Here is a 55,000-nt window from a genome sequence, read left to right on the forward strand (position 1 = left end):
AGTAACATTCATTTGCACATGCCAATTTGTGTTTGGCAGCCGCATCTCTCTCTCACACACACACACACACACACACACACACACACACACACACACACACACACACACACACACACACACACACACACACACACACACACAATAAACATTACCTTTATTGTTTGGCAGCTGCGCCCTTCTGCAGAGCACAACACAATGACTGGGTGACACCGTGGAATAGCTACAGCACTGTGACATGGCTATCAGGATAACAAAGCTGAGTATGAACTGTTGTATGGCAGTGCTTCTCAAAGTGGGGTCCAGGGACCCCCAGGGCTCCTTGAGAGCGGGTGCAGGGGGTCCAGAGGGGTCCCCAGAAAAAAGAGGGGTAATTTATTTTCCCAATAATTCCATCCATAAGTTACACCATGAAGAATATATAACTATTTTTTATCATGAGTTTCATATACTTTCTGTAATAAAACATCTAAAAGCACAAATCTTATCAGATAGGGGGGCCCTGGGACAGAATCTTATCAAATGGGGGTCTGTGGTCTAATTTGTGTCAGTTTAGGGGTCCTTGACATGAAGAAGTTTGAGAACCACTGTCAAATTAAGTTAAGAACGGACTGTGTAGTGACGCTGAGGTGCCATCTACTGGACAAATTATGAGGCAACACAACATATGACTAAACTATAGAGGAGAGGACCAATACTTACATCTCGTGATGGAATGATGAGATATAACAATGGACTAAATAGTGTGTCTAATCTTTTAAGGATATTCATCTATTAGGCAAAAGAAAAGCATAAAAACAAACACAATTGTGTTACAGTTGAAAACCAGGTGATACAGCCTAAGCTTCAAACTACTACTGTGTTTAATCAAATGGCAAACATTATTCTATTACCACCATACCACAGGTAGGCCTACAGATTCTTAATTGTTCATGAAATACTTTATTTCATAAGACCTAAGAGGTTGTTGCCTATACCTGTTACATTTCTAAATTGTCAATGTACAGTCGCATTTGTTGGCTTTTGGCCCACCACCACCCCTGCTGTTCCATGACAAAAGGTTTCCTTTTTTCACTGGATAAGAGTTTGGTTGAGGTGGGCTATATTTTGTATAGTACTGTGAAATACCATTTTGTTATTTCTTGAGATAGATTTTTACACAAGATGACATGACAATTGACATAACCATGCTGTTGTTGATTTTTTTTTAATAGTTTTATGATGAGAATAATGTGATACTTTACTGATTCTGAAGGGAAATTATCTTTTCTCTTCCCCTTTTTCCAGAGAGAATTCATAGCAGCAGCCAAAGATACTTCAGCATGGAGGATGCTTGACCTTAAGTCCTCCAGTTGAGCAGTAGCAGCCTACTCAGTGCTCACTACAGCACCATGCTGCTGGCCCTGCCTGCCCTTTTTGTTTTTTATGATCCCTCCTACAATGTTTGGGGTGAATTCAGCATTTAACACCTCTAAAAACAGGATGAATGTCTTTTTTCCTTGATACTTGATGACTTTTCCTAATTTATTGGGGCGGGGGAGGTGACAGAGACCATCTCATGATGGGATCAGCGACTTAAAAAGAATGTGGACCAACACCCATCTTCGAACTCCTACTACACTAAGGTGACCAGACGTCCCCGATTTTCGGGGACAGTCCCCGTTTTTGGTGACCTGTCCCCGGCTGGAGCTGTCCCCGAAAATGTCCCCGATTTTCTACTGGCGTCTGCGGCCGATATGACTCTAGCTCTAGCAGGCTCATTCTTAAATCTCGAGTGAAGATACTTAAAGGGTATGACTGTAAGACCTACAGCATCCATTGGGACCAACAATGCTATGATACCTTGTCGGGAAGGGGGCTAAATAATGAATTTTGAAAAACCGGCATATATGGTCAATTTCAAAGGGGACCCTTGACCGCTTTCACCTCAATATATCTGAATGAGAATGGATTCTATGAGTCAATGTTTTGATCCAGGCATCCAACAAGTGTTTACATGTTTTGCTGCTTCCTGCTCTTCCAGGAAGACATTGAAAAAGCAATCAGGACTCCACGGAAAATACTTTTTGAGATCTGAGGCTTTTCATAAAACATCTGGTGCTGTAGGTTCAGAAGGCCAGGCCTAATGCTGCTGGGGAACACCTTGACATTTTGTAAAGGGGCACAGTGAATGACGTGTGTGTGTGTGTGTGTGTGTGTGTGTGGGGGGGGGGGTCAACCAGGGGCCTCTTCGTGAAGCCGACACTGTTTATTACAGTACAACAGCCATGGACAAAATAAATGAAACCGGAATCATCCCCCTTTATTATTTCATAGGTAATAACATTGGATATTTTTATGATATATTGATTGCCGGACTGGAAATGTCCCTGATTTTCATTTGATAAATCTGGTCACCTTATACTACACTCCAGTCCTGTAAAGTTTTGTGACTGCATATCGCACGGTTGTGATGCTATCGCGTTGACAAAATGTCCTGGGGCCTAAGGCCTGGGGCGTAAAGTGGGGGGGAAGGCCTTACTTCCAACACCCTTGATCGGACGACGCTCATCTTCAAACTCTGCCTTCGTTTTAATGTGAACTCAAACTTACACACCGGAATTTTTGTGACTGGATCTTGCACGCTATCGCGTTCACAAAATCTGTCCAGACACAGACAGACAGACGGACAGACAGACAGACAGACAGACAGACAGAGACACACAGAGACACACGGACAGACAGACAGACAGACAGACAGACAGACAGACAGACAGACAGACAGACAGACAGACAGACAGAGACACACACAGAGACAGACAGACAGACAGGCAGGCAGGCAGGCAGGCAGGCAGGCAGGCAGGCAGGCAGGCAGGCAGACAGACAGACAGACAGACAGACAGACAGACAGACAGACAGACAGACAGACAGACCACCTGGCAAAGTAGCCTACACAAAATGGCTTCTGTGGGTACTTCCCAAAACAATAGGTGTCTCTCCATGCAGGACCACATTTTGCCATGATAGCACACACACACGCACGCACGCACGCACGCACGCACGCGCGCACACACACACACACGCACACACACACACACACACACAGCCAAGCTTTCGCAGCTGATAAAAATGTACGTTTTCACGGTCCACACACACTATACAACTTTTTATACACCATGAACGCCTTATAAAACCAGAGAAAATCTAAAAGTTTACACATTATTTTCTTTCTCTTTGATTTGACTGATAACTGAGGGAACTTTCCCATGTTTGATCTTTAAAAAACATTCCCAATACTTTAAGGCCCTAAGATAAGACATACCGGTACACCGTTTTATAGAGTTTTTATGGAGTTTTATCTCACTACTAGGTTTCTGCCAATGAGGTCCTGTCACAGTTATTTAAAATAGTATTTTGGTGGCTAAATTACTTTTTATTGGTGAATCCCCTCCCTCCCCAAGGTGGTAGAGAGTAGGGATTCGAGAGGGTGGGTAGGCGGAGTGGCTAGGGGGAAACGGGTGGTGTTTAGGGGGGCAAGGGAAAATAGGGGGAGTGGCGCTGTGGGTTTAAAGGTTTAGGCTTGTTTTTCTTCAGTATTGATTTGACAGATTACGGTAGAATATTTTTTGTGGTTTTAATTGCTGGGGTAAATTTAACCCTAAACATAAAACATGTATGTAGACGTTAAAATAATAGGGTTAAACTGGTCAGAAAATGGCAAAATGCTGCTTTGGTTTTGGTGTTCTGAAATCCAACACCCATTTAGCCAGTAGACAAAGGAGAGCAATTGGCCCAGGGGAGGTTAGAACCAACATGCCTGCTGGTTGTGATCATTCCAGAGAAATGTTCCTTTCCAATATAATTTCTCATAAACAATTAAATGCACATCTTTTACCAGAGCAGGTGTTTTTGAATTTGAATAGATAAGGCTATAAACTAGAACTTACAATACAATTAATTATAATAAAACGTAAAAGCTTTTCTCTTTAGCAGCCAGTGATCCAGTGAGAAGATGGCTTGATGTGAAAAGCCTTTCTCATTAAGCTTTGACTACAACCACCAGATGGCTCCACTTAAGCTTTCCCAAAATAATGAATCTCACCTCTTCTATGTACAGTCAGAATTGTACATGTAAAGGGAGAATGAAAGAACCTTGAGAAGGAGGCAACAAAGACAATCAGATCAGAGGTCAGGGACCTTAATAAATGTATTTGTGGAATAGAGTTTACCCACCTTCTTAGGCTGTATGACTTATGTTATGACCTAAATATAGCAGCCAAAGCTACGGTATGCTACACTGATGTAAAGTGTAGGAGTACTTTCGAGAACATGAATCATTGAGTGAAGACCTAATTGATTTTAGTTTATAGGCTATATTGGATATATCTGCCCTGTAGCCCAATGATCACTGACTGGAGAGCATACATACAAGGTTCTCCAACTTTTTATGTAGGCCTACTCTACTCCTTCAGCACTGATGCAGAGACATGTTTACAAAAGAGAAGCACCATCTCCAGCTGGACCCATATAATAATTATATATAAAATAATAATTAATTATTAGTAGTAGTAGTAGTAGTAGTAGTATAGTAGTAGTAGTAGTATTGGAGATGATGCGCCATGGGTGCAGTTATGGGATTGTTTGTATGAGTACAGGATTACAGCAGCTCCTTATAGACAATAAGTACTATAAGTACTTTCATACTGCTGGCTTGGTCATTCTCTTGCCCTTGACCTTTGTTGATGGTAAATGAGAACCACCACCATTAGGGTGCCGTTCTTGTCAGGACCTGCTTGTAGGTTCCTAAGCAGCTTGGGGGCACGGTGGTGCAGTGTGTAATGTCTCAGCTAGAAGGTCCTGGGTTCCATTCCCGCCTGGGACACTGTGGGCGCTGTGGGCGCTGAGGGTGCCCCCCCCCCCCCCCCCCCCTCTTCAGTGCCTAATGCCCAGGTGGGCTATCTCGTCAAAAGGGCCTTTCTGTGTGGAGTTTGCATGTTCTTCCCGTGCTCCCCTGGGGTTCTTCTATACAACATCGGTATGGACCCCCACTAAAAACATGCAGAAGATTGTTATCTGACCAGTGAGGACAACGTTTGAAAATGGTCCATCGGAGCTGTACACAAGAAAGTTGCCCACTCACCAGTGATAAAGAAAGATAAGGACAGCACTCCAAGTTAAAAGAATATTTATTGCTACACGGACGTTTCGGGGCAGCCGCCCTTCTTCAGCGTGTAAAGGCAAAAAAAACACACAGGTGATTCACCTTCACCCTAATTAAGGAGTCCAGAGTCAGCAGGGGGAGTCAGTCAACAATGTATATATACAGAACCCACACACATGAGAATACTATGTGAACATCAAAGTTGAAAGTAAATGGATATACTTTAGAAAAAATATATATACTTTACAAAAAGATAAGAAAATTAGTATGCTTTACAAAAAACAAGTAAATGATATCTCCTCATTCAATCCATTAGGAATGAGGGTATGGAGGGAATGAATCCAATAAGTTTCCCTCTGAAGGAGGATTTTGTCTCTATTGCCCCCTCTCCGTGGCATATTAACTGTTTCTATGCCCATGTAGTGCAAGTCGCTCAAACTGTGTTTTAAGCTGTTAAAGTGTCTAGCAACTGATGACTTCTCATCATGGTTGCATAGAACATTTATGTTCACAGATTCTTGTTTTTAACTCATGTTTTGTTTTACCAACATAGTATAGATTACATGGACATTTTAACAAATACTCTCGTGTTACATGTGATCCTGCCTCTCACCTTAATGCCAGCACCAGACTTAGGATGAGTGAAATGATTTCCCTTGAGCATGGCATAACAATGTACACAATTATGACAAGGAAAATTACCACTAGACAAGTTAGAAAGAGAAAGAAAATGACTTTTACTTTTGGGCAGATCTGACTTAACTCCAGTGCAAATTAAGATGAGCAATAGTGATGTAATCAGTGAGTGATGTCATGATGATGTAACCAGTGATGATGTCATCAGTGATGTCACTCAAACAATTGCGATGTCATCAGTGATGTCACTCGAGTGACATAGGCATCTCGCGCGCGCGCTCGATTCCTAGGCTCGCCCGCTGCGCGGCCTGGCCCGCCCTGCAGCTTGCCCAGCTTGCCCAGCTGGCCCTGCAGCTCGCATACGCAGCTCGATCGCTGCACGGCCTCGCCCTGGCTGCTCCTTGATGGAATACTTCAGGGATGCTGGATCACGTGTGTGACTGATGATGTCATCAGTGGGATTTATGACATCACTGATGATGTCACAGTGGGATTTATGACATCACTGATGATGTCACAGAGGGATTTATGCCATCACTGGGATTTATGACATCACTGATGATGTCACAGTGGGATTTATGACGTCATTGATGATGTGACAGTGGATTTATGACATCACTGATGATGTCGCAGTGGGATTTATGACATCACTGATGATGTCACAGTGGTATTTATGACATCACTGATGATGTCATCAGTGGGACAAACAGACAAACAAACAGAGCCCCAGCTCCCATTTACATGTATATAGATATATATATATATATATATATATATATATATATATATATATATATATCTATATAGATATAGATATATATATATATGAGAAATAATGAATCTATACATTTATTTTCAGATTTCCAATGCATTGATAGCAGGCCTACTGTTTCTAAGTGGGCATCACATAAGATAGGCCTACAGTTTACTACTGTCTTGGGCTTTTTTTTTATAAAGTGGTGGTTGGAAATATAATATTTCTGAATGATTCCAAAAGGAAACTTTGTTGACATGTAAATATTAATATGCAACACCATAGACTGTAAAAGGCAACACCCACACATTACTTTTTCCATGTAATTCATGCAAAGACGATGGGATTTCAAGCAAGACGGCCCAACTTCGGTGAATCATCTATATCTATGATTCATGTAGCCTACCTCTGATGCAGTTCCGCTCCCAACAGGTCAGCGTGACGGTGACAACGCACAGGCCTGACGCCTGCGGTATAAAAGCGTTATTGTTTTCCTATTTTTCCCCTACCCCTATTACGCCCTACTCTGCCTCTCATTGGCTTACCGTGACCCCAGAGCCTAAAGCCAACCAATCATCACTCCTCGTGCATAAACCCAACAAATCATCACTCCCCTTGCCTAAGCATAAGGGCGGGACTTTGCGTAAATGGGTGGTGGGAAAAACTTTGCAGTATAAAGCCTTGTTTGTTGACGTCAGCGGCCTCTTCCCTGCCTAAGCCCTCGTGAGGTGGGCAGTGTAAATTCGCGTCTCTTTTTCCACTAAGCGAATCCAAAACCATCCGTCAAAATGGTGAGTTGTAATTATATATTTAAGTAGTTTCTGAAAGTGTGGTATACATAAGGTCTCTGAAACGTCAACATTTATCGTTTCATTTGGTTATTTTTCTGGAGCTATGCTAACTGCTACCCGACTGTCAGTACTGTGAATTGTGCTTTGGACAAAATGGCAACCATTTTATGTTTAGCTGCACAGTTAGCATTCAAAACGAACCTTGACTTCAGGATCATTTTTATGAATTACGGCTTTGTCAATGGGTCGAACTTAGCCATTTGCCTTGTCTGTACGTGGTTACCAGCCGGCAGACCGGTTTATGTAGCTAATTAACTGAATACGTGACGTTTGGTTGTTTGACAGATTGAGACTTGTCTGGTCCCGTTACCGGTATTTCTTCCTCCTCGAGCCGTTGTCGCAGCATAACTCAATGCCTACAATCAATTGTAATAAAATATGAAATGAATAGTGCCACTTCTGTCGCAAAACATTATTTGTGGCGGGACGTGTACAATGTAGACCGTTACTACTGCCCCTTAACAAGTGGACACTGGTTGGATGGGTACCGGCATTTGGCTAATTTGACTGATGGTTAGCAATGAGCATGGTGCTAAAGTCTGTGTACACGTGGCCTATTCATGACTTGCCGGGTGTTGCTGGGTTGAGTCTGTTTATCTGCCACACCTTGGTATCGTCCATATCTTCATTGCTGACGTCTAGAAATGACACTGTTAAACTGTGGCCTGGTTGGCTAACATAACTGGTAGCTATTAAGCTACGCAGACTGGTTTTGACTACGTAGTTAATGCTACCGTTAGCTGTGATGGCGGGTGCCCAACGCCCTGGTTAGAGGCCTGCAAGTGCAACCAAGTTGCTCCTTAATGGCTTCTTCTACCAAATTACATTTCTATCAATGAAAATAAACTGACTGATTTCAATGTTTGGTGTGACGTGTTACTGGTGAATGGCTGGTAAGGTGATTTCGTGTTGGTAGATGTCAATTTCGCTGGCTAAGGAAAATGAAATGTCAGCTGTTGGCAAAGCGCGTTTCTGTTGCATCAGCTACAACTGTCCATATGCCCTGCAGTTGGGACTGTATAGCGGAATTCATAGCCCCTGGCACAAATCAGCGGTTTAGCCATGGACATTGTTTAAGAAGAACAATGGCCAGTGAAAATCAGGCCCCATCCCAAGAGGTGGCCGGGATGATAGTGCATTTTTTCAGATGGATGATTAGGTTTCTGTTTTGGTGAAAGTGAAATACTGATTAGACTTTTTGTTATTCCCTCAGGTGAACTTTACCATAGACCAAATCCGTACCATCATGGACAAGAAGGCCAATATCCGTAACATGTCCGTGATTGCTCACGTAGACCACGGAAAGTCAACTTTGACAGACTCGCTGGTGTCGATGGCTGGCATCATTGCCTCATCTCGTGCCGGAGAGACCCGTTTCACAGACACGCGCAAAGATGAACAGGAGCGATGCATTACCATCAAGTCCACGTGAGTATACCTTATTAAGCCTTTCCCACAGTGAGAGTGTTAAATAATCACTTTGCCACGCAATCTGGCACTTAAAGGAACACTCCGCCCATTTTCAACCAGCTTTGTATCATTAGAACATCAGTAGTATATCTGTAAACTGTTTTGAAGTCTGTCATTTAATTTGACAGTTATTGAGTGTTAAAGTGTGGACCAGTGACATCACTGGTCCACACTAACTCAAATTAATAACTCATTAACTCAAATCAACTCTCAATAACTGTCAAACTAGATGAATGATGAATAGTTTGACAGTTATTGAGAGTTGATTTGAGTTAATGAGTTATTAATTTGAGTTAGTGTGGACCAGTGATGTCACTGGTCCACACTTTAACACTCAATAACTGTCAAATTAAATTAGACTTCAAAACCGTTTACAGTTTTCTGATATACTACTGATGTTCTAATGATACAAAGCTGGTTGAAAATGGGTGGATACAAAGCTGGTTGAAAATGGGTGGAGTGTTCCTTTAACTTCCAATCATAACCATGCTTATGTAATCTCTGGGCTACCACCATCCCCATGTACAGTATGTTAACTATATCCTGACTTTGTATAACCGTTGGTCTTTCCTCCTTATGCAGAGCCATCTCTCTGTTCTATGCGTTACAAGAGAACGACTTGGCCTTCATCAAACAATCCAAAGATGGGGCCGGTTTCTTGATCAACCTGATCGACTCCCCAGGCCACGTCGACTTTTCCTCAGAAGTGACTGCTGCTCTCCGTGTCACTGACGGAGCCCTGGTCGTGGTGGACTGCGTGTCTGGTAAGGAGATGGGAAAATCTTAAGGAGGGAATTACTCATCAGTAGCTGTGATGACATTGCATCTATAAATGCAGGTCTCTGCTCTGTCTAAACCAGTCTCAAAAGACTGCAGGGCAAATAACGGGAGGTGCACAAATGCCAGTTTTTCCCAACACGTACGAGTACACAGAAAAAAGAAAAGCTTGTGCTCACAAAAGAGGTGCTAACTACAACAAAAGGTTCTGTTAACCTAGCTTTTTACTGAATTTAATCATTTCCTGATGAAGACAATGAGCATAAATGTGGAAGGCATTTATGCTTTTTTTGCTTGGACTACAGAGAACTTGAATGGACCAATACAAACCCAAGTACTACTGCATTAATGGTCATTCATGCCACTTAAAATTGGCCTGTTATAACTATTACAGTCCACACCATTCACCATCGCTAAAACGAGGAGAATGATGCAAGAAATGCGATCAGAATGTCACAGGGCTGTCACCAAAGAGTGTTATCTGCAGCAGGGGACACACTCAGTGAGGAGTGAGGCTTCTCCCTGTCCTAGCCTACATCTGCCTGCTGGCAGCAGCTGAGGTGTTGTTAACAGTTAGCAAAGTCGTGCTATGCAGCTAGTCCAGGGAAGTGTAGCTTCAACATGTGATGTTTCAAAGATAAGTACCAATTATGGCTCCCGACAGACACAAGACACGCTTAAAGGAACACTCCGCCCATTTTCAACCAGCTTTGTATAATTATTTAGAACATCAGTAGTATATCAGAAAACTGTAAACGGTTTTGAAGTCTGTCATTTAATTTGACAGTTATTGAGTGTTAAAGTGTGGACCAGTGACATCACTGGTCCACACTAACTCAAATTAATAACTCATTAACTCAAATCAACTCTCAATAACTGTCAAACTATTCATCATTCATCTAGTTTGACAGTTATTGAGAGTTGATTTGAGTTAATGAGTTTGGACATTTCAACAAAAAACAAGGTCAAGGGATTTTCACAAGTCAAACTATGTAAATAAATCCACAGTGAACCAGAAATGCCAGTCAGTCAACACAGCAATCGGCGAGCGCTGTGTGTCAAAGGGAGTAAGGACAGGGCTGGGCAATATTGTGACTAGATAGTCTTAGATTTTCTTATGGTAATATTGTGATATTGCATAAGCGTTGTATTTTCCTGGTTTTAAAGGCTGCATTACAGTAAAGTGGGCATTTTCTGAACTAACCACTACCAGACTGTTCTAGCTGTTCCATTATTTGCTTTTACCCACTTAGTCATTATATGCACATTATTGATTACTTATCAAAAATCTCAGTGTCAATATATTTTGTTAGTGTTTTTGTCCATAGGCCCCAGCCCAAGTTAGAACTGAACATTTAGCCCACTTTGTAGAAAATACTGAGATATATCCGGTATCGCCATTCAGCTTCAAAATACAGAGATGTGATTTGTGGTCCATGTCGCACAGCCCTACTCAAAATCTTGTCACTGTTGGGGCTAATGTGTTAGAGTAACAGACCGTTTAAAGTCATGGAAATCCATTGGTCAAAATGTGTATGAACCCTGAAAATGCCTCTCCTTGCGTATCCTCTCCAGGTGTGTGTGTGCAGACAGAGACGGTGCTGCGTCAGGCCATTGCTGAGCGTATCAAGCCTGTGCTGATGATGAACAAAATGGACCGTGCCTTGTTGGAGCTGCAGCTTAAGCCCGAAGAGCTCTACCAGACCTTCCAGCGCATTGTTGAGAACGTCAACGTCATCATCTCCACCTACGGAGAGGATGAGAGTGGACCCATGGGCAACATCATGGTGAGTGGCAGTCCTGCTTCTTATTAAATAAGATTTGTTGACATATGGAATAGTTACCAAGGGATCTCAGTGGTCCATATTGACATTCATTATGGCCAATTCATATTCGTTTTATAATTGGGTGTGCAAATTAAAACCAGGCAATTAATGAAATCCCAGCACAACAAAATTAAATTTGTGGGTTGTCTCAGGTGTGACAGAATTGCCGTCTTTCCTAGATTGACCCAATCGTTGGTACAGTTGGCTTCGGTTCTGGACTCCACGGCTGGGCCTTCACCCTCAAGCAGTTCGCTGAGATGTATACAGCCAAGTTCGCTGCCAAGGGCAATGCCAGCCTGACACCAGAGGAGCGCTGCAAGAAGGTGGAAGACATGATGAAGAAGCTGTGGGGTGACAAGTGAGTCTGGCAATCGTAGAGCATGCATGTGGCTACACGTGAAAATGTTACTTATACCTGTTGGAGGGCTTCTTTCAAGTCATTAACCATAAATTCAAATTTGCTTCTCCGATGTGATGGTTTAATTTTTTATATATATTTTTAAAGGTATTTTGACCCAGACACCAACAAGTTCAGCAAGACTCCCAATGGACCTGATGGCAAGAAACTGCCCCGTACCTTTTCCCAGCTGATCCTGGACCCCATCTTCAAGGTTTGGACTTTGTTTACATAACTGCTTATGAAGTTGAGGCATAGTGGAGGAACTGCTTTCATAGCCATGCAGTCAACATTATAATTTGGGGGGCTCTACTGAATTACTCCCAACAGCAAAATAGTTAGTCTGTATGCCTGCAAGTGATGACCTAAACATTCTTCACTTTGACCTGATTGTCCTGTGATGATATTCTTCAGTCTGAGCATGGCAGAGATATGGCACTTAGATTCTCTCATCCCTCACCCTCGACGTTAGACTACATATACTGCTTCTACAATATTGTCACTTCTTCATTTATCTACCCTTTAGGTGTTTGATGCCATCATGAACTTCAAGAAGGAGGAGACCGCCAAGCTGATTGAGAAGCTGGACATCAAATTGGATACTGAAGACAAGGAGAAGGAGGGCAAGCAGCTGCTGAAGGCTGTGATGCGTCGCTGGCTGCCTGCCGGAGAGGCTCTGCTACAAATGATCACCATTCACCTGCCTTCCCCTGTCACTGCCCAGAGGTACCGCTGTGAGCTGCTCTATGAAGGACCGGGAGATGATGAAGCTGCCATGGGTATGAAGCGGTTTCCTTAACATTCACCAGGCATGCAAGCTCAAACATGCATGTGCAATTTGGTTGAGCTATTTGATTATTTATTTTCTCTCCCAGAATTATCGACCCTGTAAAGATGGCCCTAGATACAGCTCGCTAAAGTAGGGTTTTAGTTTCTTAGTTTAGTCTTTGAGCTCATAGTGATGGTCTCACTTCATTATTTCCCCAGGTATCAAGAACTGTGACTCCAAGGCCCCCTTGATGATGTACATCTCAAAGATGGTGCCCACCAGTGACAAGGGTCGTTTCTATGCCTTTGGTCGCGTGTTCTCTGGCACTGTGTCAACTGGCTTGAAAGTCCGTATTATGGGACCAAACTTCACCCCTGGAAAGAAGGAGGACCTTTTCTGCAAAGCCATTCAGAGGTTGGTTTCTACATTTTGCCCATGATCATCTGGCTAAAATGTACAAACATACACAGAGCACTTTATTAGGAACACCATACTAATACTGGGTAGTTATCAACTTTCAGCTCTGTCAATTGGTTACCAAAGTGACATCTGGTTCAACGTTTGATGTGTTGTGCATTCTGAGATGCTGTTCTAACACACACACACAAATGATGAAAACAAACATACATACACGTAGGGCTGGGCGATGTGGTTGAAATGAATTTCACACAATAGTCGGGGAATTCGATGAATTTTATCGCTCGATATACAGATCCTTTCCAAAAAATTAGAATATCATGGAAATACCATGGATGACCGTGGGCTTCAGCGGATTGTCAAGCCAATTACCGTAAATTCCGGACTATAAGCCGCGGCTTTTTTCCCGTTTTTTGGCCCCTGCGGCTTATATAACGGTGCGTCTTATCTATGGATTTTTTCAGAAAAAAAAAAAAAAAAAAAAAAAAAACTCTTTTTTAGCACTCTTTCTAACTATAAATCCACTTCTGTTTTAATTTCCTCTCTTGCCCTCTTTTCACCACACCGCGGACACTGTGTGCACTGTAAAAATAAACAACGGTGGTGTTGTGTTATGTTGTTTTGTTGAAATGTTACGGTAATACGGTAAATGGGAGCTTCCTCAAACAGCCATCTCTTTCCCAACAATCCCCTCTGTGCGTGACCACTTACATATGGTAATTACGGTAAGCAAACGGCCACAAGCCCATCAACTCCCTCCCCCGACTACCAGGAGAAAATCACAAACTTCGGCGAATTCACACAAAGGAAGATCAAGGAATATTCCATCGAACCGGAGCAGATCATAAATATGGATGAAGTGCCTTTGACGTTCGACCTGCCACTCACTCGGACTGTTAACAAGAAGCGCCCTGGAGGATTATTTCACCAAAAAAAAGCTTTGCTCGACAGACAGCAGGCTGCCTGTGTGCGCGCATTTGGCACAGCGGCGAGATGAGAGGATGAAAAGCACACACTGGTGCGGTGGTGCTGTCTGAAGTGAATACAGTGACTGTGAGTAGGCTAATACATTGCACACGTTTCAGGTGCAATTATAGAACCAAATCAGCCTTTTCCCCCCTCCATCTCTAAATCGGACCAGTTGTAGGCTATTAGGCTACCTTTTTTCCTCTGCCTGTCGCGCTGACTGCATTCACGCAGCCAGCAACATTTTGCGACTCATTTTCTTTTGAATTGATAATCAGGCTCGTTTATATGCATTGTAACTTCATGTTGGGATTTCCATTGACCATTGGTTGGATTTGAGCATGCAGGGGACGGGATATGGGGCAGATCCCCGTGCGTAATCACTGTGGCAGCTGCTGCAACGGGGAATCACTCAAACGCAACTTCAATGGAAACGCCTACAAGTCGCAATTGTACATTGTCGAAGTTGTAGAAATATCGCAATTCTTTTGCGAAAAACTGTAATGGAAACACAGCTATAGATGAAGAGGAGTTCGTTGGTTTTGAGTGACAATGAAGGAGAGAGGAGAGTGGTTGACGAAGCCACCCTGAACCTGTTCGTTTCCGACACTGAAGATGAGGACTTTGGTGGTTTCAGTACGCAGGAAGAAGAGGAAGACGAGCATTAGTGACTTGACTTCTCTGGTTACAGGTTTGCTGCACATATAGCCTATTGTTGTGTGATTTTGTCTGGGGATTAGTGACCTGACTTTTGTTTTGTTTTGTTGAAATGTTAATAAATGGGAGCTTCCCCAAACAGCCATCGCTTTCCCGACATTCCTCTCTGTGCACGAACCCTTTCATATGGTAATTAAACATCAAAACACCCGCGGCTTATAGACCGGTGCGGCTTATAGAAGAAAAAAATAGTCAATTTTGGTCCCGCGGCTTATACACCGGTGCGTCTTATAGTCCGGAATTTACGGTAGTTAGTCTGTATGCCTGCAAGTGATGACTTAAACATTCTTCACTTTGACCTGATTGTCCTGTGATGATATTCTTCAGTCTGAGCATGGCAGAGATACGGCACTTAGATTCTCTCATCCCTCACCCTCGACGTTAGACTACATATACTGCTTCTACAATATTGTTACTTCTTCATTTATCTACCCTTTAGGTGTTTGATGCCATCATGAACTTCAAGAAGCTTGTCAAGCCTATACACTAGGGGTGCTCCGATCCGGCTAAGCCACGATCCGATCCGATTCCTATTCCTGGGGTCACGATCCGATTCCAGAATCGATTCTCGATTCCAACGATTCTCGATTCCAGAATCGAGAATCGATTCTCAATTATGTAGTTTTATATTGCAATAACACACAAAGGTAAATATAAGACAAAAAATGACAAATGTATTAATGCTGAACTTCAAATTGAACTTCTGTATTACAGTCAGGGCCTAAATTCATTTTGCAAACTAGGGGGGAATTCCCCCCTTATGTTCTTCAGATAAGATGGATTTATAGGCTGGGGGGGATCTGTAGACTTTGAGAAGGATTTATAGGTTTTGGGGGGAATACATTAACCAGAGTTCTTAAGTGCAAGAGGTGGTGGCACCGTTGGCAGTACAGTACACAAATGACATGAACATTACATTTGGACACTTATTCAGCCGGTATCTTCCATGTTGCTTTCAGGTGCACTGTAAAAAAAAATTTTTTTTTTTTTTTTTTTTACAATTTTAAGAATCGATTCTTGGGAGTTTGGAATCGATCCAGGAATCGTGGCATTAAGAATCGCGATCCTTTCAGAATCGATTTTTTTGGAGCACCCCTACTATACACACACCCCCACACCACACACACACAATGAAAACAAATGGGTCTTGGTAGTGGTCTCAGACTTTTGGCCCCCCACTGTGTGTATGTATGTAGCCACTTACCCTCTCCCGATTTTCCTAGGACCATTCTGATGATGGGCCGTTATACTGAGCCCATTGAGGACGTGCCATGTGGTAACATTGTGGGTTTGGTTGGAGTGGACCAGTACCTTATCAAGACGGGAACCATCACCACCTATGAGCAAGCACACAACATGAGGGTGATGAAGTTTAGCGTCAGCCCTGTGGTGCGAGTTGCTGTGGAGGCCAAAAACCCCGCTGACCTGCCCAAGCTGGTGGAGGGCTTGAAGCGTCTGGCCAAGTCTGATCCCATGGTGCAGTGTATTATTGAGGAGTCTGGAGAACACATCATTGCTGGAGCTGGGGAGCTGCATCTGGAGATCTGCCTGAAGGATCTGGAGGAGGATCATGCCTGCATTCCACTCAAGGTCGGTAATAAAAACATAAGTTAATACTCGTGAAGGTCTTGAAGATCAATTAAAGGAATGTGTACTGATTGCAAGCTAAGCTTAAAATTCAAGTTCTGTAGATATATGACAGAATATGAAGATGTTCATATGGCATTATCTATTGTTAATTTTTTTCATCTTCTCTTTTCCTTGTTAGAAATCTGACCCTGTGGTGTCCTACAGAGAGACCGTCAGCGAAGAGTCAAGTGTAATGTGTCTGTCAAAGTCTCCCAACAAACACAATCGTCTGTTCATGAGGGCCTGTCCCTTCCCAGATGGCCTGGCAGAGGACATCGAGAAGGGTGACGTCTCCAATCGCCAGGAGCTCAAGACCCGTGCCCGTTACCTGGCCGACAAGTACGAGTGGGAGGTCACCGAGGCCCGTAAGATTTGGTGCTTCGGACCTGATGGAACTGGCCCTAACCTGTTGGTGGATGTGACCAAGGGAGTGCAGTACCTTAACGAGATCAAGGACAGCGTTGTGGCTGGCTTCCAGTGGGCAAGCAAGGAGGTAAGATGGGTGGACAGTTTGTGGAATTGGTGGATGGATGAAATTTGTAACAAGCTTGGATGTAAATGAAATGAGTAATGCAGAATTAGCACAGTAGCATAGCAAATGGGTGAGATTTCGCAGTGAAATTTCAGCTGGTTTGATTGATAAATGGATTGTCAAATGAAGTGGCCTGTAAACTGCCCATCATAACACCAAAAGTAAAGAACTGCCCTTCATGACAACATTGTTTTCCACCTCATAACTAGCTTTGCATGATGTGAATGCACCTCAAGTCATTATGGAGTCTCCTTATTTAACAGTGGCATCTGTTTAATGTGCTAGTCTCTATAAAGGAGTAAGGAAAATCACTTTGATCTACAAGGTTTATATCTACATGTCCTGCTGTCTTCAGGGTGCCCTGTGTGAAGAGAACATGCGTGCCGTTCGCTTTAACATCCATGACGTGACCCTGCATACCGACGCTATCCATCGTGGTGGTGGCCAGATCATCCCCACAGCCCGCAGAGTGCTGTATGCCTGCCAGCTTACCGCTGAGCCCAGACTCATGGAGCCAGTCTACCTGGTGGAGATCCAGGTCAGTGCTCTTGCTGTCATCTCCTGTGTTTCACCCCTCAGAAGTATTACTTTGTAGTAGGCCTGAGAGAAAACTAGCCATGTGACTCATGCTTTGTTTGTTGATTGATTTATAATGGAGCTCAAGTTGAACCAACTTTTACATTACATTGTCATTTAGCAGACTCTTCTATCCAAAGTGACATACAATAGTACATTTTGTCAACAGTAGTGAAATCAACTGCGGAACACACTCTGCATAAGCTAAGACTAAGGAATAAGAAGCATTTGTCAATACTTAATGGAATATATACTAGGGATCTCGCGCGCTACGCACGCTAGATTCCTGGGCTCGCCCGCCGAGCTGGCCCTGCAGCTTGAGTTCGCAGCTCGGCTGCCGTGTGGCCATGAGCATCACTGATGTCAGATTTATGACATCACTGATGATGATATGATGATTCTCGTATTTCATAAACGCAAATATCATCTTATCTAAATGGGTGTCCTGTTTGCCCTGCAGTGTCCTGAGCAAGTGGTGGGAGGAATCTACGGTGTGCTGAACAGGAAGCGTGGTCACGTGTTTGAGGAATTTCATGTCATGGGAACACCCATGTTCATTGTCAAGGCCTACCTGCCTGTCAATGAGTCATTCGGTAAGTCCCATCTTCTTAACTACGATGCACCAGCCCAAATACCCGGTATGGGAATCGGATCCGATCTCTGCAAATTTGGATGGATCTGTGTTGCTACTGGATTTCCAATACATTTAATATCCATTAATGATTTGCCTTTAACAAGTGTCATCCACAATGAATGGCTGTTTTAAAGCAGATGGGTAGCAGCCATGTCTGATGTCGCTCTCCAGTTTAACCTCATTCTATATTGCAGTCAGTTTTTTTTTCTCTCAATGAAAGCGTTTGGAATGGGTGGCAACAGCGATAATTACGATAGTACTATTTAATCAGGCACTTGGAGAAACGCTATTTAAAAGTATGAGATCTCACCGATTGAACCAGAAGTCTGCGCACCACCGGCAAACACTAGGATGTGCTGGGGAAAAATTAGAAATTGACAGAATCAGGAAGCTACATTATAGTTGGCCCTCTTGACACCGCCCTCTGGCAACTATGTGAATACCTCTGATTGCATGAAAGATGTGGATACAATTGGTTCCCCTACAGACATTTGGAGTTCAGATACCTGCACCATGTTGCTGCTTATTTTGATGACAAATTTGATTCGATCTTCATTTTACAAAATGCTGTGTAAAAATACTTTGAATGCCCTCTGTCATCGTGTACAACTAGCCCTCACTTTGTGAATATGGCTGCGTCATGCTTCAGTCACGGGAAGTGGAGGAACAACTTGGAAGGTTTCATCAGTGTTGCACAGAGTATTTATATCCTCATTACCTACTACCGTAATGATTTTTAGAGGCATTCTCACAGTTTTGATATTCTCATTAGTATATGGCCTTTTAAACACACATTTTTCATCCCAAAAATGCTGTACGGGGAACCAAATAGCGATAATTCATCTTCAGGCGTTGGTGGCGAACCGTTTGTAATGCAAAGTTGATATCAAGTCTTTGAACCGATTTTGTGCTGTCCTTACCCAGGTTTCACTGCTGACCTGCGTTCCAACACTGGTGGCCAGGCCTTCCCACAGTGCGTGTTCAACCACTGGCAGATCCTCCAGGGAGACCCATCGGAGCCTACAAGCAAGCCTGCCGCTATTGTCGCTGAGACCCGCAAACGCAAGGGGCTCAAAGAAGGCATCCCTGCTCTGGACAACTACCTGGACAAATTGTAAAACCTGGCCCCCACTTGCCTCTTCTCATTCCTCCACTTTGTTCAAATTTCCTCCACATTGTGGGACAGGACTGTACAGAACACCATGAGCACTAATGTTTGCCAAAAGGATTGACGTAATAAATAAAAGTTACAAAAATTGTAAACCATAAATAAAGTTAAATAAAAACTGATACCGTTTCAGGCTTTTCATTTGTGCACACAATGGTAACTGTCTGCCTTTCCGAAGCCCTGCCACTCCGAACATTAACTTCCATTATTCCGACTGGCGGTCATTCACCTTAGAAGCCGCAATGCCGACCTTAGGTTTGGGGGTGGGAGAGGTTAGGTTTTGGGTTAGGGTCTGGGGGAGGTTAGGTTTAGGCATGGGGGGAGGTTAGGTTTGGCGTGAAAAACGGGGAATATAGAACCCGGGGGACATAGACATGATCCCTTTCTGAATGCCGATATTTCGGAGTGGCAGCATGTAACCCACACAATCATGGCGAGGGGGATATATCAAATTGTCTTAGCTTATTATTCCCCCAGCTACTGAAACTAATGCAGTAGATCTATGCTAGCAACACTAAACTGAATAAAGGGGTGAGGCGCTCAGTCTGCCTTTATTCATAATGTACATGAGTCAGATGTGAAGTTTGGGTTTCATAGCATAAAACATTCATTAGTCACTTAACCTTTTTGTGGTCTTGCCAGCTAACAGGTTGCACAATCCCACTTCAACTGTTTAGCCTGTGATCCAACTATAAAGTTTTAAATTTGGCAAGCATGCAAATGTGTAAATCAATTTCTTAATTAAATTTAACATGCCTCTAACAATGTAATCCAAGACATGAATTCCATTCGGTAATCGGATTACAAGTGAAATAGAAATTGTAACTCGTACCGTTATAAATAATAGTTTGAAACTCGTACTGTTATAAATGCATTAAGTTTCCAACTCTGTTGTAATGATGGTAAGAATGTCAACCAGTAATCCATTTGGTAAACATGTCAACCAGTAATGTATTTGTATTTCATCATAGCCTTCTTGCCTACAAAACGGACTTGATACAAATTATTCTTTTGCATGCGCAGAACAATGCCTACAGTGGGTACTATGGATGTCCATGAGGGCCATGGAATGCAATCTATTGCAGAAAAATAAATCGACCAATATTTAGGTGCTGCCTTTATGTGCAGTTCAGCTAGCCTTTCAAGAAAAGTAAAGAGTACAGATCACTTAATCTAGGGTTTTTAAGCAATGGTAGTGTGCAAAGCAACGTTAATCAGGGTTCCCACGGGTCCTCCAGACATTACGTTTTTGAAAATAGACATGGGTCATTCAAAGTGCTTGAATTTATGGCTTTTCCTGCGTAGAGAATTACGAGGGGGCCACCTCTGTCAGATTGTGCTCCGCCTCCAGCGCCCAACAAGTGAAAAAGTATTTTCTAACGAGCGTTGCAGTCGGTGGATTTGTCATTAGCAATTACAACAGCACAGTTGAGAAGTGTTCACACATTCAACCCTCTTTTTAATTGTGAGCTACTAGTTCTCATAAAGATTCTGTGTTGTAACTAATCACCTTGATTCATGTCTCAAAACTGCCGTGTTGGGTCCTTAAATTTGGGGAATTGGGCCTTGATGTTGAAGGTGTGGGAACCCTGGTTAATATTCTGTTTAGCCTACGATGCATAATTGATCAAACTGTTTGCTATCATAAACCCGACATGTCAGGTGAGCGAGTTTTTCAAGATTACACTTGCCCAGGCCGGACGGACGTACAATTTCAAAAACCAGTTAGATTTGAGCATTTCTTCATACACTTGCCAGCTTTCCATTGTCCAGTCACTAGGTTTAAGGTTTTATGCATGGGATGGTTGGGCATTTTTCTCTTGTACATTGGTAGGCCTATTACACTTTTTCTGTACTACACTAGTAGTGAATGCTGACATCCACCTCGGGCCCTGCAGAGTTCCTGCCTCCTGTCAAAGTGCTTCAGTGCCACTACAATCAGTCAGGAATGGCGTGATGGATGAAAAGGTACCAATACTTAAGTATGATGCAGCAGTGTCATCCATCACTGCCGCAGCATGCCCTGCATGTTATTTGCATTGTTTGTGCAGTTTTACTATTTACATATCGGGAACATACATACAATACAGCCTCCCAACCAATTGTCCTGCATGCCAATTACCATCTCGTTATTCAGACTAAAGAGACATTAGTGGGCGCTCCAATGATCTGGTAGAAATCACTTCCCTATGGCTAATGAACAGATTTCCCTCTTCCTGTAAAAAATAGTCCCGTTTCTTTCAGATGACTTGCAGTGGTGCAGCTGATGGATGTCCTCAGCAGAGGTCTACTGCTATACGGTATAATGAAATAGTTCTGACATTGAGAATTTTTTTGTCGTCAGGAAACATCAGCTTATTAGACAGACAGGAACCTTTGTCAAAGCCAAATACTTTGAGCTTAACTAAATCATTATACATCTCAGCGGTGATGAGTATAATCATGGGGCAAATACACTGCAAATAGTTCTTTAGTTTTGGGTTCTTTCAGAGGTATCAAAGGTCATTATGTGTAGAAGATGACCTCTGGGATCTGTCCATCTTCTACTGAAGTGCCGTTGTTGTTCCCTGCAGCATAGCAGAACGTGAAACATGTCTTGGTGCCGGTGGCCGAGCCCTCGTGAGTCACCTTTCGCATGCCTTTGGTGCCGTAGTGAGAGTCTGGCCCCTACAAAAGACGCATGCACATATTAAAACTGGATCCCATTTGACAACTTTGTACAAGAAAAGGAAGTGAAACATGAGTAATGCATGAAAAATGCAGACATTTCAATATTCTTTTGAGTTTGACAGTGTGGGTCAATGGATATACTTTAGTCAAACCTAGACTGTAAACCAGACTTCCAAACTGACTGCTGTACCAAGCCCTTATATGTCAATAGTTGCGTACAATTGTATGTTTCCATGTTCAGCATTTCACTAAAGGATTTGACAATTGAACTGTAACACATGTTAAGAGTCTGTGGGGATGAAACACACATTTGATCTCCAAACCCACAGCATATGCCATATAACATTTATAAATCCAAAGAGGCAATGCTCCTCTCCCTTCCCACCTTCTCTATTTTTTTCAATGATTGCTGATAGGTATGCCAAAGGACTTGCTGGGCATCAGTTGCCCGAGAGACACACATCCTTCTGTTACCAGGATAGATTACGATTAATAAGCGCAATATCATTCATATCTTGAATTCATATTTCAGAGTATCCAAATATGAGTTTATCCCGACTCGGATTTGAATTTACCTTAAGGGTGGCACAGGCGATGTAGTTGACACTGGGCAGAATTTCCACTGGTTCTTTGAACATGACCCGGAACGTGTTCGCAGAGCCGTCGCAGCTGAAGCCTGTATCGTTCTGGCCTAAGACTGTATTGCTGTCTGTGTGAATGACCTGAGAAAAGGGCAGACCAGAGGTTGAGATGAAGCACGGATATTTTACACAAGAACACTTGTAGCGCTGTCTTGCACTCTCTAGTCTCCAACCTTTCCTTTCTTCACTTGATTTACTTGGGGGGGGGGGGTTATATTATAGAGTAGTAAGTAGACTGGCCCTCTACAAATAAAGAGCCACACTGAGGTTGGCAGCCCAAAGCTAATAACATACTAGACACTTGGCTGTATTTCTCTCTCCAAGCACACCTGTCCCAACTAGATCAAGTCCCATTGATAGACAGCCAAATAGGTAAATCACACCGATGGGCTGAAACAAAATCCAGCACACAATGGATCTGCTAGGTGCACAGGCCAAACCGGTCGACACAAGCAGATTCCACCTCTGACGCTTCCTCACCTGTATGTTGACTTGGTAATCCGTGGGGCCATGTATTGAACCATATAGTCCAAATCCCACCACAAATATCCTGCGGTTGACTGAAAACCTGAGAGTGGACATTGAGCAATAAATAAGACACGGGGGATTAAACAGTGCATGTACCTGCATGTTGAGTGTGCGAGAGAGACCGATGGCCTGACTAACCGAATGCGGTCGCTGGTCCCGCTGTAGCCCCAGCGGCTCTCCACCTGTCCGAAGCGTATGATGCTGCACTCTTTGCCCCTGAGGCAGCAGCGAGGCCGGTCGATGAATTCCACGTGAGGCTTGGGGTTCACGGTGAAGTGGAGGAACAAGCTCACCACCTCCCGGTCAGTCAGAATACCGGACTGTGCCGGGCCTGAAGGGGAAAACATTATCATCTGTATGAAGCAGAAGTAGCACGGTGGAAGGGTGCACGGGCGGGGTGGCGGATGGGCCTAAGCCTTTGTCTCTTGACACCGGGGGTTCACGTCCCAGTGTTTCAACGGTAAATCACATTAATTAACCCAAACCATGACGTTTTCAAATTAAGACATTTTCAAATTTACGTTGAAAATGCTCCAGTGTGCAACGTATTTTTGGTTCATAAACGTTAATATTGAACATATCCGTGGTTTGCAGAAACATAAAATGCCAATATTAGGTTGCATATCAACATAATAAGAATAATAATATTAATAATAATAATAATAATGCCAACATTTTAATCTGGCGACTGGGCTGGGCAGGACATAACAATGAGGGATCATTCAAAAGTCTAAAGCAATGGAATATCAGTCTGCGAGTGAAAGGCAGTTTTATTTGATGGGAAGGGTGGAGGGGTGGGATGGTTAAAAAAAATTGTGATGGGTTTTATTGTTTGGAATTTCATTTCATGGCCATGATGGGGACTTCAACAATTGATAATCTGACTCAAATGCTAAAACAGAATGTGTGCAACGCATGGGTGTTCAATGAGTACTGTACCTGCAGCAAATTCCTCAATGGTCATGAGAGGGAAGCGGATGAGAGACAGAGCTTTCCCCAGGACCTTGCGTTTGTTCTCTGGCGTGGGCTGGTACTGTTGCCTCTGAGTTTCGGCCTCCGCCCAACGCCCCACCGCCCCAAACAGACGTACCTCACGCACCCCCAGCGTGTCCCTCTCCAGCACAGCCATCAGTGTGTCTGTGGTCGACGGTGAGGATATCCCACCAGAAAAACAAGCATTTTAGACAAGCAACCTTTTTTTGGGGGTTATCAGTGGACTTGACAACCACGTATGGCTGGACAGCAGCACAGAGAAGCTGTGCATTACCTACCCAGGTCAACGTCAGTGAAGCCCTCTGCAGCCAAAGCATCGAGTGTGTTCTTGTCAATGTTTTCGAGACAGAGGCTGGCCAGCTGCGGCTCATCAAACAGCCGAGCCTGGAACAAACAAGGAGGACTCGTTATGCGACAGTCAGTCTGTTCTTAGTTATCCTGATAGACCCATTTCACGGGGGCCATTTTGTGTCGAAAAGGCAGGGTAAACACGGGTGCAAGCAAAACACTAATGAGGGTTTCCAACTTCCAATCATGGAAGTTGGAAACCCTCATTAGTGTTCTGCGCGTCGACATAAGAGTTTGTCAGCGTCTTTTTGGAGTGGACAAGGCACTGCCTCGAGCACTTTTTGTGAGGAGAAGCAGATGATAACGTCTCCTGCTAGCTTAACAGCTACCAGCTGCAATAACCACCTGTTTAACGTAATGTTAGCACTTCTAGCAGTACTAACAATACAGTGTTGTAGAACAAGTAAGGCTTACCAGATGGCAGATATTTACAATATGTCCGGTATAATCCATAATGCCTTTATATGATCGCTGTTACAGTAATGTAAATTCAATGATTAGCCTACAACGTCCTATCTCTCCATTGCCTGGCTGGAAAAGCCCAGCGCTTTTCTGAAAAGTTGAACATTTCTCCGCTTTTAAAAGCGCTCCGCTCTGACGAAAACGCCGGCTGCAGCGCCTTTCTGGAGCTTCCCATTGCTTTTAACGAGAAAAGGGCTCTGGAGTCGAGAAAAAGAAGCTAAGTGGACACGCAGCCTTAGTTACCTGTGTGAGGAGCTAAGTGGACACACAGCCTTAGTTACCTGTGTGACAAGCTAAGTGGACACACAGCCTTAGTTACCTGTGTGACAAGCTAAGTGGACACAGCCTTAGTTACCTGTGTGACAAGCTAAGTGGACACACAGCCTTAGTTACCTGTGTGACGAGCTAAGTGGACACACAGCCTTAGTTACCTGTGTGACGAGCTAAGTGGACACACAGCCTTAGTTACCTGTGTGAGGAGCTAAGTGGACACGCAGCCTTAGTTACCTGTGTGAGGAGCTAAGTGGACACACAGCCTTAGTTACCTGTGTGACGAGCTAAGTGGACACGCAGCCTTAGTTACCTGTGTGAGGAGCTAAGTAAGTGGACACGCAGCCTTAGTTACCTGTGTGACAAGCTAAGTGGACACACAGCCTTAGTTACCTGTGTGACGAGCTAAGTGGACACGCAGCCTTAGTTACCTGTGTGACGAGCTAAGTGGACACGCAGCCTTAGTTACCTGTGTGACAAGCTAAGTGGACACACAGCCTTAGTTACCTGTGTGACGAGCTAAGTGGACACGCAGTCTTAGTTACCTGTGTGACAAGCTAAGTGGACACACAACCTTAGTTACCTGTGTGACAAGCTAAGTAAGTGGACACACAGCCTTAGTTACCTGTGTGACGAGCTAAGTGGACACGCAGCCTTAGTTACCTGTGTGAGGAGCATGAAAGCGTTATCGGCCCTCAGGTTCTTTTTGAGGAACTCCACACAGTGAGCCTCCAGAGCCGGGACAGCATACTTCTTGGCTGTGTACAGAGTGGTCATCACTGTCTCTGGACCGATCTGCACCTCATCCGAGTATAAAAACCTAGACCCAAGACACACAGGTTGCAGTCACCAGTCAACTATCCAGTAACAGTTCATAGGCAATATCACAGTAATAAACGCAATAGAGTAGTTGAGGACAAGAGAAATAGCCCAGCTTCATTATGGTGGCCATAATGAGCATGCATAGCCAAGTTTAACCTTGAAGACACCAAATCACACCCTACATCTGCGAGCATCAAAGCTACCTAACATTATAGGAGGAAATGAGAGGACGGGAGTAACCTGAATCTAAAGATGGCCCAGAGACAAAAGGAACAACGTTATTTTTCAAACCTCTCCTTCCTAATGCTGTGATATACAGTACGGTACTTACTTGAGCAGAGCAAGAAAGGCAGCAGGCTCCACGTCAGGCAGTTCAATCTCGGTCGAGGTAGTGGCCATACCGCCATTGAACATTGCATCAAATACTGCACTTCCAACTGCAAGGGCAAACCTGTATAGGGGAATTAAAAATGTAATGCATAACTCGGTGGCTTCTCTTTTGAGTCTGTGGTAGCCTATTTTAGAATCAGATGGTAAATAGAACATTAAACAATGAGAAATAACATGGTCATTAGTACTGGGACCAATTCGATTTTTTGATAGCCTATCCCGGATGAAAAACAACCATAGGAATCCTATAATACATTTTAGATGAATAGTCAACATTACAGCCAAACTGTTAAATTCCTATGAGAATAATAGGCTATATCATAAAGTGGGATAATGTTACACAGCCACAACAACCTCAACATTTAGCACAGACACACTCTAAATATCCCTATGAATATTATGGGGCTGCACTGTGATTTTTCATTATGGATAGACGCACATTCCAGCCTAAAACGAAGATGAAATCTCAGCACCTAATCTTGTCTGCAGCAGGACGGGACACTTGTCTGGGGCTACGCAACCAACTAAGCAAGCAGCCTCCCCTTCCCACATATGACATCGTGCATTTTTGTGTACAGCTGATGTAACGTTAAAGACGTTATAGTCGGGCCGCCAAACTGAACGCCCTTTCTGAAGTTACCGTTTATTCCAGTAAAAAATGGAGACTACTTACCTATGAGCTGGTATCCGCTGCACTCCCATTCCCTTCCCGACCAGAAAATGCACGTCACTTAGCACTTCATTGTTGAACAGGAATGCAAATCTTTCTTTTACGCTGTTTTTGGTGGCCTGCCAGTTGTACACTGGCTCTCGGTAGACCAGTACGGCTGCGGACGACGGGCTGTTGTTGGGGAGCGAGGAGGGAGCGACAGCCGTCGGGTCTGCAGACGCTGCCGTGGACGCTGGCATGTTTGTCGCAGCGGATGAGGGGTCTGCCACGGTGCTCTGACCCGCCGACTGCAGCGCGGCGTGCTGCTGTCTGTCCGCGGAAGCCTCGACTCTCATGTCGGCTACGCCAGAGCCACGGCCAGCAGGGCCCGTCTGTGGGTTTGCGCAACCCGCTGCTGTCCTTTGGGCCCCGGTGGTCCCCGCCGCTGGCCCCTCGTGGTTCGTAGCGGGCGAGGGCTGAGCGTTGTTGCTGGGCTGAGCGTTCCCCAGCGGCCCAGGTGAGGGGAAACCGAGGGATGGTGCTCTGCTATTGCTGCTCTCCCCAGTAGCCATCTTGAATTGGATGGAGTGCACTGCAGGGTTTGTAGGCAGCTCAACAGCGCATACATGGGAACACCTATGGGGGAACACAGACAGGTTGAAAGGCTAATTATGAGAACAACAATTTACCAAGGAGACAGAGACAACAATATTTTCTCCAAATAAACGTAATATATACCACCAGCTGTATTATAAGGGCCAAATACAGGACTGACCATTCTTTAAATTGTGTCAAGTGGGCCTGCAGCTGTCAGGTGACCCAGGTTGTCCTTGTGTAACCTCCAGACTGAAGGTTATGTTTTCATACAATAAAAAAAAGTATGCAAACATTTAGTTTAGCAACTTTACTTGTAGACATACTATTGCATTTAGGTATACAGCCCTGATTAGGAAAACATACTTACTTTATTGGGATGAACTAATTTATGTTAAACTGATAGATTATTGGTAATTGTATATCGGGAATCATTGGTAAATATAGGCCTAAAGTAAACTGATCAAGTGATTACCATAACTGTATAAACATAAAGTGAGAAAGTAGGTGGAGGGGAGGGAGTAGCCAGCCAATCATGAGCGTGTACTGTACCGGCCAATCAGATGGAAGGTACTATAAACTCTTCCTGTTTGGCCGAGGGGTTCATGATAGGGTGAGTAGTAATACAACGTTAAGCTAAAAAGTAGGATAGTATTTTAAAAAGACATCGTTGTCCTGAGTGAATAAACATTAATGTGTGCATGCATACAAGATTTGTTTATGATTTTTTTCTTCTTCCTGGTGAGCAAACCTCTGATTACTTTTTCCTCTATTGTCTGTTGTACATGCGAGCTGCGTTCTGCGGCTGTGCTAGCCTGATGCTAACTAGCCCTAAATTATAGTGAAGCTCGCTAGCTAGTGACTGCAGGAGCGCGGTGCAGTGTTTCTGTTTTTGTTGTGTATTTTTCACCTATACTAGTCTTGTGCACAGCGGTCCTCCTCCCACAGCATAACCTGTACGGATTTAGGCAATTGTTTTAATTTATCCTCGCAGATAGTCAATTGCGACGGAAACCATGGGAGGAGTAAAACAGGAACAGAATGATGCTCCACTGCAGCAACCTAAAGGCCCACATGCATCAGATCCAGCACAAGATGAGGTGAGGACGACTACCACAAAATTTGTGCAATGCACAAGCCACATATGGATAAACTAGATTAACCAATTTGCCTTTCAAATAATTTACATTAAATAGTGGTGCAGTACTTGGAGTGTGGATGAGTGACAGATGATCAACATAACTAACCTGCCTCCATGGTCATGGCATATGTCTCCCTCCTGTACAGCCTAAGAAGAGAGGTTGGCCAAAGGGCAAGAAAAGAAAGAAGGTGCTACCAAATGGTCCCAAGGCACCAGTGACAGGATATGTCCGGTTCCTGAATGAACGGAGAGAGCATATGCGGGCCCAGTACCCCGACTTGCCTTTCCCAGAAATCACCAAGAGACTTGGCGCAGAGTGGACACGATTAGCCGCTAATGACAAACAGGTAACTTTCCACTAATTACATGCATCATTAAACTATTTATTCTTTACTGTGACCGTGCATATTTTAGTGATGCTCTGTCACTGGGTACATACTGTAGATCTCAAAACTAGAACCACAGTCAAGAATGGCCTCTTTTACTGCTGTATTGGAGTTTTGCTTCACCTGACAGTACAGTAGTCATTACTTATTCACTCCCACTCCCACCAAGAAATGGTATGATAGCTAATACAGAATGTCCAAAAAGAAACATACAATTCTTTTTTTGTTTTTGATTGTTTGAGAGAGAGAGAGAGATTATATATATTTTTTAAATAAATGCCACTCTTTACATCCAATTTATCTTTTCAAATAGATGTTGTGGTTGCTGGCAAAATATAAAACATTAGCATTCACGTGCAACCTATTTCACAAAATGCATGCTTTTCCAAAAAAGGTGTCAAATGACCCCCCAAGAAGCAAATAATGTTTCAATGTATATCAAGATGTATCTCCTAGTAAGAAGAAGGGGGGGGGGGGAAAGGGGGGGGTGTTCTGCTCAAATGTAAATATTCACTAACACATGGCATTCCGATTCCTATTTAATTTTCTGCTGAATATATTTGCACTTTGGAAGAGTTGCATTTCATTGAAGAGCACTTATAACAATTACCACATTAGTTAGAACTGTTTTAACATCAGGTGTGTTGTGAGGGCGGCAGGGTAAAGGTAAAGTCCCACTGATTGTCACACACCTGAGTGTGCAAAATTTGTTCTCCGCATTTGACCCATCCCCTGGGGGAGCGGGGAGCGGCAGCAGTGCCGTGCTCGGGAATCATATGGTGATCTAAAATAGAATAAAATAAAATAGAGACCGTCGTTGACCAGAAGACCTGGATTCCAGCTCCTGAGGTCGGCAAGCATCCGCCCTGCTGAAGTGTCCTGTAGTCAGGCCCTGAGGCCCTACCTGCCGACCCCCTAAGTTGCACATTCTTATTTGTGTGCTGACAGCGCTACCTGGATGAGGCAGAGCGGGAGAAGATGCAGTACGCTCAGGAACTGAAGGAATACCAGCAGACCGAGGCTTTTCACATCACCAGTGCTAAGATACAGGACAAGAGGGTCAAGAAAGGTGAGAAGTGCCATCATTTTGCCATGAATAGAGAGATGTCTTACCTAATATTTGTAGATTGGTTTTACTGTCTTTTCTTCTTCTAAACCTCTCCATAAATTCAGTACACATTATAGTAACCTCAAAGTTATTGGGGCACATGGCAAGATTCACTTTTTAATCCATCATATTACATTACATTATGTCATTTAGCAGATGTTTTTATCTAAAGCGACTTACAATAGTACATCTTGTCAAAACAGTCTTCATCAGCTAAGACCTTTAAAATGGAACAAGTAGCATTACAGTTAAAGGATTTTTTCACACACACACACACACACACACACACACACACACACACACACACACACACACACACACAAATACAAACTTTTTTTGAGGAGTGTATATAACCAAACTCATATGTTTTCTTTTTCAGAGGATTCTCCATCTGTCATTATCAACACTAGTTCTGGGCCATCTTTACCAAAGGTACAGTAGCAGTTTCACCTCTTGTTACTGTATGTTTCTCAATTCCTTTCTGTAAACATTTTTACAAACATCTAAATTACTTATTTATGTCCTTTAGGCTGCTGACCTCACAACCAGATTTGACATCCCTATCTTCACAGAGGAGTTCCTCGATCAAAACAAAGGTAACAGAGAAACTGAGGAGTCTTTGAAAATCATCATACTTTGGTAACTTGAGTACAAAACAAATACAAAAACAGGGTATCCGTGGGGTCTTGAAAAGTATTAAAAGTTGGTAAATCAATTTAGGTAAAATTAAGGCCCTTAAAAAGTCTTATTTGCCATTTGAGAGGTATTACATTTTGTGCTGTTTGTGTTAATTAAGCATATGATATCATCTCATATCGATCGCAGACCCCTGAAGTGAAGCAATATCATATCGTGTCAGACTTTGGGATATCAGCAACTATGTATTGTTGTCCAAATAATCTATATATCGTATCATGATGAAACTTGTGATTTACACCCCTATCGCTGATGTAACGAAAGTGGTGTTGAGGTCTTAAAATATATTGAAAAGGTCTTAAAAAAGTCTTAAAAGGTATTGAATTTAACTTCAGGATTCCTGCATATACCCTGAAACAAGATGTATAATTTCGGCAGGTGGGTACTTAGGTAGGGAGGTCAAACACTCTGCTCCAATGCTGTGTGTAATGACCCAGAGTTCCAGGCAGACGCTCTTGAGCAAAATTGGCATCTCAGCTCAGTTCAACCTAGTCCTAAACGGTTCTCTCTGTTAAAATTTTTGTCCCACTGATGTCATCAATGATGTCATGTGATGTCATATACATAGGCATTGTGACATAATTGTGACATCACTGATAATGTCATCAGTGACGCACACACAAGAGAGACTGAGGGAGAGAGAGGGGCAAGAGACTGAGGGAGGGAGAGAGGGGGAGAGAGAGAGAGAGAGGGAGACATTACGCACACTCCAATAGGGCAGACGAGGCCACGCAGCAGGCGAGGCCATGCAGCGGCCGAACTGCGTATGCGAGCTGCAGGGCCAGCTCGGTGAGCTGCAGGGTGGGCGATAGCGAGCCTGCGCAGCGGGCGCGCCTAGGAAACGAAAACATACATCATCAACATACATCATGTTAGGGTAAAAAAAAATGTTTGCACACGTACTCCTAAAAAATAAAATAACATTTAAAAGGGCAGAAATATTTGTATAGAAATCGGGCTCTGTTATGGGGATGTTTTTCCTGCAAATACAGCAAGAAGTTGCTGCAGCAGAAATGAAGGGGTTATAATAAGAAATCTGACAGCATTTATAAAACATGTTTTATGACTAGAAGAAATAACTTGAGACGTTTTATGGATGAATTGATAGTCATATACAGTATCTGCTGTTTGCGATATTTAGGGGGTCTGAAAACGCCACAGATGGTACCGCGCAGTGAGACTTAGAACTTTTCACCCTGCTTGGAGGAGAAACGGCACCACAAAAAAGCAACGCTCGCCTCCTTTAAGAGGGCAGTCCCAAGCGGGTATTGTGATTTCTTCATTAATATGTCACTTACCTAAATCATAGCCAGCCCTTGTGTACCTTTCATTCATCTGAGTTATACAGGCGAAAATTGCGTCATTTCCGTTTATTTACTCTGCTACTAGCTTTAACATTTAGCGGACAATGAGATATCCACCTCTAGTCATTCACCAGCTTGCCATCTAGAACGTTGTAAAATCGTTTTTCTTTTTTGTTTTTTTGGTGTGTGTGTGTGTGAGATTTTGTCAAAAGCTGCGGTGTGCCGTGTCAAAATTAAGAAAGAATCTAATGTCGGCTTCTTTCTGGGTTTGTTGATTAGCCAGATAGCTTGTGACGGTGTGATATACTTAGCTGTAGAGTAGCTGCAGCTAGGCTGTGGTCCAAACACAACATCCTCGCTCTCTGCACGATTTAATCGTAGTTTATCTGTTATGTCTTAGTCTCTCCCCAGACTCAAATATTACGTTGAATCGCTGCGCTCCACATACTAATAAGTGAGTCTGTGCCAGTTCACAGCCACTGCTGGTTTTTGAAGGCGGGTTGAAATTGAATGAGTGACAGGTCATAGCACCGATGAGAGAGCGGTTCGAAAAATGGGCTGCGAGAGGACTGAATCCATCACTGGCATATGACTGGCCAAGTGAATGGTTCCCGCCCACAACCAGCCCTCTGAAGGAAAGTGTCCCAGACCCAGAGAGAGCTCTGCAGCATGCAGTAACGTAGTGTATCAGCGTAAGAACTCTGATGGGTCTGGCCTGGCGTTGAGACTAGTTACTGTATGTCTCAACCTACAATATAAATTAGATCGAATTACACCTTGTTGTTCCAATCTCATATTCGTTGACAGTGATTAACATGGAAAAGTGTTGTGGCACTTGTCTGCACTAAAAGCACCGTGTGGTTGGTAAAAATTAAAGTATGCACCTGTTTTGTTTATTTCTACTAGAGACCCAAGAAGAACAGGCCGGCAAGATGAGCTGCAGTAAACTTGGAAAAAATCCCAAGGATCGTAGTATGGAGTTCAGGGAGTGTAAAAGGTTGGGCGTGTGCTTCGACTGCACCGTTGACAGAGCAGAGAAGTTTGACCTTAACTTGTTAACCAACATTGTTATGTTTGAGATAGAGAAGTATGTTAAAGTGATGGATGTGCCAAAGAATGGGCGTAGCTTAGTTGACATTCTGTTTGACAACTTCCGCTTTGACACTCAGGGACATGGTGAAGCTTATCGTAGCGCACTTGAGAAATGTATAAATACATATTTGCGTCGGGCTCATAAGAAGGACAGAAAGCTGCATTGCCGTCACAGGGAGATGTTTGGCAGGGCAGTATTTCTGCTTCCAAAAGCACACGGTGTAGCAGGTCAGTCAAGTACTAGTCTCGCGTCATCAGACCCACCGTCTTATCAGACAAGTACAGCCACTGGCAGCGCTGGTGAGGCTGTTGATTGTGTTACTACTGTTGGGGATGTCACTGAGCTTGTAGGGGATCTGAATACAGAGATAGTAAATACAAACAGGCTGCAGAGAGAGTTTAATCATCGTCGTAGTGAGAGGGACAGGTTTGATGAAGAAAAGAAAACCACAAACTCCAAACTGTATGAGGCTCATGTTAAAATCAGAAGCCTACAGTCCAAGTTGGCTAGGTGTAGTGAGAGACTCTCTCAGCAGCAACCAAAAGCAAAGAACTTTTATAAGAAGCTGAAGCGGAGGGAGAATAAGTTGCAGAAAGTGCAGCGAGACTCAGAGGAACTGAGACTGAGACTGGGTAAAGTGATAGCAGAGAAGAGAGCCCTCTGTGAGGATATGGTTCAACTGAAAGCAGAGAAGAGAAAGGCCTCTCTCAGTTGTAATTACTATAAAAGGAAGGCAGAACAGAGCAGTCATACAGTTAGTGATTTACTGGAGCAGGTACAAGTTTTAAACCAGGAAGTAGAAGTGTGGAAAGATGAGCATGATACTGAGAGTGAAGAATTAGATGGCTTGTAGGCCAGACTCGTATCACCACCTTCGAGCATGGGAGCCAGGTATTGTAGTTGGTGATGGCACAGGGAATTTGCTCTTACATGAATATAGATGGTTTCAATTCAACAACAAAGATTCTAAATTGAACTCCAGCTCACTTCCTGTTGCAGTGTTTGCTAGTACAATAGGACAGGACTGCAAGGACAAGATGGACAATTCTGTGAAAACCGTCTATACATTTGAGAAAGGACGTCTTTATGAATGTCCTCTCTTAGATGACTATGTCATAAACGTAGGTTTGTAGTATAGATTTCTAGTGTTGGCATATTATGTTGGTCTTCAAATCTAGACTCAAAACTTATTCTCCCAATTATATGGTCACACTTGGCCTGCACTAAGTGTGCCAACAGGCCTTAGTGTGTGTTAGTTGTTGGGGTCGCCCCTTCACATCCTCTAAGACGTGAAATAGGGCTATACAAATCAAGTTGACATGACTTGTAACACTTAACGGTCCACATAAATGGGGCCTGTGTGGTGAGCAGTCTGTATATCGAGTCACTTCACCTTTCTTTTGTTGGTTTCTTTGTTATTTTAGTTAAAGGCTGGAGTGGCCGGTAGTCCAGTTTTCAGCTTAGTTCTAGTTGAGCTTTTACTTTGTTTTCTAGTTTACACTGGGTTCGATGACCCAAAGGGGTTGGCCCACATCATTTTATTCTGTTAGGCCGGATCTCCAGTCCTTTTGGTTTGTATTGTTTTGCCACTTTGAATATTTCTGAGTATATATTTTTTTTAATGCTATTACAGATACAAGCTTAATGAATAACATTCAGAGAGCCTATGATTGATCTGCAGCTACTCAGAAGTATATGTGAGGCTGATTTTATGTATGATGGATAAATGTTTAATAAACATTCTTTTATATTTGCACAACCTTTGCCTCACGCCCTTTAATATATATATACCGGTATATATTTCTTTATAAGTCAGTCAATTCATGGTAATGCATGAGATCATCAAATTGAAATTTACATTGGTTATGGCCTTGCATCTATTTTCAGGGAAAGCCTTTTCAGGACTTTCCAGGTGGTTTCAGGATTAGGAACATGCAAGTTCTCAGCCCAATCCGACCTGCGGTGTGGGTGGTGTCCAGGGCTTTCCAGGTGGTTCCAGGACTGTACGACCTGCCCATGACTTTGCCCAGATCATAACCCACCAGCATGCAAATGTGTGGCCCAATCCGACCTGGGGTGTGGGCATGAGGTGGTTTCCAGGAGTTAGTCAGAATGTTGGCGTGAGGCCCACTGCCTTGGAAGTTTGGCCGTTTTGCTCGCTTGGCGTTTTGAGGGTCTACTTTTCTTGAAATGTCACATCTCTTGGGGGGGGGGGGGGATATTTCCAAAACTGTAAAGTACAAATATCATTGCTTAATGTTGTAAGGGGAAAAAGATAGCCCCACCCACAAAGTCGCACAAGTGATGACCTGTTTTCGCCGGACATGAGTGGTTACACAGAATTAGATCTTAAAATAGGATTTCAAAAAAAAATGCACCATCTAGGCAAGGAAACGTTGGATTTGTTGTTTTTCTCATATACTAGTGCATATAAAAAATATAGATGCACCATAAGCTGTTTTTTTTTCTTTTTTTTTCTCAGAAAATCACACAAACTGGTTTGACCTCCCTAAGACTAAAAACGATCAGAACTGTGCTATGCTCGATTGGTTAGTTGATAGAGGTGATATTTAGGAAAATCCAGGCCTGATTCTGTAAAGCTCTATGTGAGACCCTATTATTTATGACATAGAAGGCCAAGCTAACAGTGTTATTTTGTTAAATTATTTCCCTGTGTGTCTCAGCTCGAGAGGCTGAGCTGCGGCGGCTTCGTAAGGCTAACATTGAGTTTGAGGAGCAGAATGCGGTGCTGCAGAGGCACATCAAGGACATGTACAATGCTAAAGAGCGGCTGGAGGCGGATCTGGGGCAGGACGAGCTGCGTACCCAGGCCCTTCACAAACACCTGCTGACCATCAAACACACGCTCGTCAACAGTCTGTCCTCAGTCCCCTTGCCAGGTCGGTAAACTGTTGGCTGTATGCAGTCAGATGGAAATGAATAAGATTATGAATACAAAATGAGCTTACCCCCAGAATTTGGAGTGCTTGAATTTCACCAGCCAAGACCTTGGGAAAGTCCTTGAATTTGATGTTCAACTAAATGTGGGAAGTGTGTTACATTATTTTTTATGCTAGAGTAAGGTAGTTAGTGTTTTCTTTAGCAAGATAGTCTCTTAATGAAATTCATTTATGTCGGCCTTGATAAAGGTCTGGACAACAGGTAACAGTGAATGTTCATTAATGCAAAACTCTTCTAGAGAATGGGAAGTTAAGTGATATTTCCCCTGAAGAAGACATCAAAACTTTAAAGCATGTCTGAATCTTTCTTGCTCTCTCCTCAGGTACGGGTGAGACAGCGTCTCTGGGGAACCTGGACTCGTACCTGAGTCGTCTCAACGGAGCGCTTGAGACCAACCCCCACAAGCACCGTGTGCTGCTCACCCAGCTCCGCGAGGTCCTCTCTCATCTAGACAGGTAACTGAATGACCATCTTAAGCAAATCTGCCGGACAAGGATGTGTGATGTTTGTCCAAAATAGTTTTTAGTTCACTTTCAACTCTGTAGAACCAGTTCCAAGATGTATCTCTGAGTATTTCCATTATGTCTAATTGTATGTTTTAAATCATTTGTCTAACAATATATGTTTTAAATCATTGTCAGTGAGAAACTATGAAGAGACTGCAGCCGGAGGTCCATCCATTCCTGCATCAGATGAAGAAGTGGCAGTTGCAGCAGGGTTAGGTCAGATCGCTGCCATTCAACAGGGCCAGCAGATATCTCAAGGAAAATGAAGGCAAGATTACAGACAGTTCAAAACTCCATGCACAGTCCGGCAGAGGTGTAGTGCTATCTAGAGAAGTGGGGGAACGCACCTATATGGGGAAAACCTGCACACGCACAGGTCCCAACAATGCCCCCCCCCCCCCCCCCCCCCCCCCCCCCCCCCCCCCGCACGCGCTAACGTTCACGTAGCCTATTCATTAATTAATCGTTCGGGCAATCGCTTATATATCAACAAATTAAACGAGCAAACTCACGGATTCCTCGTGCTGCAAACCACTGTCACTGACACACGACTTAACTTAAAAGACGTATATGGGCACAGCAGAGCAGATCAGCAGAGTCAGTTACCAACACAAACAGCTAAACAATCTCTCAACCAGCGATCACACAAGTTGCACAAGGCATTGATCATCATTTGGCACGGCGGCCGGCATTTTTAGAATTTTGTGGCGAATTCTGGCGATGCAAATAGCAATGGGGTGATTAACGCTAACTTTTGATTCAACCGTGTTGAAAAGAAAAACGCTTTTAACATTGTTTTTTCATGCTTGTAAACGTACCTTTTTAGCAGCTGGTCTGAAAAATGAAAGGATGTTTGGCTGCCTTTTTCATCTTTACTTGTGGAAAAAAATATATGTTGGTGCTGAAAAAGCCAGTAGCTGTTTCAGTAGCCTATAGCTTTTATTAAACTGAGGTTTCCCCCGCGCTGTAGCTAGTTAAGGTGGAATGTTTCCTTTTTCTTCAAGCCACGAGTTGATGCTGTGTGAATCATTCAGCCCACCTTAAATATAGTCAAGGTGGAATGTTTCCTTCTTTCTTCAAGCCGCGAGTTGATGCCGTGTGAATAATTCAGCCCACCTTAAATATAGGACGAATGACAACGTTGCCAAGTTTCACTCGTTTGACATGCACACACACACTGACACACACAAAACACCCCTTGGAGAAGTATGGGAACGCCGTTCCCCTGCGTTCTACGGGCACTACACCTATGCAGTCCGGTCCACAGGCCATTACTCAACCTGTGTGCTACATCGGCTTAGGGGGAATGTGTGTGTAATCTCGCACAGTATAGTTTGTGTAAACCTCTGTGGAAGTGTTGGGGACAATACAGTTCAATGCAAGAGAATTTAATTAAGTGTAATGTCATTTTACTCAATTGAATTTGAATTTATCCTAACCCTATGGTGTAGCTTGGCATTAGCAGTTACCATCTGGCCTTAGCCATAGTTCCTATGGACTGTCCAATAAATGTAGCCTAATTATCAGTTTACAATACATGCCATTTTGGCATTTTGTGGGAAAGGGGAGGGATGGGCAGGTGATGATGACTAGTGTGAATAAACAAACTGGAATAGATTAAAAAAAATATATAGAAGTTAGAGATGTTTGAAATTGTATTGTAATTGCAGGTGGTGTTGGGTGGGGGGTCATGGGTTGTCGGAATTTATATATATTTGTCAAGTTTATTTGTATCTTTTGAAGTGTTTGATTAAATAACTGCAAACATTTGCAAAAAAGTGAAAGTGGTATTTTTGCTTTTTGTTGTATTTTCAGACATATTCATTGATTTGTTATTGTTTCTGTCACACTGTTACTTGATGTATTGATGTGGTTGAGAGTGCAATTCATGGATTCATCGATATCGGCACATAACATCTTCAATCTGTGTTTGAGACACATCTACTGTTTATAGACCTATTACTGAAGTGTTATAGGCAGACGTTTGTTAAAGACGGGAGGGATTGTGTGTTACAGTAGAGGGAGCTGTTGGTCCACAAAAAAGAAACATAACTATAATGTACTTGGAAACAACAGTGGTTGGAGCAAAGTGTGTTCCTTGAATGGGGATAGTGATCTGTGAAACAGATGAGTACCAAGTTCAATGTTACTGAGCCTGGACAATTTTGGCCTGAGATCTCTGATTTTATACCAAGAGGATACTTCAGATAGCTCAGTCAGACCAAGGCTCAAACATTACCCAGACATTTGAAACCTGCTTGCATCAATTAAATTCCTGCAGACAAATGACTGATGACCAACAAGATAGCTAGCCTATCATTATTTAATCATTTTGATCTGTTTATTAAATGTCACCAAATTGACACATTTTAGTGATACATGCTCCAATGATTTGATGATTATTTATTCATTCATTCATTTATATTTTTTGAGGATTTCCTTTCCAGTTCAATTTCTGTTAAAACTCGCAAGTTTTAATTTGGGCTCTTATTATGAAGACTACCATACCTTATCTAACTGATGCTTCTGTTGTCAGCATAATCAATTCAACGTAGTACATCTACTAATAAATACACTATTTTGCTAATTATCCTATATGGTGTGATGAAGGTCACATTAGATCGAAAAAGAGACCGGTCATAGAGACAGATCCCAGGTGTAGCCTACACAGTATTTTCAACTTTTTTGTGACTATCATCCTAGCTTATTCTCTTATTATCCTGGACTGCTGTGTGTGGTGCCTACACATTTTTGTAGAGTTCTAGCCTGCTCTATTATATTGTATATGTCACGATTCTTTGGGGATAGATGGGGTTAAATTAGGCGTGTTGAAGGAGAGGCTTATAATCAGGTGTTTCAGCATCCAGCTCGATCCAGCCCCTCTCCTCTCCCGCCCTGACGTCACTGTCGGTAGCTGTCCACGCAGAGGCGGTCCTGAAGCTGAACAAGATGGCTGTGTGTTGGCGAGCGGAGAGCTGAGAGGGGGGGGAAGAGTCGTGAATTTAGCCAGACAGCGTAAAACAGAGAGGGGAGCGCGACACGGGTGTTCGCTCTTGAACTGTGAAGAGTTGTATAGTTGAGCGTGACGACGAGCCGTAGTACGGCCGATAGTCCAGTAGGCTTCTCATCACAAGCCCAGCAATTTACTCCCAGGGTCTCTAGTGAACAGATTAACTCAAGGAAAGGAGGCTGGTGAACAAATTGGACCACCACTAAAGGCGCATTTAAGAAATGTCATTGCTGTGTGTTGGAGGTAAGGAAAAAGCAACAATGTTTTGCAGTTGAGATGTTGACTTGCTGGCCGTTTCTGTGACCTGCTACTGTGGTCAGACTCAGCCTTATTGCTTCAAGTTGCATCTTCACAGCTTTCTGTGGGTTTATTTGTTACGATATTGACCTGTAGGCTAATCAATATTTTTGCAACATTTTTGATATTCAAGAATCTCAGCAATTTACTTTGTTTTTATTTGTATTTGCCAGACGAAACGATAGGCTAGCCTACTTAATCACGGTTGGCCATTTATCCTGTTTTTAAGCTATTCTACTAATTGATAATTAAGCCTGTTTAAACTTGGAACAATTCACCCAGTATCCTCGAAGGGGGCATCGGTTCTGGTCTGGAGCGGCTGGGTTACAAGCGGATCGATTTAGAAATGGAATAGATTGCGTCTGGCAGCCGCTGTCAAACACAGTAAAACAAGCTGTGATCATTCCACACTCTTATTTTCCCCAGCATCGTAGAGGCGTTTTATGTTCTAGGGAGGCTATCTGTCCGTGAATCACATAGCATCCTAATAATGCAAACATTTCAACCTCGTTTTCATGCGTAATTGCGCAAAGCAAAAAGGCGTGTACTGTATTGGGATTATTTTCTTTTAAACCACGTGATTGATTGCTACAATTCTTATACATGTATGATGTTTTTGTCTTATTGACTGGCAAGGGGAAGGGGAACCTTTTGGGGTAGTATAAGGTAATTATAACAACAACAACAACAACAACAACAACAATTTGTTTTGTTTTTTAGAAATCACAATTCCCTCAAGTGGCATGCAAGGTACATTCCCAGTTGTAGACCTATAGCTACCAGGAACAGACTCCTTTTTCCACTGTGGTGGCTCTATAGTTGCTCTCTGCACTGAATATGTTTTAGTCAATCTCATTAATGGTGACTGCCATCTTTTTGGTGAAGCCTTAGTTGTTTGTGATGTATTTATCCAGAGAAACATGCAAACAGGGGAGCCAGAGAGATCTGGGTCTCCAGGGATTTGACCTCATCTGTGTATTGGTGTCAAGCACTCAGATGGAACAAGTCACCTACTGTAATAATTTAACAATTACAGGATGATGAAAGGTCTGTGCATGATATTGCTTTTGATCATTTTAAACCAATTGACAGGTAGATACCTACCTAGAGAAAGCCATTTGACTCACTATCTGCCTGTCATTCAGTCTAAATGCCAGTGTGCCACTGTGACAGGCACCAGTATTGACAAAATGACTGTTCCCTCTCCTCCGGTTATAAAGACAGATTTGATCAGGGATGTAAAGGCAGAATAGCAATGCTCCAAGCTTCTCCAGATGTAGAGACTGGAGCAGGCTTGTGCTGTTTGTGCGGGGCTGACTGCACAGATGTGAGGATTGAGACTCATTGGTGTCCTCAAGCTTTGTTGGCATAGCAACCCCAGTGGTAGTTTTGGCTGAACTGCTGCTTCTGCTTCTTTCTCATCAGTTTACATACACTCCATTATGCCTGGAGCGATGTTCATATTGGTATCATATTTATTCGTGCTAGGTGTGAGAAGCGTATGAGGATAGTGAGTATAGTGACCATATTTTTTGTATCATATATTTTATTGGTTTTAAACGTGGTACATCACTTTTCAAAAATGGATTGCATCACTCTAGTCTTGTGAGTAGTGACCATATTTTGTCACATTGGTTACTTGACTGTTTTTTATAAGCACTGCAGTAGTGTTAATATGACCCTGTGTTGTCACAGATGTGTGGATAGCCTACTGCCATGCCTCGTCCTGTTGGATATACAGTAGGCTTTGAACGGAGACAGAATATAACCCCCATCATAACAAACTATTCTTCATTAATATCACCTCTCATTAATGCATTATTCAAACAACCATTTGAGACTATTTAAACATGTACGTATTTCAGATCATTAGGGAAGACTTTTATGAGTCCGACATCAGAAATAAAATAGGGTCGAATCGTCCCTGGCTACTTCTGTGTCTTATTACCATATGAAACACACTGCTGTCTTACTGTAATGATGCCTAGGAATACTGAGAGTCTATAAATAGTTGTATTTTTCGCATAAATCTATACCAAAGCATTGTAATGCCTCTGCATCATTCCTCATGCTTTAAGTGACACCGCTATCACACTGTAATTCAAATTACCTTTAGCTAGCCAAGGGCTATTTTGTTTTCATGTAATGGTATACAGTGAACATATAGCGCGGATGTAAATTGTGTTACACGATTCCCAGGCTATATATTCTCAGAAATTCTCATTGCTTCAAGTTGGACATTTCTTTGCATTCTGGACCTACATTTTCTTTTTCTTTTCTTTTTTGGTCTTTATGTAGTTAGTGCATAATTGGAACCTGTAACATTAGACATCACAGTGAGTGACCCCCATTATGACCAAATTATGACCCAAATTATTATCAACATTACCCATATATTCCCCCAGGTATAGATGAGTTATTGAATTTTATCTGACAGCGAAGACAGGAAGAGACTTGAAGTAATGACTTGCAGTCTTGGGAATATTTTTATTTTTATTTTATTTTATTTTATTTTATTTTATTTTTTATTTTATTTTATTTTATTGTGCATGCATGTCAATCCCGACTGTATTCTCTGGCTACAGGTTTATATTGTTGTTCTGTCAATACAATTGCTCTGAAGTGTGGGCTCCTTGTAAGCGTTTGATTGGAAAACCTCAGGAAGTAAAAGCCCCTTTAGCTCTTCTACACCGGGGCGTGAGTGACTTTGTTCGTCCAATTTTCCTCAGCAAAGAAAGAGAAAATGAGATCCTGTAATTGCTGTGCCCATACATCCATGGCTGTGCCAGGGACTCAGCATTTTCTGTTGAGGGTTCGCAGAAAATATGTGCCGCTTTCCTTCATCCATACCCTCACTCTCACTCCCCCCCCCCCCCCCCCCCCCTTCCGCCCGCCATGCATTTGCAGCAGTGTTGGTTTAGTATTATGCCTGTGAGCTGTAAGTATCCCCTCCCCTTCCCGGCACCCCCCCCTACCCCACTCCTGTCACACTGAAGCGGTTATTTTTAGTGTTGGGGATGCGGCTCGCTCTGCCCGCGCTCGGCTGCACAGGGAGATTAATGGAGCAAGAGAGAAAGAGATAGAAAGGGAACACACGTGCACACTCTCCACATGGCGGGGGGAGCATGTGGGAGTGACTGAGTGAGTGAGTGAGGGGGAGAGGGAGAGAGAGAGAGAGAGAGAGAAGGAATCCAGACACGCTGATGGTGAGCAGAGCACAGCACAGCGTGTGTGTGAGAGAGAGAGAGAGAGAGAGAGAGAGGTGGCCAGGGTGAGCGACAGTTGAGGTGTTTCTGTCATTCAGCTTCCATTTATAGAAGTGTGGTGAAAAGAAATAATTCATTTGAATGCCTCTTTGCCAATTGTATATTCATCACTTCCATGGGAAAGGAGCTTCCTCGCGCTGAGGCGTGAGTTCCCCTCTCAGCAGTGAAAATGTCAGGAAGGGGATTTCAGTTTGACGTTGAGTAAGAAGCAGCACATGTTCCACCCACTGAGATAAGGTTCCTCCACATCACTTCTGCACCTGCCTCATGAATCAGAATGATATTTAACTGATTGTCCTAAGGCTTTGCTGGGGTGATAATATTTTTGGAACCTAAATTGATTGATTGATTGATTGATTGATTGATTATCATGCCTGCTTTGCTGTCACTGATTCAGAAAAACATTCTGACTTCTTCTCTCTCCATTACATCAATTCATGTGCCACCGACAGCTTTACTTTTGCAAGCTAACTTTTTGTTGTTGTTTATTTTATTGTACAGGGATGCAAACTAGTCACCTTTAGGTCACAGTCGCCTGGCTTTTTCATCCCGAAATAGGAGGATTTCTGAGTGGTTTTATGTCTGCCCTGGTATCTGTCACCTTTTTCACTGTCCATGTTAGTTATTTCTTTAGTTCCCTCTATTTTAGAGAATTGCTCTGTAGGTCACACCTTCTAGTTGGATGAATGGTGTTGCTTGTAACCTGCTACCTAGCACTGACTACATGCTACTTTTCACTATCCTTAGAGAAGCTATTTGAGGGGTTGCCTTTGAGCACCAATTCAGATTTTTATTTTTATAGCATTTCTGCTTTATTAGACAGTACATTTGAGAGAGACATGAAAGGGGGAAGAGAGACAGAGGACATGTGATAAAGGTCCCGGGCTGGATCCGAACCCATGATGCTGTGGCCACATAGAATATTAGCCTACACTGAGTCACCAGGACGCAAACTTCTGAAATGCAGGGTGGCAGTAGCATGACCCACCCTACTTTGCCTCTGATTGGGTTGGGTTCAGGCATGACGAGTGAAGATTGGCTAAGGTTAGGGTAACATATCCGGGTAAGCCAATCAGTGGCACAGTAGGGCGGGTCATGCCACTGCCACTCTGCATTTTGGAAATTCTCCACCAGGACGCCCAGACTCGGATTTTTAAATGTTTTAAATGCCTCCTCTCCTCTTTTCTTTTCTTTTCTTAAATGTCTCTTCAGTGAAAGGAGGACATCAGCAGGGGCTAAAAACCAGCGCTTTGAATATCAATGCCCTGCTGCTGTACATGGGGGGTGAATGGCATCAGCAGGCTGCGGGATCCAATGAATAATGAATGGACTTGTGATGTCACTGTGGTTTCAAAAGTCACTCTGGTATCTCCAGAGGTCCTTACAGTGGCGGACGTGGCAGCGATGGCACCTTGGCAGAGCCGTGCTTATTGTACCAGACAAACCTCAGCGGTGCCCAGTCTTTGATCCAACACCCTTCGACTGTCAACCATGCAGGACGACATGCACATCATTCAGAGAAGAAAAATGGCAGGTGGCCACTCTCCTCCCTGCCCTAGCCACTACCTTGTGGCCCTCCACAGAGTGACTCAGAGATCCCCGCATCCTCCCAGCCTTTGATATTGAGATTCTGCCATTCTGCCCAAAGAGGAAAGAGGCCCTGGTGAGAGTACACGCCTCCTCCTCCTCCTCCTCCTCCTCCCTCTAAAATGCCAGGCGCCTGTCAATCACCAGCCAACCATACTTGCACACACACACATGTGCTGCCGGCAGAGGCCTGCACGGACGTCTGGCTTAAGGCACAGGAAGCTGCAGGCAGAAGCCCACCAAGGCTTGGCAACAGGCTTATCATCGACATGGTTAACAAGATGAAAACAGGAAATATTTGATGTTAGCTCCTTTGGAAATTTGATACTATTGGATAAGCATAACTATTAGTCATTAGTTTACTGTGGCAAATGTTCAGCTGGTAGTTATGAAAAACCGCTATTGCAGCTCTGTTCCAAGAGCTCGACAGATTTCTTATTGTCTCTGACTCTTGTCTTCTCTTCATTTGTTTTGCAGTGAAGAAAGCCAAGCTCGATGGACCCCAAGGTGAGTTGTGGAGGTCCATCCATTTGTGCCTTGTTTTTATTGAATTGGCTTAACAGAAACACACACACACACACACACACACACACACACACACAGACACACACACACAGACACACACACACACACACACACACACACACACACACATTTGAAATATTTATTTATGTCCACATAAATACAAGTATGCAAAGGACATAAACAGTAATAGTGCAGTCAAATGCTGGGAGTCAGTCAGTTACATGAGTGCCCAGACGGCAACCACAATAATGCATACACATAAGAAACACACAGGATGATAACACACACACACACACGCACACGCACGCGCGCGCGCACGCGCGCACACACACACACACACACACACACACACACACACACACACACACACACTCACACACAGTGGCATTACCAAGGGCCTTTGTGTCTTTCTTTGCTTTCACAGAGAAATTTAACACATACGTGACCCTGAAGGTGCAGAATGTCAAGAGCACAACCATCGCTGTGCGTGGCAGCCAGCCATGCTGGGAGCAGGACTTCATGTTGTGAGTCTTTCTCGCCTCCTCTCACTTCTCCTCGCTATCCTCACTTTGTTTCCGGTGCTTCCTTCCCTGCTTTACCCCCTACCTCTTCCACGCCTGCTTGTTTCAATGTGCTTCACTGGGGAGGGGAGGGGGGGGGGGGGGGCACATCTTACGACACAACTCACATGGGTTTGTAATGGGAGATGATGGTTTTTCTGCCTTTCTCTTGATCTTTTCCCATCCCTCCTCGTCATATTTAATCTCTCCTCTCTCAATTTTCTCGTCTTCCTCTCCTCCCTGCTACGTTGTGTAATGACTCATCTTTTTCCACCCTGCATCGAGTTGTACTAGTAATTGGAGTATGGATGGAGGGCTTTCCCAGATGATTCCCAGGTTGACAAAGCGTTGTTCTCTGTTCTATTCTGCAAATGTGCAATGCAAAAAAAGAGAGATGGGGGAGGCAGTCAAAGCCCCAATCTTTGAGTGCAGTATGATTCTCTGTTGAAACACTGTCCACGCCTGGCTTTGTTTACACAGTCATTTGTTGATTTGAACATCGACCTATCACTCTGAATGGCCAGGCAAGGACCGACATTATCTAAAGCTAAACATTCATTTATGTTCATTTTAAGATGGAAAAATGTGTGCTTACAATTGCAATGGGTGTAAAGGCTGCTTGAAAACATACATATTTTGCGTTTCAATGGTTTAAAAAAAATCAATTCCTGGTAGCGTTTTTCTTTTCCTTTTTTTATCTCTTTTCCCCCCAAATGGGTCTCTTTTATGAAACACCACCCGAGTCATCTGTTTGCCAGATTACCTCCTTGGCTCTCAGAGAAAGAGAAAGAAGCATTTTCTCATATCCAAGCTGTGGCTATTATTAGGATTTGATTCACTTAGGAGAGCCGGGTCTAAGTCAAGAGACAAGGAAGAGGTATTGCCTGACAGTGAGAGACACACACATAGAGAGCTTAGATCAGTGGTTCTCAAATGGGGGTCCGGGGACCCCCAGGGGTCCGTGGCACTTTGCCAGGGGGTCCGCGAAAAAATCAACCAATTTTTTTTTTTTTTTTTGCAAAAGCTTCATAGTTCAACAAAAATATTGTATGCTTTAAATTTAAAATGGTTCGTGGATTACATTCTAATCTAACAAACCTATCAATTTAAAAGTCAAGCACATTGCCGTGGAAACAATTAAGCTTAGGCCAAAATCACAAATCAGAATGAGGAGGTCCCCAGTATATTTTCTATCTTGTAAGGGGTCCTTGGCTGAAAAACATTTGAGAACCTCTGGCTTAGATATTAGCCATAATGTAGTCACATTATGGTCGGCTAGTCCTCCTGACCATAGCTTTATACCTGCTTGATGGGGAGATGAGGCTGAGAGTTGACTGCTGTGTGTGGTATGGAAATATCGCCTGCTTTGTCCTCCTAGCTGCGACAACACCCCGCTCCCTTTCCGTCTTCATGCTGAGTGACTCATTTCCCTAGGCAGATTGAATCACAGTGAGCGCATATATCCATCAGTGGTTCTGAGTGCAGCTCCTGATGGCGTAGATTGCGTTTCCGTTAGAAGACGTTTTATGCTACGAGGTGTCTGTATGAAACGCTGTCTGCACTCAGCTGTTTCCTGCCTTCTGCAGTTCTTACACTCTGCTTCCTCTCCTTCCTTGGCCTGAGCAGTGAGATCAACCGCCTGGATCTGGGCCTGACAGTGGAGGTGTGGAATAAGGGGCTGATCTGGGACACCATGGTGGGAACCTTATGGATCCCCCTGCACACTATACGACAGTCCAACGAGGTACACTCCCGCTGTCTCTGTCTGACTCCCCCAACCCTGCCATTGGCTACATTTACAAGCACACCAACACTGTGAATTAATTATGAGAATACTATTTGGGTTATGCAAACATATCAATCTTAATGTTATGTAATGGAAGCCATAGCCAGGGATTTGTAGAGCGCTGTGATCTTATTTTAATGATTGGAGGAGTCAGATTATGGTCAGCTTTTATTTGCAGCATATTTTGAATTGGTCATGTTAACATCTGTTATCTTCTTACGGTTAACCTTTCCTAAGAGGGAGTCTTTCTCAACTCTGCAAATTTGCATGAAAGTTAAATGGCAACATGAAAGGCTTTGTGACCAATATGAGTGCCGGAGGGATAGGAGGGAATTGTAGAGGCTGACATCAAAGTGATTCATATATCCACTCAATAATTGGAGCATTAACAGGACATTCTTTTGCCATGAGCACCTTAATAGGATTATTATATTAGAATCAGAGTAAATGCAATAATTAGATTATGGCGTCCATGAAAACACAGTCGAAGTCACCTTGATTTACCTAAAGCTATATCTGCTTGAATTTATATAGAAGGCAAGAAACCACAGTCTGCCATCACTGTAACACAGCACCGTTGAGAAGTATAGTCAAGCCTCTCTCTCTCTCTCTCTCTCTCTCTCTCTCTCTCTCTCTCTCTCTCTCTCTTTAATTGTCTGTGAGCTTCTGTAAAGACTGCTAGTTCTCATTATAAAAATTATCAGTGTTGGAACAGTAATTAACCTTGATCCGTGTCTCTATGCCGTGTTGGGTCCTTGAATTTGAGGGAATTGGGCCCGGAAAGGCCTTGAAAAGTCCTTGGATTTGAAATATCTCATCTCTCACATAAAGTTTGCAAGGGGAAACCGTCCTCTCAACTCCACACTTTAACTGCACTTTAATGTACTAAAATAACCACAACTTTATGCAAGCCGGCTGCATTTATCCAAATGATCCCACAGATACTGTGAGTGCATAACTTAGCACACTTAGCATCTCAAGGGAATATGTCTCCACATTTATTATGATGGGCTCAGCACAATATAGGTTGCTGCTCCCCCCCTCCCCCCCTTCCCCTAGTTACAGTAGCTTTAAGTACAATAACATTGAGAGATTTGATTTGCAATCAAGGAAGTATGGACTGTATGACTGGTGCAGTTTGAAGCGCATACAAAATATTAATTTAGCATATTTATGATCATATTGTTGTCATAGTGATATTTATGTATGCCTCTGTGTCGCCTCCTGCAGGAGGGTCCAGGCCAGTGGCTCTCTCTGGACTCCAACGTGATCATGGCTGAGAATGAGATCTGCGGAACCAAAGACCCAACCTTCCACCGGGTGCTGCTCGACACCCGCTTCGAACTGCCACTAGGTCAGGCCATTCATATAGTCTGCAAAATAATAATATCTTATTGAACTGCCACTAGGTCAGGCCATTCATATAGTCTGCAAAATAATAATATCTTATTGAACTGCCACTAGGTCAGGCCATTCATATAGTCTGCAAAATAATAATATCTTATTGAACTGCCACTAGGTCAGGCCATTCATAGAGTCTCCAAAATAATAACAATATCTTATTGGTCGAGAATTGCTCTTAGTGAGGCATCACAGTTGAATGGGCATTCATTCAGTAATATGTCAAGTCAAGTGTAGTCGTTTTATTGATATAGCAAGCCCTTTCTTACAAGCACGTGATATTTAATATGTAATGAGTAAATAATAAGATAAACGACTAAAAACTGATACTTTATTATTGACCATATGCGGGATAGGGTATCGTTCTGAGAGTTTTGTGTTGTGTGCTGCAGACATTCCAGAGGAAGAGGCCAGATACTGGGCCAAGAAACTAGAACAACTAAACGCCATGAGAGACCAAGACGTAAGAACATCATTCTTCTCTCGCTTTCTACCCTTTCTCCTCTCCATCCTCTCTCCTCTCTCCTCTCCATCATCTCTCCTCTCCATCATCTCTCCTCTCCATCCTCTGTCCTCTCTCCTCTCCATCCTATCTCCACTCTCACCACCTCATACTCTCTTATTGTACATTTCCTCCCTTTATCCTCTCTCACTGCCCTCTCTGTCTGTCAGTCTGTCTGTCTGTCTGTCTGTCTGTCTGTCCCTCTCTCTATGTCCACCGTCTCATCCCCCCATCCTTCCTCCTCCTCTCCTGTTGCTGTCTCCCTCCCACCTGGCTGGCTTTTCGCAATACTTTTACCAGTAATTTGCCTCAGCTGAAGTAATGGATATCTTTCTTTTCTGAGATGTCGGTTCTTTATTCTTTTCTTTTCTTTTCTTTTAGTATGCCTATCAAGAGGAGCAGGAGCGACCACTCCGTGCGCCATCAACACAGTGCTGTGAGCATCTTCATACGAGTCCAATACAAACTATCCATATACACTCCTCTTACACGTTACTCCTACTCCTCCTCTTCAATACAAACTATCCATATACACTCCTCTTACACGTTACTCCTACTCCTCCTCTTCTTCAATACAAACTATCCATATACACTCCTCTTACACGTTACTCCTACTCCTCCTCTTCAATACAAACTATCCATATACACTTCTCTTACACGTTACTCCTACTCCTCCTCTTCAATACAAACTATCCATATATACTCCTCTTACACGTTACTCCTACTCCTCCTCTTCAATACAAACTATCCATATATACTCCTCTTACACGTTACTCCTACTCCTCCTCTTCCCACTCCGAGGATTAAACGAGAGGTTGCATTGAGGCTGATAGAAGAGGCATAGGATGTGGGCGGGGCGATGTGAGGAGTCAGGCTGCCTGAGCAGCAGAATGACTTGTAGTTGCTGCTAGATGTGTGATGAATGTGAAGTGACATACGCTGGCTTGTCAGACACACACCACCCTGCCCTGTCCGCCTGCCTGCCTGCCTGCCTATCTGTCTGTGTGTCTGGTTGATGATGGCAAAGGCACCGGGTGTGTGTGTGTGTGTGTGTGTGTGTGTGTGTGTGTGTGTGTGTGTGTGTGTGTGTGTGTGTGTGTGTGTGTGTGTGTGTGTGTGTGTGTGTGCGTGCGTGTGCGTGCGTGCGCGCGTGCTCGCGTGTGTGTGTGGAGGCCAGTGGCCAACCACCCCGAGCTTTCCTCTGACGCGGAAGTGAAGAGAAAAGCTGTAGTTCCTCGAATGGCCACTTGGGGTTTGGGGGCAGTAGGCATTCCCTCCATGTTAACATGCCCGACTTTGTAACAGGATTAAACATATTTCCAGTCGGGGGCAAAACACGGTTTTGGTCTATATGGTTAATTTCACCTTTCATAACAACTGTAGGGGGGTCATTTCTTATAACTCGCCCGTCTGGAGTAAAATAGATGATAGAAAAGGGGGTGATTGACAGATCGCCTGTCCAGTGATCCCGCAGCTTGCCGATCACGGACCAATAGCAGGCGGAGCTGTGGCTCTGGGAAACCCCCATCTCACGTGAACTGTGCAAGGACTCAACCCATTCCCTGCCACTCTGCTGCTCAAAAATCAAGATGGCGACAGCCAATGAATCAACTCCAAACGAGACCAAAATCAATGGGATAGCTCTGTCCATATTTTTAGGTCAGTGGTGGAGGCATTGGTGGGTGGCACGATTCTCCGTATTCTCTGCTGTGAGTCACAGGCTAGCAGGGTGTGAGTAATAGCTCATTTCTGTAAAGTCCACTCTCTGGACCCCCTACTTTTCTTGCCTGCTCACACACATACCCCCCCCCCCCCCACACACACACACACACACACACACACACATGCACAGAGGTTTAGCTCACTCACTGACTCTCGACACACACATTTAAATGTTAAAACGTTTGTTTCTTAAGGAGCTCTCACTAATTCTGCTGTGTTGGTACCGGGCTCGAGGACTGCCGCTTGTGTATATAAACCAAACCTAATTGTGTTTTTCCAACCTGTCATTTCCTTGCAGGTGGTCTGTGGGGAGATCAGCAAAGTAAGTTTCTTCCCTGCACTTCTACCAACGACTACGGGAGTAACTGTGTGTTTACTCTCCATGTCTCACTTAACCTAATGACATCTTTGTGCAGTCCTCCCGGGGACCATTAGCTGCCATATTACCATTCTCTCTCTCAGTTCATATCAGTATCCTGCTGATGGATTTGACATCAAAACAGTTTGAACTAAACTGGTTAAATCACAGAAAAATTAAAATTGTATTCTTTCTAGATATATTATGAGCATGTCTTCCACCGGTGACCAAATCAATCGGCTTCAAATATTATTTTGCAAAGTTGTTTTCTGGTTTGATTTATCTTACTTGGGTGCCAGATGGGCGGGGTTTGCCACATAGAGCAATACAATGGGTAGCAGAAAGTTGGGAACAAGCACAGATTTGAAAGTCAGCCTTTTCAATCATTGGCACCTTGCCTGTCACATGACTTCTCCTAACCCCCATCCAAACAGAAAAACTGTGTGAATGATTTGCAAAATACAGATTGATTACAAGTCTGACTGATGATCGTCACCTTGTCTGGGCCCCTCCCCTTGTCCCCTGTGCTGCTGTGTGTGCAAACAGATGAGGACCCCGACAGCGCCGTGGACGACAGGGACAGTGACTACCGCAGCGAGACCAGTAACAGCATGCCTCCTCCATACTACACCACCTCGCAGCCCAATGCTTCCATGCACCAGTACCCCATGAGGACCCAGGAGTACAGACACGCCTACAGCAATGACATCCATGAGCTGGAGTACGACCACAGAGCCACGAGGTAACAAACATCTAGTACAGCTACTGTGACGCACGCACACATACACACCTTGACCATCACATGAAATGCCTAACCCTAAGCTAAACCCAATGCTAAACCCAATGCTAACCTAACCCTTAAAACCAAGTCTTAACCTTCAAACAGCCCCTTGAAGCTGTGTGACAAAGTGAGGACCGGCCAAAATGTCCTCACTTTCCGAAAGTGTCCTCGCTTCCCAGGTATAAAACTCAAATTGGTCCTCACTAAGATAGCTATACAAGTACACACGTACACGCACACGCACATACACGCTCACACACACACACACACACACACACACACACACACACACACACACACACACACACACACACACACACACACACACACACACACACACACATGCATAGACACACATGAACATGAAAGGGGGGGGTTTGCTTCACTTGAGTTTCCTTGCTCACGTGCAGCCGTCAAGTTCCACAGGGGAGCTGTCCAAAAGTATCCATGAGCCATGAACAGAGAGAAAAGCTTTCTTTTGGTCCCAGTGGGAAATGAAGGGAAGAAGTAGCAGAAGAAAATCATTAAATGTTGAAAATGTAGAACCACACCCAATCTTAAGAATATGTCTTTGGGAATAACTTGAGTCTAGCATTATAGTGCTGAGACAGTTGAGCCCAGAGCCCCAATGGGCATGTTTTGTTTCACTGTTGTACATGGTAACATGCCCCACTGTGCTCTCCCCCTCTAGAAAGTAACCCAGGCCTCAGTGTATACAAGCATGCTGGGCCACACAGTTCTTGTACAGGTCATGTACGATGAGAGCCTCTTGTGGTTATCTTTTCTGTGTGTGTGTGTGTGTGTGTGTGTGTGTGTGTGTGTGTGTGTGTGCATGCACGCGTGCGTGCGTGCGTGTGTATGGAAGCATGCTTGTGTGCATTCGTGAGTGTATGAGCATCAGGAAAACCCTATGGGAAAACCCCATGTAATCTCTCTTCTACGCTAATTTACTTTGCAGAAAACAAACAGATTTTTGCCAACAGTTTTTTTTCTGGACACATTGTTAAAGGCACCAGACCATCAAAGCTCATGCAGTGCTTGGTGAGTTGTAGCCTTGTTACACGGGACACAAGAGCCGTGTCACTCACCATGCAATTTCCCATTGACGTTTTCCCCTCTGTCTACACGTACGTCTCTAGACATTACTTACTGGCTGTTAGCTGGGCACTGAAGTGAAGACGGTTTTGGAATGATGAAAGCCTTTTCTCAAAGGTGTTTGTGTGTGTGTGTGTGTGTGTGTGTGTGGGGGGGGTTACGTTTTGTATCATTTTCTTTTTGCACTTGAAAGCAAGTATCCACAAATTTGAACTTGAAATTTACAGTGATGTACAAGATGGCGCTTCAAATTTGTGGATACATGATTTTGAGTGCAACAAATATATATACAAATAGTGTGGGGCTACACCCCCCCCCCCCCCCCCCTGCGCGCGCTCGCGCACACACACCTCGGAGAAAAGGCTTTCATCATTAGAAAAACCGTCTTCACTTCAGTTCCCAGCTACACTAAGTAGGCTAATGTCTAGAGACGTACGTGTAGACTGAGGGGGAAACGTCAATGGGGAATTGTATTGAGAGTAACGGGGCGTTAGTGAGAGCAGAGATGTCTCTGGCGAGAGCTAGCATCCTGGTCTAGAGCTAGGTGAGATGCAATACTGCAGAAAGTTTGACTTTTTGTTGTCCTTTTCAATTCTCCAGTAATCACATTTGAATTAGATTTAAATCTCCTTCGAGTGCAAAAAGCTTCTTGGCTCATCAGAAGCTTAAAGTGATAGTTCAGATGATTTGACCTGCGGTTGTATGAGCTGCTTATCCACAGTCGGTATGTTACCTGTAGATGCCGGTCGGTGGCGAGAGCCGTGGTGCAGGAGCAGAGCAGTATACTGCTGTGAATGGTGCCAGCAGCAAAATGCATTTGAGCTACCTAAAAGAAGGTCCACCCATTACCTAAACAAATCAATATCAGTTTAAGTGTACGCTATATTAACAACATTTTCAGTGCTTTACTTTGCCGCCAAACAGCTCTTTCTTTGGCACTACATCTTCTCAACCGTAGAACTTCCATATTCCTACGCCTGGAGCGTTCGGTGTTACTCCGCAGATTGTTGTTTGGGTCAGAAATGTTCAGTTTAGTTCAGTTATGTTTATAGCCCCTTATCACACATGCGTGTCTCAAAGGGCTTTATATAGCATCACAGTATACTACATCATATATCAACACAACATAGGTTACATACATACGACACATTTGACTAGATTATGCACATTATGATACTACAAACACAGATCTTTGAGACCGTGAGAAGAAACCCACGCAAACACGGGGAGAACATGCAAAGTCCACACAGAAAGCACCGGGGGTGGAGATTCGAACCCACAACCTTCTTGCT

The 55,000-nt window shown here is 43.6% G+C and overlaps 4 protein-coding genes across 8 annotated transcripts in view; 3 read left to right on the forward strand and 1 right to left on the reverse strand.

The window, feature by feature from the left end:
• The first annotated feature begins 7,213 nt into the window (after positions 1 to 7,213).
• LOC310786770 (elongation factor 2b) lies at positions 7,214 to 19,378 on the forward strand. Its single transcript, XM_083648061.1, has 13 exons — positions 7,214 to 7,318; positions 8,592 to 8,806; positions 9,431 to 9,612; positions 11,201 to 11,412; positions 11,631 to 11,809; positions 11,957 to 12,062; positions 12,375 to 12,627; positions 12,836 to 13,031; positions 15,941 to 16,307; positions 16,486 to 16,839; positions 17,234 to 17,416; positions 17,915 to 18,047; positions 19,013 to 19,378. Exons 1-13 carry the CDS (start codon positions 7,316 to 7,318, stop codon positions 19,204 to 19,206), a joined length of 2,577 nt encoding a protein of 858 aa, XP_083504187.1. The 5' UTR covers positions 7,214 to 7,315; the 3' UTR covers positions 19,207 to 19,378.
• Positions 19,379 to 19,832: 454 nt separating this feature from the next.
• btbd2a (BTB (POZ) domain containing 2a) lies at positions 19,833 to 27,617 on the reverse strand. Its single transcript, XM_083648260.1, has 9 exons — positions 27,054 to 27,617; positions 26,322 to 26,441; positions 25,832 to 25,988; positions 24,367 to 24,472; positions 24,035 to 24,232; positions 23,234 to 23,426; positions 23,048 to 23,135; positions 22,502 to 22,648; positions 19,833 to 21,923 (listed from the first exon to the last, which is right to left on the reverse strand). Exons 1-9 carry the CDS (start codon positions 27,599 to 27,601, stop codon positions 21,762 to 21,764), a joined length of 1,719 nt encoding a protein of 572 aa, XP_083504386.1. The 5' UTR covers positions 27,602 to 27,617; the 3' UTR covers positions 19,833 to 21,761.
• hmg20b (high mobility group 20B) lies at positions 27,406 to 37,241 on the forward strand. 5 transcript variants are annotated; one of them, XM_083648265.1, is made up of 9 exons: positions 28,201 to 28,236; positions 28,618 to 28,723; positions 28,911 to 29,111; positions 30,099 to 30,219; positions 30,638 to 30,690; positions 30,788 to 30,854; positions 36,036 to 36,251; positions 36,635 to 36,767; positions 36,954 to 37,241. In XM_083648265.1, the coding sequence occupies exons 2-9, from the start codon at positions 28,640 to 28,642 to the stop codon at positions 36,964 to 36,966; spliced, it is 888 nt and encodes a 295-aa protein (XP_083504391.1). In that variant the 5' UTR covers positions 28,201 to 28,236; positions 28,618 to 28,639; the 3' UTR covers positions 36,967 to 37,241. The 5 variants fall into 5 exon arrangements, with proteins under 5 accessions (XP_083504388.1, XP_083504389.1, XP_083504387.1 ...); XM_083648262.1 differs by lacking the exons at positions 28,201 to 28,236; positions 36,036 to 36,251; positions 36,635 to 36,767; positions 36,954 to 37,241 and adding exons at positions 27,406 to 27,546; positions 33,165 to 35,077; XM_083648263.1 differs by lacking the exons at positions 28,201 to 28,236; positions 36,036 to 36,251; positions 36,635 to 36,767; positions 36,954 to 37,241 and adding exons at positions 27,488 to 27,628; positions 33,165 to 35,077.
• A 7,641-nt stretch (positions 37,242 to 44,882) lies between these two features.
• The window catches only part of unc13a (unc-13 homolog A (C. elegans)), a gene marked incomplete at both ends in the record, with an annotated part of 46,386 nt that continues 36,268 nt past the window's right edge, over positions 44,883 to 55,000 (forward strand). Inside the window, 9 exons of the mRNA XM_083647241.1 lie at positions 44,883 to 44,925; positions 45,456 to 45,485; positions 45,928 to 46,027; positions 47,690 to 47,807; positions 49,080 to 49,203; positions 49,643 to 49,713; positions 50,134 to 50,194; positions 51,773 to 51,796; positions 52,379 to 52,574. Coding sequence (XP_083503367.1) covers positions 44,883 to 44,925; positions 45,456 to 45,485; positions 45,928 to 46,027; positions 47,690 to 47,807; positions 49,080 to 49,203; positions 49,643 to 49,713; positions 50,134 to 50,194; positions 51,773 to 51,796; positions 52,379 to 52,574 — 767 coding nt within the window. The remainder of the gene's footprint in view (positions 44,926 to 45,455; positions 45,486 to 45,927; positions 46,028 to 47,689; positions 47,808 to 49,079; positions 49,204 to 49,642; positions 49,714 to 50,133; positions 50,195 to 51,772; positions 51,797 to 52,378; positions 52,575 to 55,000) is intronic.

This window comes from Poromitra crassiceps, assembly GCF_964638095.1.
Source record: "Poromitra crassiceps genome assembly, chromosome: 12".
Lineage (NCBI taxonomy): Eukaryota > Metazoa > Chordata > Actinopteri > Beryciformes > Melamphaidae > Poromitra > Poromitra crassiceps.

What these genes read in the sequence shown, in the direction of transcription:
- btbd2a (XM_083648260.1), bottom strand. Translation starts at nt 27,601, where the DNA reads ATGGCTACTGGGGAGAGCAGCAATAGCAGAGCACCATCCCTCGGTTTC. An exon ending in GCCTTTCTTGCTCTGCTCAA is followed by an intron (nt 25,989 to 26,321) that starts GTAAGTACCGTA and finishes TCTTGGGTCTAG; the next exon opens with GTTTTTATACTCGGATGAGG. An exon ending in CATTGAGGAATTTGCTGCAG is followed by an intron (nt 23,427 to 24,034) that starts GTACAGTACTCA and finishes TTTCCCCTTCAG; the next exon opens with GCCCGGCACAGTCCGGTATT.
- hmg20b (XM_083648262.1), top strand. Translation starts at nt 28,640, where the DNA reads ATGGGAGGAGTAAAACAGGAACAGAATGATGCTCCACTGCAGCAACCT. An exon ending in CTGGGCCATCTTTACCAAAG is followed by an intron (nt 30,691 to 30,787) that starts GTACAGTAGCAG and finishes TATGTCCTTTAG; the next exon opens with GCTGCTGACCTCACAACCAG. An exon ending in GTTCCTCGATCAAAACAAAG is followed by an intron (nt 30,855 to 33,164) that starts GTAACAGAGAAA and finishes TATTTCTACTAG; the next exon opens with AGACCCAAGAAGAACAGGCC.
- LOC310786770 (XM_083648061.1), top strand. An exon ending in GACCCATGGGCAACATCATG is followed by an intron (nt 11,413 to 11,630) that starts GTGAGTGGCAGT and finishes CGTCTTTCCTAG; the next exon opens with ATTGACCCAATCGTTGGTAC. An exon ending in ATGCCTGCATTCCACTCAAG is followed by an intron (nt 16,308 to 16,485) that starts GTCGGTAATAAA and finishes TTTCCTTGTTAG; the next exon opens with AAATCTGACCCTGTGGTGTC.